Source organism: Trematomus bernacchii, unplaced genomic scaffold (genome assembly GCF_902827165.1).
Source record: "Trematomus bernacchii unplaced genomic scaffold, fTreBer1.1, whole genome shotgun sequence".
NCBI lineage: Eukaryota > Metazoa > Chordata > Actinopteri > Perciformes > Nototheniidae > Trematomus > Trematomus bernacchii.
This window is the reverse complement of record NW_022987513.1, coordinates 6,667,830-6,723,949: the sequence shown is the minus strand read 5'-3', so window position 1 is coordinate 6,723,949 and position 56,120 is coordinate 6,667,830. Positions and strand designations below refer to the sequence as shown.

Sequence of the window (56,120 nt, the reverse complement as noted above, 5' to 3'; positions counted from 1 at the left end):
TAAATCTACAGAAAATCTACAGATAAATAAGTACAACAAGAATATGACAAGTTACTAACATAAAATACATGCAGAATAACAGAATTTAGGGTTAAAGAGCAGTGTAGTTTGAACATGTATTGTACAAAAGTATACAACAAATGCAGGAAATGTGCAAGGGTTCAGGAATGGCTCATATGATGTGCAAATGTCTGTTGGGGGAGTTACAATATCAGATTCATTTGGGTACTTGTTAATGAAATATATAAGCAAAAAGAGGATTTCCCACTGAAACGACAACAGCGTTTACTACAACAATGTATCCTGCACTTCAGAAACACATGTGACAGAGCTGCATGCATCCTGTTTGAAGTGGAGCCCTCCGCAGGTACGCGCAGCCAATGGGAGCGCAGGAGGGAGTGCTCAACAGCGAGAGGCGGTGCGCGCAGGCACACACGCAGCACACCTTCAGATGGAGATGAAGTAGCAGCAGCAACAGACCCACAGAGTAACAGCAGCGTGTGTACCGCGGACCTGGAGCTTTTCTTCCAGGGGGGACACACAGGTGACGCACCGACCGACACTCAGCCGCCTCAGCGTGCAGAGGAGGAAATTACTGCTGTTTGTTTCACCCCCGCCCCCCCGCGATTGCCACAATAGATGTTCCTCAACTACATGCATTACGATCTGATCATCTAAGCCCAGTCCGCCAAGATGGAAAATGCACACACTAAATCGGCGAATGAAGTTTTGGACAACTTCAGCGTCAACGAAAACACTGGGCTGACTCTGGAGCAAGTCAAAGCCAATGTGGAGAAATATGGACCGAACGGTGAGTAGTTAAATAATTTGTAAAATGTTTAATTTCACTTGATATTGGTGCGTAGTACAGCCTGTTGCCTGGAAATCCAAATGCAGCCATTATATTTCAAGTTGTTGCAAATCGTGTGCGTAAATAAATACAAACCTATTTCCTCTGGCGCACACTCAGTGGAAATGTAAGTGGCACATTCATTGATGCACATGTTGAAATCATTCATTGCACATCGCACCAGTTAAAGTTGGCACGCAGAGACGCACCTGATCAAGGGAAATGGCAATGCATACACACTCATTGAATTTAAGCCAATGTCATTCATCCCACACCCAGGTCGTCAAGTCTCGTTGGAAACTATGTCAGTGCGTCAAACGGTAGTTCAATAAATAAAACAGTTCACTAAATAAAGCTTTATTGTACCCCCCCACCCTGACCACGGTAATGTGACATCCCTAGCTCTCATTCATAGACCAGGAAGTGCAGAGCAGGCTCAGGAGAGGAAGAGGATGAGACGATAATGAAGAGAATGAAACAGAAAATCTTGAACAACCTGTTTTCACTTTCAACAGTTGTTCTGCACATGGCTGTATACTTTCCAGCTCCAATGACAAGAAAACAGAAGGAAGTAGATCTCTAAAGCCATCTAACATTTTGATACAGATCACACATAAATAACCTATCACTGCAAGTAGAGTTATTAACTAGATGCCTTACAGGGAAAATATAGCTTATATAGCCCCCCCCCTGAAGTCTCCTCATGTTTGACACTGGTGTTGGATAAGTATTTTCGTGTGAAGCTGGGACCTGACATCACCACACCTTTCCCCCCCGGCCTGTCATTTGCATGTGTGGCCAAGCTGTGGAGCAGAGCGGCACATTGTGCCAGTCAAACAGAAGCCCTTTTGTTGCAGCCAGGGGCCTGTGATGACTTCATGGAAAAAGGCAACGTCTTGCCACAGATAACATCTCTTTCGCTTTTAGCTGTGAACATCCTGCCTTGTGCGAGCGCATTACAGACACATGCAGGCGGGAGGGAGAGAAGGGATACCCTTTATTCCTTTTGGGGCATGCAGGGGGTTATCCACTCTAGCTGCTCCTCCACAAGCCAACAAAATTGAAGAAGCTGAGTGAAATTGGCTTGGTGACTATTTTAGCACAAGTCGTTGCAGAGTGATGTTGCTAACTCCTTCCCCTCTGCTCACAAACCGCAGACCTTGTAGTTGACTGCAAGGACTCTTGTGTGAGCCTTGATGTTGTGTTCCAGGCCGCTGCCGCTCAAAGCTGTTGTGCGGGTGGTACGCTTACCTCACTCTCATTGGCATGCATGCACAATGTTTCACTCTGAGACACAGTTAATAGGATGTCATTATCAGCAGGATCATTTTAAATCAACATGTCCCAAACAAGATCTCCACCGTGTGTCACACTGTCAGTGTATGTCGTTTGGACAAGGTGAGGGGAATAGTGGGAATTCACTGTCACTCTGCTCCAAGTGTCTGTAGGAGGTGGCACTGACAGGCAGGGAGGACCAGGTGACATGGTTGGCTCATCCACAGCAATCCTTCGATAGGAGAGGTTTCATACTCGATGAGCCTCAACATATCTAGGCTGGAGGAGAAACATCTGAGAAGTGTGTGCTTAGATGTCCTCTCAACGCTGCAATTCACACAAGACGAGTGTGTCTGTGTGTGACCTTGTTGCTTTATACTTAACTTGGAAGTTTAAACCTTGGTGAGAACTGATGTTTTGCATGGTTCCTGGCTTTTTTTCATATATTAATATTCATGGCAAAAGATTGCAATCTTTGAAGGATGCAACAATTAGTTGACCTAAGTGATTGTCAGAAAAATTATCAGCAAGTTATTTTATATCTATTCATTGCTACAGTATTTTGTCATCCATTAATGGGAGACAATGCTATTTGCATCTTGTCAAATATGCAGATCTCTTCCTTTGATATCATATTAAAGTGAATATACTTTGGTTAAAGATGGACAAAACAAGACATTTGAACACATTACTCTCCACTTTGAGACACTTGCACAGACATGTTTTACTTTAAAAAGATATATTTTATAGTACTCTTGGTTCATCAAGAAAATAATCTGAAGATTTATCAATAAATCTCGGTGAGATTATTGATTTGTCTTTGTTCTTAATGCTATTGATTTGTGCATTTTATGGTAAAATACTTTTCTTTCAATGCCACGCTTTAAGTAAAGACAGGTGAACGCTGTCTAGGCTTCCTGGCTTAATGTCGACACTTTCATGACAATAAAACCTCTAAACAGCGTCAGTGTTTCTTATCCCTTTTCTGAGATGTTGGAAAATTAGCTTAGCTGCCACAACTGGACAGTCGTTTCTACAAAGCAGTCCTTGCCGCAGCAAGGAGGCGGCTGACCTTTTATTCACACCTTTCATTTACGGCAGCTCCTTTTTTATTTGCAACCACACACATACACACGCACACGCACACGCACAGCTTGTTCATTGTTGAGAACGACAAGCACCTCAATTTACAAGAGCGTTTATCATTTTGATTGTGAAACAGTTCTGAGGAAGTCATAGGCCTCTGTCTTTCACACACACACACACACACACACACTCGCTCTGTGTGTGGGTGCACCAAGAATGTTCGTGCTGTTACAGCTTGCGGTGTTTCGAGCATTGTGTCCTGTGCACTCGTAACCCCAATTTCAAAGACAAATGGAGTTCATTTTTAGAAGGGGCTTATTGGCCTCATGAGCAATCAATGTTTTTGAGAAGGGTTTGACCCAGAGAGCGGAGAGGACACACAGGTTCATTTAATGACCCCTCCTCTTCTTCTTTTTTAACATTCAAGCAAATTGTCCTCTATATAGCCTCACAAATGACACTGCCAAAGCTTTTACCGACTTTAAATTATAGCTACATTTAGCATTATTAATCAAAGCTCGTTAAATAAATCACTTTGGGTCTGAGTGCCTGCAAGATTAGTCCACGTTTTAAAAATATCCTCTGACACTCCCTTTAGGACAAGAACTTGATTGCACAACATATTCAGGTTAAGCAACCTCCAATGCAAGACATTCTACCATCATGATACAGGGTTGAACGTGAGATACTTGGTTGACTTTCAACACTGAATATTGTGTTATCAACGACTATAATCAACAAACCTGCCTCTTTATCTCTTGGTTGGTGCATTCTGCTAAAAGTCTAGTGAGCTTCTGCCCATCTCATAGATATTAAAGTGTGGTTCTATAAGGTACTTATCAATCTGCACTGCCCCAGTTAAAAGAAACACAGTTATTCCGTTAGATTAACGTCACGCTAGCAAAGTAATGCAGTCTGCTGCTGTGGACGGGTACATTAGCAATACAGATTTAAGCAACTTCAAAAGGCCTGCCTTAAACAATCAATCAGTAAAGTGCACGTTTTATTAAGAATCTTTTCACGGCTTCACTTTGCCGTCGAACAACCTTCTCCAATGGGGAACTGAAATCATTATATTAATTCATACTCTTCCAGAATCCATTGACAGGTAATTTTATCTTGCGGAGAAGTGGAGTTTCTGGTCTACATCTGCCTCAATTGGTTAATGTTAGTGTGTTTTTGTGTGATTTTGGAGAACCCTAACTGACCCTTTGAAACCCCAAAGTCACACAATCACACAGACAAACTTATTAATCAAGGCAAAGATGTACCAGCAACCCCAGTGTTTTTTTTCGTGGTAAAATTACCTATTTTGTCTAGTGGCTTTGAAGAGAGCCGAGATTCCCCACCCAAATGACTTGACGGCAAGGTAAAGGGTTGAACATATTCTAAATATAGCATACACTTAATCTGACAATGATGTGTTTAGGTGGCTAACATGCTTTTGCTGCTTTCCCCATCAACAGCGGTACAGTGTTTAGCTTTGGCAGCCGTTTTACTTTAGGCAACACACTGACTATGGATAAGTACCTCAAACAACCCAACTTCAAACAATCAAAACTATCCCTTTTTAAGTAGTTTTAAATTATTTAATTGTGAAATGTATCGGCTTGCACCGGAAACAATGTTTTGTCTTGTGTCCCAAGTGCCTCCAACGGTGCGGTTTGTGCTTACAGTAGGTGATGCCATCCTCGCTACATGATGCAATATTACAACACTCTCCCCACTCTGGCTGTAGCCCGAAAACAATTACAACTTCCTCTTGTGGGATCTCACTTAGTGTTGTTTCTCTTCCTGTTCTGCAACCCGACCTAAAAGCTTGCTTGCTCGCTCGCTCCTGCGTTTGAAATACGAGAGGCGTTCGGCAGTTTCCTGCTCCTCCTTCTTCACACGACACACACATCGCAGCACACTCCTTCAAAGTCGGCTTCCACTTTGTCGTGTGAAAATCCTCCAGTTGAGTTAAATTGCGGTGTTGGAGTTGTGTGGGCTGAAAAAGGAGAGTTAAGTTGTAGAAAAAGTCATTTGAAGTCCTTGGGGTGTTGAGTCACTTCCTTGTTCTAGTGGGCTGCCCAACCGCCTTCAAAGGAGCTGTGTTCCTGTTGGAGCTTGTCACTTGTCTTGCCTGCTTCCCACCCACCTCTGCATCTGTCAGTCACCATCATTCCCCTTATGGTATGATGATATTGAGTCACCGGGGCTGTAACGCACTTACATCTGCACGGTCCACTGAGGAGATGTGCACATAAAGGTGTTTCCAGGAGTGGGCTGATATGTGCATATGTTGTACAGTATGTGTCTGACCTCGGGACATGCCGTAATGTGAACATGAAGTCGTATAGTATATAGTATAATGAGCTGTATGTAAAGTATGCTGGATAAATAACTAATAAAGTCATGGATCATGGGTAAACCTGTTCCGCTCTACTGGGACAGGTTTAATAAAACAATGAGCCACAGTGTCAAACTAGAACATGTCATGATATGAGACACAAACATGAATTTCTTATCTTGGTATTTATTTCATTATTTCAAAGACAAAAACTTTAACTTCTAATGATACCAAACTTTTTCCTTCATTGTAGTTTTATATACAAATATTTGACTTTTCTAATTTCAATATGTTTGTTTTTTCAAATGGAGTTTCATCATGCATGGTGAGGAAGATGAGGAATATATCAGACTTAGGCTATACAAACAATACTTGTTCATAGGATTTTTTTCATGTGATAATATAAAATATCACCACACTTATCCTTTAATAACATTTTGGCACATCAAGGAAGATTTTAATCCTGTATGTGTAGACTCAAAGTTTAGGCTTTTACAGTGGCATGCACACTGGTAGTGGGTGTATGTGTTATTTATTTAAAGCCCTTTAAAAATATTTCCACATTTCATTCCACAGTTTGAAATGTTCACTCCTTAGAATGACCTCCATAGCTGCAGGGCCCTGATGGGTGAAGTTGTACAGTACCAGGCATTTGATTCGATAGAAGTTTTGCTCTGGTTTCTAAACCCAGAAAAAAACTATTAATAGCAAAGTGTTAACATAGATGTTTCAGACTGCTGTTCGGGGGATTGCTGACTTTTTTTTTTTAACAGAATTTCGATTCTCTGATTGGCTACTGGGATGCTGGTTACCATCCTACTCGCTACTCTCTACCCTGTTTTTCAAAATTGGTTCTTCAATTGGCACAGCTGTGACTTTAAAGAGGAAGCTGCGAGCCCTGAAGAGATACGAGCTAATCACCTCATGCATGTCCTGCTCCGTTGACAGGCCCTTTTCCTTTTCCTCTGCCAGCACAACTCATCATATACTGCGACTGCTAGAATGTGGAGCAACGCACTTATTCTGTGTGCATCTGACTGTTTATTTAAACCTGCATCTAATGTGAAACAAGCAGTAAATGTTTGCAGCGGATGTACGCAGTAGAATATATCTTATCTTTGGTAATCCTCCGCAGCTACACTCTGTCACGACTCAGATAATCTCCAATGTTTGTGGAGAATGAAGTGTCTTAATCAGATTGACCAAAATGCGTGGTTGATGAAGTAGTTAAGAACAGGCGTTTCAGTAACACACACTATTTATAAAAATCTGCAACCAAAATATACACAACACTCACATGCAGGTTTGTCTTTGTTACTCTTACAGTGACGCAGCAGTTTCATTCCAGCACGAGCCATCCTGTGTAACATCAGGAGGGAAAATCCTCTCTTTTTCCCTGACCACAGCCTCATGACGTCAGAGACAGTGTAGCCAATAATAAGAAGCAGCAGCAGCCATTGAGCTGGATCTGTCTTAATTGGGTAGAAAAGATACAATCTCCTCTTTGAAAGTCATTCTCTTTTTCTGACACCAGTGTGTCAGAGATGAGCCGCTCAAAAGAAACTCTCTGACAGTTGATTGTGTTTTCTCATGTGTCTCTACTATGGAGAGGAATACAGTTTGATCAGTTAAACAAACACAGCAGAATAACTGAAAAGTGTTATGAGCAGAGCATTTCATCATTCCTCCCTTCTTGTGTATATTCCCACTGTGCATGGTTATGTCATTATTTGCCTCTCTTACTGAAACTAAACTTTTCCTCTCTTTGTCAAGAGAGTCAGCAACATTATACTAAAGTCAAAGTCGTTTCTGCCTGAGGGTCTGGAGTGTCAGCAGGTTTTAGACAGTTTCCTAACGTTAAGAATATAACTGCAGTTTAAGGCTTGTCTGTTTTGCACCAAACTGAGAAAATCTACTTCAGTTTAAAACATTTTTGTTATCTACACCGCCGGAGGGTTCATAGAGAGAAAATTAAATAAAACGAGGCCACGTTTTATTAATTCGTGCGCACAATATACTTTCTCGTTCGCACTCTCTTATGGTTAGACACATCGAACTGCCCGATTATTACGCCATATTATTAGTTTTATGAAGAAGATGTCCGGTCGCCAGGGGCGTGTGTGTGTGTGTGTGTGTGTGTGTGTGTGTGTGTGGTGTGTGTGTGTGTGTGTGTGTGTGTGTGTGTGTGTGTGGTGTGTGTGTGTGTGTGTGTGTGTGTGTGTGTGTGTGTGTGTGTGTGTGTGTGTGTGTGTGTGTGTGTGTGTGTGTGTGTGTGTGTGTGTGTGTGTGTGTGTGTGTGTGTGTGTGTGTGTGTGTGTGTGTGTGTGTGTGTGTGTGTGTGTGTGTGTGTGTGTGTGTGTGTGTGTGTGTGTGTGTGTGTGTGTGTGTGTGTGTGTGTGTGTGTGTGTGTGTGTGTGTGTGTGTGTGTGTGTGTGTGTGTGTGTGTGTGTGTGTGTGTGTGTGTGTGTGTGTGTGTGTGTGTGTGTGTGTGTGTGTGTGTGTGTGTGTGTGTGTGTGTGTGTGTGTGGGCATTTGTTTTCAGAAGATATTATGATAGTGGCGTTCGTTCCGGTGCACTCCGACAGCACTTAGCACTAGCCTACATCGAGATTAAGATTAAACGAACTTCTTTCACTTGGAAATACACATATGGAGTTAGCCAGATGTGTGTAAATTACTGTTCATGGTCATTTGAAAACATATGCCGGTGTCGGACACACGCATACACCGAACACACACACCCACACAGAGCTGAGCTGAGCAGAGCGCAAACACACGCATCATGTAGCATTTCACGTTTCCATAGAAACAACAACTTCCTGTCAACAGTGTAAACTCGCCTTCAAAATAAAAGCATCTAAATAAAACAGGAAGTTAACCTAAATTACATTTAAGACATATACAACTGCAACGAAAGTATGTGTTAGGAGACAAATTAACCCAATTACAATGGCAACAGTACAAGTAGTACGTGTATTAAAAACACATGTATAACAATTATACGTAAAGTGCAAGTCTTCACCAGAGCAAACACAATCGCCAACATAGTAATCTTGCCAGAAGTCTTTTTTTGTGTGAGTGCAGCAGCTTTAATCCAGTGTGAAGTTTCCGGGCCTATAATGACTTGAGAGGAGCTGCATGTCATTATGCTGCAGAGAAGTGATTAGTGACTTTGTTCCACTTCCTCCTCTGCCCCGCTCTGATCCTCAGGGTGGCTGCTCTGAGGTCAGCGGGGCTCCCAAAGATAGCTGCTGCTGACACTCACCCACTTAACACGTTGCGTATGACTTCCTCAGAGGAGGGAAGCCCTCCATTGACATTTATGTAAATGGAGGAAACATTGACTCTGTTGACTAGAATTGATAATAAGGTTAGAGAGGAGAACATTTATAATTCACATTTAATATGGGTAATGCATTCAACCTTTTCCGGTGGGGAATACATTAGGAGAGTGAGTGGATATAGGAAGCTATAGTGGACTATGTTATTAAGAGTTACCATCATGGTATTTATAGGCCTGTTTTACATTCTCATGGTCAGTGGATAGAACGGGATCCTGGAGGGGGGGCAATGGGATATGTTCAGGCTGCAGGCAATGTCAGCACATGGATTTAGATTATATATATTTTTTTATTCCAATTTGTGCCACGTTTATAGAGTATGTAGTCCGAAAACAGATCAGGTCTAAATGTGTTGCAGTGCCAACTGTGTCTGAAATCGGTATTCAGTGAAAATGATCCCGTCAAAGAGTGTCAAAAAAAATATATATACTAACCCAGTGTTGCCTGCTATTCTCCAATGAGAGTTACTGGCAGCACCAGCTCTGACAGTTGCGAAGTCTTTTTTGATTTATAAATAATTGTTGGGATAAAAACACAATTGCAACAAATATAACTAAAATGTTTTTTTATGAAAATAACCAACCCTATCTTTAACCGGCTGGCTAAGTTTAATTGAAGGTTAGTCTCCACAACTCATGCTAACTGTATTAGCAGCCTGCAGTGGCTACTATTGTGTTTACATAATCAGACTTAGTGTGTGTATGTTTGGGGGTTGTACATCAAGGCCCTGTTGGTTGCATAACAGTTATTCTTGGTACATTTTGACAGACACTGGCACATTACCTCGTGAAAACGCTTGTTTTTCGAGGAGCCTTCATGAGCCAAGTCGCCATGGTAACTGCTGAAAACTTTATCATGTTTGTATTTTGCACAAGAGGGCCTGGCTTGTTAATACTGCCTAACCACACTCAGATGTGATGTTGACTGGGGGTCTCGATAATCCGGGCTGTAATTCAGTAATGGATTCTGAAGAGGAGCTGGCGCTGAGAGCTCCTTCTATCAGCACGTCCATGGCCAGTGCGGAGAGACAGACAGGCCATGTTTCCTGCTTCTCTTCCTGCCTCTGGACACAGCTCTCTGCTGTTGTTGGCAACTATCTCCAGGAAGTGTCTCCCCTCTGCTCTGCGCTGCTCGCTTTCTGCTGCGAGTAAACAAGCTCTTTTATTCATTGTCTGGGCCGAGAGGGAGGTGCTGTGGGGACACGGAGCGAGGGAGAGAGGTGAAGTCAGTGTTCAGGAATGTGCCTGGGCAAGCCTTTGGGTTGACACGGGCCAGATGACTGAGAGGGAATCCTTGGCAGAGGGAAGCCGGGGAACCCCATCCAACACTTCCAGCCCTGTCTCTCTTCCCTTCCCCTCTCTTCTCTCTTTCCCCTTTTGTCTGTCTTGTCCTCTCACTCTGTCAATTCTTGTCTCCAGCACTCAACTCGCAGCCAGCCTGTCTGCTATAAAAAAAACATTATACAACCAGGGAGGCACAGTAATGGGGAAACAGGCTCATGTCAGACTGCTGGAGCATGGAAAACAGCAGAACCCACTCCTCCACCTCGCCGCTGCTGGCCAAAAGTCCCCCGTGAGTTCAACCGTGTCCAACCTGAACTCTGAAAACCCTCCAGACAGCAAGTTTGAAAAGCAATTTACAATGACTCATCAGCTATTATTATGCACGCTCCCAAGTAGGTTGTTACCTAATAGACGAATAATATTCAGCAGATCATGTTTTGGTCCGACTGGAGGCGTTATCATATTCTTGGCGTTAATGCCTATCCAAGAACTTCTCAGTTCTTTAATAGCTTGTTTGTACAATCCATTTAGCTCCCTCTGGTTTCATTACCAGCCAAATTAGGCAAATTATTTCACCTGTATTCTCAAAAAACTAATATCTCCTTGGGTTGGATTGTTTTTGACTACAGGGAAAGCACATTTGGAAGTCATGGAACGATTACAGAAGTCATGATGTAAAATTGTTTCTCTTTCTGCCAGTGGCACGTTTAATATATGTAGCTGCAGAGTTTTAGTTTTTGGAAGGAGGCTGTGCACAGGGTCACGTGTTTTACTCGTGTAGCACCGTCTGGTCAAAACATGCGGAGAAACATGAGGTTTCCACTGTTTAAACAAGAGATTCACCTTTACCGAAAGAGAAGATGATAAAATGAAGGCTTTGAGGGCAAATGCACTAAATCCAGCTGGAAATAATGGATTTTATTATCATATATCACATTTCTTAGATGTGATGGATGTTGTTTGTTACATTGGAGTCATTCGTCCGTAGCTTTGCGTTGGACTGGGTGAGAATCTTCCAGTGACTCAGCACGCCTGCGTCTCATCGTGGTGGCACTGATCAACAGTACTTGTCAATTGGAATGTTTTTAGAACATGACTGATGTGTTTTCTACTCACACCAGTGACTCATCTGTGTGGTGGGTGTCAGGTTCTGGTAATCAAATCAGAAGAAATCTTCAGCTTGCCTCAAAATGCCAGAAAAACACCAGCTTTTTCTTTACAAATGACAGATGAAAAATGACAAGATGATGTGAAAGAAAAGAGCAATGCGTTTTGATTCACGGGTTTGTTTTTGTGGGAGCTTACCCACACACTGATGCACATGCTGATGACGAAAATAAAAAAAGGGGGGGGTTTAGCACTGAGACTGAGAAAAAACTGTTGAGAGAGTGAAGCTGCAGTGTGAATGCCAATGAGATCACCGCAGCTCTGATAAAGGAAAAGTGTTGCCTGGACAATCGGAGGAAAGTTAGCTAAAATTCATTTCAGATAGGGCTCCAACTATTGATTGTGTCCAATGTTTAAACCTTTCAATTACTTTTTTGATTAATTGAGGCAAAAAGAAAAGAAAAATACTAGTCACAAGTTCCCAGACCCTGAAGCTACTATTTCGAATTGTGTGTTTCGAGCCATCCAAAATGAAATAAATAACATTAACACTGAACAAATGATCACTCATGCTATGTTTGTTTGCTTGATAAATTGCTTCAAAAACTGAGTATAACAATGTTTGCCATTTCGCTAATATTCTATAATAATTACAAAAATATTTGCCTAAAAGAAAATAATAATTGTTGGTACAGACCAAATCTACCATATTAAAAATATATGTATAGAACCCTGCAAGGTTTTGGAGCTGAAATAATTTGGAAATGAAAATGTTTTCAGTCATTTCTTTATTATCAAGTAATTACCAAAAATGCATCGCTTCCACTCCATTAATTGTTCATATTTTCAGTTTCATAGTATCTTCGATAACATTAAACAACTGTTAGTGTGTTTTTGACCGAGCAATAATGATTATGCCAACATTGCATTTACGTGTACATAAAGGGCATTTTCACCAAACAATTAATTGAGAAATAATGGTTAGATTAGTCAATAATTAAATGCATAGAAAAATTGATTTCGTATTGCAAAAAAATATGCACACACTTTTTTTACAAAAATAAAAGCATTTAAAGAGGCAGCATTTCAGATAACCTTTACCAGATCATGAGATGAGCAGTCATACTGGTACAAAAGGCCTTGGTAATGTCTCATGTAATTAAATAAATTGTATTTATATAGCCAATTATTACAAACCATACATTTTCCTCGAGGTGCTTTATGAAGCTGATTCTTATCACAGTGCTCTCCCATTGTTCTGGGTTTCATTATGCAGCGCGAGGCCTGAAGCTACACTAAAGCTACTGAAGGTGGAATATAAAACATCTTGAGTTCAGAATAGCTTTGATTGCTAGTTATTCAACTGATTAATAATACAATAGCAGGTATTAATCCCACAGTATTGCCGTTCTGCCTTCTCATCATCACCCAGCAGAACGATCCTGCAGGGACATTTGTACGCTTGCATGCATATCAGTCTGACGGAGTTCATCAAATGTATTAACTGCTCTTGTCTCTCTCCTCCACCCCCCTCCCCCTCCCCCAACTCCACCCCATCACTCTCTCCTGCCCTGCCAATTGGATCCTTTTACAACCGGCCTGGTGTGACATCCACAGAGCTCCCCGCTGAAGAAGGTAAATATTGATTTTTCCAGTGCGCTGCGATCCTCCTCCCTTTACGAGCTGATTAGCCGTCTTGAGCCGGGATCTTTTCTGCTCTGTAGACAGAGGGCTGAACTTTGGGAGTGTACACTACTGCAGCTTTCACCAAAGGACACACTCCACTACTCCTTTGTAAACACTCATTTGTGTTGCTTTGCTGTTCAGTACAAAGCAAACCAATGTCAATACATCTCACAGATCCGGCCCACCCTTAAGAATAAGGATACACTTTGAGAGTGGAAGACTCAAACTTTAAATAGGGTGTGGTGGTTGCTGTGCATTACACTAACCTAAACTGATATCAAATACCAAACAATATATTCATTTTTTAAGTTCTCCCTTCCAATTAACACCTAGATATATTGTTGTGCAATAATTAAAGTCGCAGTGATTGCAGGATGTTATTGTTAGATTTGTTTTGATCTAATTTTACCCTTTTTTTTATTTGTTAGTGGTTTTTATTTGCAATGAATCGCATTCTTTATGACACATTAGTTATTTGTGTTTTCTTGGATGTTTCCCTAACATTCTCATCACTGTTGTGCTGTCACTTCCGTTTTGCTTTTGCACCAAAAAGTTAAATGTAAAGGCTTGTGCATATTTCAGGAAAGTCCCTGTGGGATCTGATGGCGGAGCAGTTTGAAGACCTCATGGTGCGGATCCTGCTGCTCGCTGCCTGCGTGTCCTTCGTAAGTAACACCCAAAGTATTATAACTCCATATTCATCTTGGATTGTATTTGATACCGATGTTTAGAGTAACAATTTGGCCAATGCCGATGTTTTTTTAGTAACATTTTTTGCTGTTATTCATACCTTTTTGTGGCAGGAAAACAAATAAATCTTCATTATAAGAATATTACTAACCACCTTTTTAGCCTTTAATCAAACGCTAACCTTGAATGAGCACGACTTCCTAAAAAGAACTGGACATTAAATGGCTACATTGCCTCATTCAATGTTCTAATCCTTCAAAAATGACGGCCAGTTTTTTTGGGTGATCTTGAGATAAATGACCAGTAGTGGTCTATTTTCATGTGGAAACCTGTGTATTTCAGGCTTTTCCTTTCCACCCAGTGTAGATATGGTTTCAGTGAGGGGAAACGGGCAGAGCACTTCTGCTGAACTGGGAAAAAAACGATCAGTCTAAGCTCCCTCTGCTGCAGCGCCTCAAACTGTGACCCTGGTTTCAGTCGGAGGGTGGTGAAGGTCGAGGACGGGTGGAGTGAGGGAATCCTGACTGCATAATAACTTCTTTTTTTCCAGTACGTCCCCAGAGTCTGAGGATGGAATTGCTGTTGCTATTTCTGAAAGTAGGAAAGTTGCTCTAAAAATGAACATGACACAACATATCTTCTCTAAGTGTGTTAGGCCGTAACTGCGTGTTACAGTAGGCCGTAACTGCAGGACTCTGGGCCCACTTTTCCCCATGTAAATCATGCTTTAAAATGTTGTTTATGGTGGGACACAGCCCCTGTTCCACTGCTGCACCGACCCTAACGCTTTACATTGCTGTTGTTGCCTGGAGTGGTTTCAGCTCAGGATCTAAAATGATGTTCCTTATGACCTGATTTGACTCAAGGTCACAAATATATTAAAAGCTAGAAGCTCGATCCAACACTTTTCCAGTGGTTGTCTTCTGATATTTCTATAGTAACCTTTTAACCTTTCTGTTTTCAGTCTACTGTCTCCAGGTTAATCAGGTAGTGGCTAAAGCAGAGTGAACTGGAATGAAAGACATGCCTTAGCCGGGGACTCATTTGGTTATTTTGAATATATTCAAATTGAGTAGATTAGACTCTCCTTCCTTCTTTGCATGACACATGTTTAAAGCTTATCAGACAAAACAGGTCAGGCTGCTCTGTAACTTTTTATACTTACATCTGTAATGAGTAATAGTGACTTGGTAATAAGGAAGTTGGTTAGGTTTCTTCGCCACATTTAGCTATGCTTCTCACAATTGCCCCATCTGAAATACATCTATTGTTAGAAATGGTAAGATCAGAGTTAAGAATTACGTTTAAATAACCACGTTTTAGCAAACACACAGCATAAAATGCTCTCTTTGTGGAAACATGTATTGACCTTTGTTGCTACATAAAAGAGGTTTCATTAACCTTTTAATAATGGGATTGTTCTCTCTTTAGAATAGCTACCTGCAAAAAGCATAGTGAACTGATAAAAAGCAATGCATAAAAAGTATGTATTCATCTTAAATGAGAAACAAAAACAGCTTACAGTATTTAAGGTTTCAAATTGATATAGGTACATTAGCTAAACTGAATACATTAGTTTCTAATGCTATTATCAACATTTATAAGAAACTAAGGAAATTAGAAAATTAGGCTTTTATTAACGTTCCAAAGCAGTCCAAGTGTTAACAAGCTTCCGACAATTGCTGATAAATGTATTTTAATCTAAAAGGTAAATTGTTGATGATGCTAATGTTAAATAGTCTTTTTAACACATAGTGTTAATAACCCTCAATGAAAGACTTTAATATACCACCTTGGTGTAATATACTATATTATGACAATATTTAATGAGGTATTTCTTTAGCAGTACCTCAGTTTATATAACGATTTCATTGTTTTCCTTTCAAAAGTGATGTTTGTTAATATTGCTGAAGCTGGTCTATCTGGTTAAGTTTTAATAGGGCATAGCCACACAGAAAGCCACAGCAGCCGTCTGACATAATTGCTGCACTTCCTCCCTTTGAGCTGAAGAAAGAAAGTAGGCTGATCTTTATTTGGTTTGCCACGTCACTCTGTGGAGTTAATGTTCATGAGACTATAGGAAAAATCAAGTGACAATAGAATTGGATGTCAAGCCCTCTTTGTTTATACTACATTTTTCAATAGGCAACCTTTTAGAAGTGTTTTTTCCTGACCAACTTGATAGGAATTCATTTAGATTTTCCATTTTGAGCATCCAAACACTCACATATAATGGGCCATCTGTCGCCATGTGTGTCAGCGTTCAGTTATGCATGCGGGGTGTGAATGTTTAAAGCTGTAAGTAGAGATTTATTTTGGCAATCAAGCTTTGATTTCAATACCTAATGTTAAATCTGAGCTAAAGTTAGTATCAGATTGCCAAAAGCAAGAAGTTAAGTTTCCACCAGATTCCCTTAATGAGTTCTATAACCCGAAAGAAAGCCTACTCATCTTGTAATTTAACCTCCTATTCAGCTTGAAAGTAGCAGTAAGGTATTCAAACCCTTCTTAATGTGTTTTGAATGGGTCTTTTAAACCGTCCTTTCTGAGAAGACTGCCCTCCAATCTTCACTCAGTCAGAGGGGAGATTTACCGTCCCCAATGATGGGGAATGATGAGCTATCGACCGGGCTCTGGTCTGCCTCGACATGCACTCCGCTGCTCAATACACCGGTGGGGGGGAGAGGTGGGGGGGGAGATACTCTTTTATCATTTGATAAACCCCATCAGATCATGGAAAAGTAGACTCCCACTAGAAAATGCATTTCCTGCTGAAAATGCGTGCGAATGCTGTAAACTGTGTACATTTGTTGCTGAATTTAGCTGAAAATGCAGAAAAAGCTGAATATTGTATTAGTTGAATGGTAGCTACAAAAACCAAGTAAGTGTGTTGCTGAACTTAGCGGAGAAATGCAGAAAAGTGAAATGATTTGAATCAAAATTGTTTTGAAGAAGATTAAAGATTTGAAGAACTATAGTGCGAATGCTGTAAACAGTATTCACACTAATTATCTCTCCTTTCTGTCTCCGTGCTGCTCTCGCTGTGCGGTGTGTGTTTAGGTCCATCGACAAAGTAGCGCTGTAAAGTCATTTTGGTGTTGCAGTGGGGAGCTTTTTATGTAATGATCTCCTAAAGATGTACTTGTTGCTTGTTATAACAACACAGAGAAACTATCTCTGACACATTTTCAGAATTCATTCCTATTTACTGCTGCTATGTCTGGCTGTGAACTGGCTAATGTTCAGTGACATAAAAGTAAATGCATAGTATTTTCACCAAATCTGTGGAGTTATTGGGGCCATTCCATTAACATTATTCCACATTTTTATTGAAGTATTTTTTTATTCATGATAGTTTGACTTGACCCACCTCTAAGGCAGGACTTTGAAGCAGCTATAGTCCATATTTTTACATTAACACCTAACCCTAACTTGTAACTGAAAGGAGTTGCTCTTAGCAACAAACTCATAGGAAATAGACGGCTATCCCCATCCTGTTAACAACAAACATTCTAAGTGTATCTGCCTTGTGTTTTGGATCGCTTCAAAATCTAATGGATTCTTCATGGCTCATGCTACACCCTTTCAAAACTAATTTTGTGCCAGGAATGTTTCAGTAATCCTGCCAATAAACGGACAAACAAAGCAAAAACATAACTTCCTTGTTGGAGGTAATAAGAACTTTTTGAACACAATGGGTGATGTCAATAAAGGTGTTCATGAGTTAATCGGATAGGGCTGTTGTGGTGCATCAGGAGGGAACTAAATGAAACACACACTGGTACAAAGCTTCTATGTCCAAATAGTATTTTAGCTTGTTTCTATCTCCACATTTTCTTGCAGCATGTTTTCTCCTAAATGTATTTCAGAGCAATCCATGTTTGAAAATGTATATCCCGGAGTCAGCATGTGACTTGAGTTGCAGTATAAAACGTGTGCTAATGTTCTGTTTACTGTATGTTCATCTAGGTGTTGGCACTGTTTGAGGAGGGAGAGGAGTCAACCACCGCCTTTGTTGAGCCTATTGTAATTCTTCTCATCCTCATCGCCAACGCTATTATCGGGGTCTGGCAGGTGAGATACTGTCTCCATGTTGTGTCACTGTATACACACATTCACACTACTAAGGCTGTTTCCACATGGTAACAAAGGCTAACAATGCCAATGAAGTCAGTAAAGAAACATAATGTTATCTTGTCCACCAGCTGTTGCCCAATGCACCGTTGGTATATTTGTATTAGTGTGCCATATCCAAACATGTTCTAACATCTGTACGTCAAATGGCACTTTGCAAAGGGCTGAGGCTGTACACACCTGAGTTTGTAAGTCCGTGCGTCAAGTCAAAACGTAAACAAACCAGGGAGCTCATGCAAAGTGCCCCCGCGGTTCATTTGTGTTAAAGAGGAAGATGGAATTTTTGATGCAAGCTCCAAAAATAGATCCGGAGCATCCATCGGCACTTCTGGAAAGAAGTCTGACACTCAGTTTTAGGCTGCTGTTAGGACACAGTGGAACAAGTGGATAACTCTTCAAAGTGTTTCCAATATGGGAGCAAATGTCCAAAAACAACCATGAAGCTACTAACTCAAACTATTTCAAAACAATATTTGTGGAGGATTATAATTCATTTTAAGACTCTCCAAATTCAAAGAAAGAAAATTGTACTTCAAGGTGCTGGAGAGAATGCTGTGAGCAGATGGTAAACCACAGTCATATATTGTGGTCATGTAAAGCTTCTATTAGAGAACTATCAAATATTATATTTCTCTAAATAAAAACCCACTAATCCCATTTCTTGGAGAAAATACCAGAAAACATCAATCAAAGGATTGTTCCTAGTAATACAAGTAGGAGTAATTAAACAAATGACAAGAAGTTGGTTATTGATGTTAACTTAATCAACTCCAAATTGAAGGATGTTGTAAATAAATGAAAATTAGTTGATAGCCTGCAAACATCACTGACACTGCATTTTCCTGGCTGAAATCCTACCTCACCAACAGACACCAGTTCATCCATATCAATAACTGCACTTCATCCACCGCCTCTCTGTCCCGAGGCTTCCCCCAGGGTTCAGTGCTTGGTCCCCTCCTTTTCATCCTCTACATGCTCCCCCTTGACAAAATCATCCGTCGACACAGCCTTCAGCTACCTCACTGACCTGCTCCACCACCACACCCCCTCCCGCAGCCTTCACTCATCAGAAGCCAACCTCTTGTCTATCCCCACACAAATCAAGCACCGGACCTGTGACGGAGCATTCTCCATCGCTACCCCCACCCTCTGGAACTCACTCCCACAACAAATCAGAGACTGTACTGACCTTCAAAACAACGTTTTATTGTTCAACTTTTCTCTCTACTCTAATACTTTGATATTTAATTTATTTTTATTTTGGGGTTTTTGCCTGCATGCTTTTCCATACTATAACCTGAGAGCTTAAACTAAATATATTCAAAACCTCATACTACCTATTTTCTTTTTTAAATGACTTCCTTTTTGCCACATGTCTTTGTTACAGGAGCGCAATGCAGAGAATGCCATAGAGGCTCTGAAGGAGTACGAGCCAGAGATGGGTAAGGTGTACCGTATGAACCGTAAGGCTGTCCAGAGGATCAAATCCAGAGACATCGTCCCGGGAGACATCGTGGAGGTGGCAGGTGAGCAGCCGCTGCACCCAGTGGAACTCTAACTGTCACACTGAGACTAATTTACGCTTTGTCTACCTCCAACGCTGCTGTCACCTCGCTGCCTGTACTGTATAACACTGCTGCCACAAACACACAGCCTTTGCCACCCATTCATGAGTCTGGAAACACTATTGGAGTAGATTACTACCAGTCTTTTCTCTGGGTGTGCAGGTGCCAGGGCTGAAGTTGAATGTGTGTGTCTGTGTGAGGTACATTGTAAGTGGCTGTGGTCACCCCTTATATTTAAGTCCCGGTTTAATTTTCTGCAGCTTTCCCCTCCTTTTCCCTTTTTTGCTTTCCATGCTCTCAGTCTTACCACCTGGATGCTGCTGGATGTTTGTCAGCTCCTCGCTCACACTCCCCCATCATTACATGCACATACACACAGTCCCCCCGCTGTAAACTCGCCCATGTGTGGGCAGCCTCGTCTAAAAATAGTGTTGTTGTCACTTCGGTTCCAGAACATCTGTGTGTGTGCCAGAGTTGATGAGTGAGCGCACACATGCAGCACCGAGGAGATCACTTCACCGTCGACATGAGAGCGAAATCCTCGGCCTCGCATGGCCGGTGATTCGTCTCAGACGGCTGTTTGGGGAAGGAGGGAGAGCTCAGGATGCGTGTGTGAGAGAGCACAGCGTTCATTCATAATCACAGCACGTAGAGGCAGGGAGCGATTATACATGCTGCATTGGTTACAGTAAAGCCCGGGTGCTATCCGATTTCACTGAAGGTTTCCCTGCTATTTGCACAGGGTTCCCTGTGTGATGGAAAAACTTGGAAATAATGAAATTTAAAGTTTTGCAAAAAATGTTTTGTCGTGTTTAACTAAATCTATCTTTATAGTTAACTTATGTGTCGTAAACCTGTGGTAACGTTACATAACGTCAAATCTATTTTCTGTAGCTGCCAACGGAAAATCGTTCTAAAAGGCATTAAGAAGTGACAAAATGTTCCTAGTTTCTTATCGTCTCCCCGCATTGCGTTTCTCTCTATATTTATGCTAGCAAGGTGAATTAGGTATGATTGAATTCGATATTTTTGGATAATGCCATAGAGTGCATGTTAAATATCGGTTGTTAGAGGTATGAAATATTATGAAGTCTACAGATTCGCGTTGCCGGATGCTTTATTACTTCAGGTTTTACGTGCGTACATATCCGTGTTATTGTCATGAACGTAATTTCTTAAAGAACCCTTAAGGGAGTTTCTTGTTCTTCTTCTAGAACTTGCTGCTCATAGGGCAGTGGCACTGTGATCTTTTAAACACTTTTTTGGCCATAACTCAAGAATCATACAGTATGCCAGTTATAAAAATGTCACACGAATGTCACTTAGGGGGGTACAATAATGAAGAGATGACATATTGAAGCCTCATGGATTTGAACTCCAACTTGACAGTATAAAGCCACTTAATGCTACTGTATGGCATACGGTATTCTAGCCCTGGAAAAGGCTTTGCATTTTTTTTTAAATACATTTTGTCCATAAAAAGGTGTTGGAACCCTGTTTACAGCGTGTCTACTTTGATTACTTGCATCGGAAAGTAGGGAATTACACCTTGTGTGTACGTGCGTTTATGTGACAGGTAGGACTTCCTTGGAATCTGGGCTTGTTACAGCCGGTGTCCTCCTTCACACATGCGTGCGCACAGTGCCAAACACAGACAAGCCCACACAGGTAGCAAGCCCCAAACTGACTGCTCAACACCCACCTTCCACCACTACCGCCGTCCCCGTCAACACCAACAGTGTCACTATGACAACGCTCCATGCGCCGACTCATCTCGGCGACGCTGAAGTTCACAGTTTTTAACGACACCTGTGATGACAGCGTGGAGGACAGTTCAGACTTAAAATGAACCATCTGCTGTTTGAATAAGGGATTTTATGTTCTGACTGTCAGTCAGCAGCTGCTAGTGGTTTTCCCATTGTGGGGAAATAGGGGGCATGCAACAACATTAACTACTTTTTAATTTTCAGTATTTTTATTCTAAGGGGACACAGAAATGATTAGGGTTTTTGTCATATGTAACAACTATCCAAGGACAATTTATATATAATAGATTGCATGGATGGCTTTTTGTCTGTTAATAAATAAACATTAAAGCACAATTAATACAAATTAAATACATTTCATTATAAGATTCATTATGATGGAGAAAAGGCATTTTATAACAGTTGGATATGTCTCTGTTGTTGGCATAGTAAACTCTCTTTTTAAATGCATGTCATTATTGTCCTTACATGGTTTAGAAGGTGAGGGTGTTTCTAGCAGCCAGAGAGATGGCTGGACACATAAGTGTGAAACTGTCAGACTGAGGCAATAGTAGAAGCTATTCAAGCTTGTTTTAAGTACAGAGTGCATTTACTGTCAGCGTTTACTTTAAGGAGAGGTATGAAGATGGTGTTTTGCACACTGCTGCATTTCTGTATAACGCACACAGTTGTATATTAAGCGCTTCGTTCATTCTTTCTGACATAATCTTGTTGCTAAGCAGTTTTAAACAGGGGTAAACGGCAAAGGCAGGAACACACTCTTCTCACTCAGAAAATGTGTGTCAGATATTTGTGCACACCCCCTCTGACTATAACTGTAGGGTGATGGTGAAAGAGAAAACAAATGAATATTTTCCCTTTACTCCACTGTTTTCGTCTTCTATGTACTTCAGATTAGCCTGTGGTAACTTTAGAGTACTGGATGCAAGCGGATGAAACTAAAGGGCCTCATTATGCTTTTTTGGGTTTTCCCTTTCCCTGCCTGAAACACCTCAATTGTAGTCCTTAACTACAAACTTGGTGACATCACTATGTAATACTTGAACTTCTATTGGATAGCGCTCCAACATATTGCACATGATAGACTAAGGGGTGGGATATCTCTAAGCGGTTGACCACACAAACCAGCCAGCCAGTTAACCAATCAGAGCAGACTGGGCTCTGGTTTCAAACAGAGGGTGAAAAGAGGTGCTTCAGCACAGGCAGTATGAGAAAAATAAAGACCTTTTTGAACATTAAAGCATGTAAACATGTCACAGACAGCACAGGCACAAAACACAAGTATGAACCTGAACAATTATAATAATAGGGCCCCTTAACACAAACATACATATATTTACTCTAATTTCTGCTAATAGCCAGCCTTCTTCTTAGTATATTGCTATGATGCCAGCCATGGTTTTGACACAGTTTTGATTTGGGCCTCCACTGGAATTTCCCTTGGCTTTTTTTAATGGAGTGACTGCAGTGGTCAGGTTGTCGGGAACTCCTCGAGGGTTTACACAGGACCTAAAGAAATGGAAAGCCAACAAGTCATGGTTAGCTTGGATGTGGATGAAGATCTCTCTGCCAGTATATTATGTAAGAGATTTTGTTTGGAGTCCAGTTTTACCAAATGGAAGGAAAAGACCGGCTGGCCTAACCAGCTGACCTCATTTGGTTTAACGTCTATTCATCTGTACTTTAGATGTTTCTTTTTCTTTTTTGATACTTGAAAGCATTACGAATCTTACTAATTTCTGAACCTTATGATATTTATGTAAACTCACAGTGGCTGTTGTAGGATACATTTCTCTTCTAGCAGATGGAGACTGTCTGTGGGAGGCCGTGGCAGAAAGTGTATCGGGGAGCAGGAGTCTCTGGGTAGGCGTTTTGAAAAGCCTCTCTCTTCTGCCCTCGGCCAGTCCTACTACAGTGAACCTGTAGCCCCCAGCCATCTCCCACACAACACAACACACACTTCGCTCCCCCTCCACCTCTCCCACTCTTGTTCTCTCACAGCCTATAGGTGTCAGACGGAGAACTGTAGAGAACATTATGCAGAATTGGAAGTACAGGCTATTCAAGTCCACACACTGCGGCCTCTGCCTTTCTCACAGTCTCTGTCCCGTCACGGTGAAGACCGAGAAATTCAGCTTGTAGTCTTGAAACATTGAGCAAAAGTCTTGTGTATCAGCCTGAAATCACTTTGAACGTTTCTCACTGTACTGTACAGAAGGAGAAAACGTGAGAGGAAAAACAGAAATTCAATAAGATGTTGAACTTATTCAAGAATCACCTATTGTCCTTCTGCAACTCGGGGGTTGCACAACAAAGGTATCTGTAGTGAAGTCTATTCATGCAGCACAAGAAAAAAAACATGAAAAAACAGAACAAAAACAGTAGTGCATTCTTGTAGTGCATTTTTCAGGAGGATTTTGAACAGCATCAGAAACAATAAGGGATACAAATATGACTTTCACTATCATGTTTGAGCTACATGATATGCATCATTGATGCTAGGTGTAGTCCTCCAACCCCTGTGCTCCTACGGTCTGCCTGTCAAGTGCAAAAGTGCACCCGGTTGCCACGATGGAGCCAGATCTCTGTTGGCACATGAGTCTCTGATGTTGCTGGGTTAGCCTTCTTCATCCATCTTCATTTCCTGCGACCGGAAATCAGCCAGACGCAGGTTGGGTAGTGGAAAAGTCTGGAAACCAAGTGGAAAATGTTCCTGTTATCTTGGCTTCCATCTAGGCTCTCCTCCCTTTTGATCATCTCAAGGTCCACTGCACTTTATTCTATACAAACACTTCCATCTAATGATAGTGAGTGTATCTCTGTCATATGTCATACATGCTCCAGTACCAAAGATGAAAAGATGAAGATTGAAACAAAGATATAGCTAAGTTTACTGGAAGTACCGAGAGCAGCATATACATTTGTCACCGTCACCAGCGCAATTCATGCTGAAAAGCTACGCATGATAAACACCTGAGAAGTTCTGATGGCTGAACACTTTGTATTAATTAAACGCTTATTTCACAAAAAAGTATCAGGTATTTTTCCTTGTCTATCACGATGGAAACACACAAGTTAGGAATATAACATTTTTATGAGTTCACTGTCAACCGGTACATCAAAATCAATTTTTTATTAGCAAGCTCTGTCCTCGAATTATGAATATATTCCCATTAAATGTTCACCATCAGCTCTGACTAAAGGAAAGCAATAACAATTTGGTTTTGGGGCATTAGATACTTGTAATGGTCTGGCTCTGAAATACGAGTTTAATATGCAGGCTTATTAAGAAGACTGTAGTGGAGAAAATGAAAATGCATCCTGTAGATTTAATGCATCTGTAGTCCATGTTTGACACATGCAAGGTGTATCAGAGGATCAGAGAGAGTGAGGAGAGAACCATGAGGTGGGAAAATAATCAATAATTTTTAAAACAGCAACATGACTCCATTAAGGTTGAATGGAAACGTTGTTTACCTGTAGCTGTAGCTTGAGCTTAGCCTGAATCAGCCGATGTTTCTTTGCTCAAGGATTTATTGTTTGAACATGGACATTCGATTGGGTGCAACTCACCTGCAGTTACACTTACAAAGCACACTCATCTGAGGGCTTCAACGCAAAATAATCCTTTAGAGGTCAAACTTGAAAGAAGTACATGTTGTCTTCCTCAATCCCCCATTTTCTTTGACTGCTTTTGGCTCTTTTTAGAATGGTATTCTGGTCACTTTTTGCAATGTTAACTCTAAGGCTCTATGGAACATAATGTTGGTTCTTCCACCACTAAGGACCAGACTCAAATATCTCTGCACCTTTTGGATGGATTAAGGTGAAATTCTGTACGGACATGATGGTCCACAGAGGATGAAGTCTTATTACTTTGGTGATCGCCTGACCTTTCCTCTAGTGCAGCAATAAGGTTGACATTTGTTAAAGGTATTCAAGGTCTGCAGAGGATACTAATGACTAATGACATCTTGGTTGACATCTTACGTACTGGATTATGATTGTTCATTGGTACCCAACTAATGTATGGGCCCCCAACTTTTCAATTTATACATTTCTCAACAATTAAACCATTTCTTTTTTTTAAAACACCCCAATACCAGAATCTAAAAAAATACCCCTACCAAAACATATACACATACGCTTTGAAAGGGGTCCTATTTAGCTTTTTGGGGTTTCCCTTTCCTGTAGTGTGTTATATAGATTTGTGTGCATGTCAATGGTCAGCAAAGGCTAAAATCCCAAAGATCACAACAGACAGACTGCGTGATACACCGAGAGAAGAAGAACAGACTGCGTGATATAAACAAACAACAAAAAGCGTGTGCGTTCCATTTTCACTCTACAGCGAGAAGCTCATGGGGCTTTCCCGAACCTGTGTCGAGAGCTGGAGTTAAATTAAATCTCAGATTTGCCTTCTTAATAGTTTGTTTGGGTCCCTCACTTCCGTTTCGCTTCTCATGCACTGATTCGCTAAGCTGAACTGCCAATCCGAGTGATTTATTTGGCCGACGGCTTTTAGCCGACAGCCTCCCGATTCAACATGTCGAATCGGCGGCGGAAGGTGTCAGCACGGCCGAAAAGACATGACGGTGCAGTACACACCAATCCGAGTAGGGCAACACGACGCTCATCGACGGCCCGACATCTATCGATGCCGAAAATCGGCTTGGTGTGTAAGGACCTTTAGAGACACAGAATATGACACCTGAAAACAGGGCCCCTTAAAAGTCCAACTGGATTGCTTTCATTGGCAAATTTCTCTAAATATATAGTAAGTCCAGACATGTCGCATTAAAGGCAGTTTTCCCAAATAGTTCTTCACACCTAGGTCTTATAATGACTTTGATTTAATTAGATGCAGCAGGTTATTCCGAATACAACAAAGCTCTGTGTACATATAGACCAACTTATTAGCCGCTTTCACACCAAGTACTTTGCCCCACTTAGTGCCCAGCACTTGCCCAGCACTTAGTGCCCAGCACTTATTGCCCCCATGGAACTAAGTAGAGATCGCGTTCACACCGGAATAAATTCCCTGAGGGAAGATTACGCAAATGAAGCCGCTGACGTCACTTCTTCTTCTTCTGCTTTGGGTTTACTGGCAGGCCGCAAACAACTTCACGGCGTATTCTGCCACCCGGAGTCCCCGGCCGGAAGTCCCCGGAGTTGGGGACTGGCTTCTACTGAAGCCTTCCGAGTAAATCGCCAGAACGCCGACACCTCCTCATCACTCCTCCGCTCCCATGTTTTTTTGTTGTGTTGCCATAAGTTATTCTCTCTCCGTTGGTGTGCGGGGCTAATGCTAATAATGATAATGCCTAATGCCAGCAAATACAATGGCGGCTTCAAAAAACTTTTCCGAGTTTTACGGGCCGTGGTTTGCAATTCGCCCAGCCAATAGAAATTGGTACTTTTTTCTCCCCAGGATAGTACCACCTCTCTAGCAGGCACTAAACATGGGGGTAAAAGTTCTCTGAACTAAGTTCTCTTTTTGGTGTGAACGCAAAATTCCAGGCACTATCGGAACTAAACGGGAAAAGTACGGGTAAAAGTACTCCGGTGTGAAAGCGCCTAATGACAAACAAACTAACCTGTTGCTTTGTCTTAACTCTTTCTCTTCCCTTTTCTCACTTCCTCCCTGCTTTGACAACATCAATGCTCTGCTTACTTTATATGCAGTTGCTATAGTTTTCACTTTTCCAAATAGGTTTTATTTAGATTCCTTTATTTTGCCCATTCACTTTGAATAATGTTTCTTCCTGGGGTTAAGATGAAGGCACTGGACATTATCAAACTGTGTGTGTACAAAAGTCTTTCATTAAATTTGAATGAAAAAAAGCACAAAGCTCAGACTGCATTGTGTCTGGAAAAGCCAATATTCTTGTTGAACTTAAATGCACTTTTCTTTTAAGATGTTGTCAGGGACCAAGCAGTAAGGCAGGGGTGGGGAACCTTTTTCCTCTCAAGGGCCATTTCAATTTTTTCAACATCCTCCGAGGGCCGTACAAATTATTGACCTCTGCTTAAAAATACTAAAATCACAGCCCATTCATTTCGCTCCTTGCAGTATTTATGAGTCCTCAGCGCTCGGCCACGCCCTTTGCTGAACCAGGAAGTAACCTCCCCCAATGGACATGGTAACTCAAGAGACAAAGAAAGTAATTAATACAAACAAATACTTGTGTTAGCTATGCTAAAATGTTTGAAGTAATGTCAGATTAGAATCAAATAAAGAGTTTACCATTTAAAGCAAATGTGTGGTGTTAATTGGCATGTTTTATTGCAGCTGCACTGAAGCAAACTACTGAAGGTGAGGGTGCAGTGTAGTCAGACCCGGCGCCGTGGGAGGGCCAGGGGGGGCCAGGCCCTCCCATTTGACATTCCTGCCCTCCCCCAATAAACACGTTTTTTATTATTTATAAAAAATAAAAATAAAATGATTTGTATTTTTTAAATTATAAATAAACTGTGAACTTTAATGCTACAGTACGATGTATGTGATGTCAGTCAGAGTAATACATGAAAAACAGGTATGAAATACTATGACAGTAAAACAAGAATAGAGTTTAAAAGGGGAGTGATTTGTAAAATATCCATAAAGAAAAAGAAAATCTGTTTACAGTTCTGTTTCATATGGGTGTTGAGAGATGTATCCATAGATCTCTTCATGTTGCTCACAAAGTGCACCAGATTGATGCATTTAACTTCAACATTTAAAACAAAATCTTCCCGGGGGAGCAAGCCCCCGGACCCCCCTAGAAGAGGTTAGGTCCCCCCCCCACTTAAATCATGTTCACATGGATAGGATACTAAATACATTTGCACACATCTTGTGTGTCTATGCGTGAGTCATGGTAAGATATCTGGATTAAGAGGTTGCTTTTTCTTTGCACAGCATGGAAGAAAGGCGAAATGAATGGGCTGTGATTTTAGTATTTTTAAGCAGAGTTCAATCATTTGTACGGCCCTCGGAGGATGTTGTGAAAATTGAAATGGCCCTTGAGAGGAAAAAGGTTCCCCACCCCTGGTCTACAGTAATAGGATACAATAATGAAATTATAATTATTGTGGATAAAATCCTTTTTGGTAATCCTACCCTGTTTATGTTTATTTCTAGTTGGTGACAAGGTGCCTGCTGACATCAGAGTGACCTCTATAAAGTCCACCACCCTGCGAGTGGACCAGTCCATCCTCACAGGTATTTCCTAACCTTCATCAGACTCCAAACAAGGCTTTCACATAATTCAGATAGAGTATACTCCCTTACACCTTTATTGCATGGACTTGGACGACTGAAGGTTAACATTGTGTAATTTCAGTGTCTGTGATTTTCTTTCTGTGATATTACTTCCTACCCCTTTAGGCTGTAAGTGTAGCTGTGTTCAATTTCCCTCGGAAAATCCCATTGTTGGTCTAATAGTCACATATATCTAACCCGGTACAATTATCTCATACCCTGTTTCTTTCAGGGGAGTCTGTGTCCATCATCAAACACACTGACCCTGTTCCTGACCCCAGAGCCGTCAACCAGGACAAAAAGAACATGCTGTTTTCCGTAAGCAACTGCCTGCAGCTCACCGAGTCATGTTTATCTTATTGAATCTAGTGACTGTAATTCTTATTTGACTTCTCTGGTGATCTAAAGGCAACTACATTTAAATTATTTCTATTTTAATTGAAACTCTCTTCTCTTATGTTCTGAGTAATAACTTGAAATTATTTTATTCACAAATGTAAGAACATTATGAAGAAGAAATAAGAAACCAGAAAATAGATAAAAAAATTCCTTAACAGTAAATCCACATTTACAGAATTGTACAATTAACATATGTGGAGGTGCATTACAAATGTATCAAACAATTGTTATAAATCTTTGCAAACGAAAGTCCTTTTTAAATGTTTTTTTAATAACAAGAATGTAGATGTTGATTGTAATGATGAAAGTAGGTTTCCCAAAGAGTTGTTCCTTTGCATTTTAATTAACATTAAGTTAAGTCCGACTGTAATGAAAAATATGTGTCTTGTGAAATATGGATAAATGTCTGAGGACGGCTTAAAAACATTTCTTGAAGGTGCGAGACACGTCATGGCTGAAGTGTATTTTTACATAAATATGTTTTTATATCGACTGCATCTTTCTGCCTCACTTTCTTGCACCTAATGATCTTTTATTCCTGCAGGGCACAAACATAGCTGCAGGCCGCGCTATAGGTGTGGTCATCGCCACCGGCGTTTCCACAGAGATCGGTAAGATCCGTAACCAGATGGCAGCTACGGAGCACGAGAAGACGCCTCTGCAGCAGAAGCTGGACGAGTTCGGGCAGCAGCTCTCAAAGGTCATCTCCCTGATCTGTGTGGCTGTGTGGGTCATCAACATCGGCCACTTCGGGGACCCCGTCCACGGGGGCTCTTGGGTCAGAGGGGCCATCTATTATTTCAAGATTGCCGTGGCCCTGGCTGTGGCCGCCATCCCCGAGGGTCTGCCTGCTGTCATCACCACCTGCCTGGCCCTCGGAACGCGCCGCATGGCCAAGAAGAACGCCATCGTCCGCAGCCTGCCGTCAGTAGAGACCCTGGGCTGTACCTCTGTTATCTGCTCGGACAAGACGGGGACCCTCACCACCAACCAGATGTCTGTCTGCAAAGTGAGTGGCAAGGCTTTGATTTGACTGCTGGTTATACAGTTAAAGGAATAGTTCTACTTTTTTTTAAATATATTTTGTATATCAATAACTGACCCCGTGTTACTTAACATTCTCGAAGAAACTTGTTAGGGAGCTTCCATGGTGAACAAAGACGGAGACAATAAGTCGTGTACTACCCCTAGAACACACATTTTCATTCAAATATTTTAAGAATCCGTCCAAATGACCACAAAAAGAAACCAAAATCTTTAGGAATATCATAGGAAAATTTAATTTTGTGATTCGGTATCAAAAGCTTTTTAGAGATTTTTACAAGAGCAGCAAATTGTGTAACAGTGAATTTAAGTTTCAGAAAATGGTTTCACTACAATGAAATAACTGACTAACATCAGCACACATTAATACTGTTCAGCTCAGTCTCGGATTTGTAGTCATATCCACATTTTTGCTATTCCAAGACTGTTAAAGGACCCCAGCATTCAGAAATATTCAAATACACCCTTTTTAAAATGGGCAGAAAAAAAGCATGTACACTGCAGGCAGAAAGCATTAGCATAAAGTTGGCATGCCTGTAAAGGGGAGACTCATGGCTATTCATCACTCCAATATTTTGAGGTAATAGGGTCAAGGAACTTCTGTGTATAGGCCATGCCAGTTAGCTTAATATAAAGTGTAATTTAGCCCCCGTCTGTCAAGCCAACAAGACATGGTTGGTAAACAGATTGTTGACTTTGTCATCCAGCAATCAGATTTTTTTTAGAGATTAAATAGTAAGGTTTTAACAACAATGCTAAAAGTGTGCTAGTGTTTTGGAAGTATTGAGAATATAACCTAATTCATGAGACTTGTATTATGTTGCACAAGTTGTGTGAGAATTTATTAACAGATGTTTAGTTCTGCTACAGTTAAATTCAGCCCCTGAGTATTTGATATGCAAATGGCCATTTCCTGGGTGAAGTGTTCCTTAACGGCTGAATTGTTGCAGAAACTCAATTCTAAGTATTTGATTTTCACTTCCTGCCGTTTGAATGACATTTACAAAAATGTTCCTGGGAATTCTTTGTTGAAAAAATGTTACAGAGGTTAATTCAACAAGGGTTTGCTGTTTATTATTGATTTTTCTTTTCCGTCTTTGAGATTTCTCTTTTTTTCCCTAGTGTGTTTTTCCTTTATTTTTTTCTCATGATGGATGGAAAATCCTTGTGCTGTTGTAATGTTTACCTCCGTGTGGCAGCTTTGAGATAACTGCCACACACACACACACACACACACAGAAGGTTTTCCAACATGTCACATGGGCTGAATAAATACATTATAGCCATCCATATCCTGAACTGTAGGGAGGTTTCAGTGTATAAATAGTGTAAATATAATTACATGAGACAAGCATGGAAAGATCTTATCCACAAGTATTCATGAGTACTTCTGCAGCACATAGCCTCACCCTTTTCTTTGTCTTTTAGTATGTGCATCCGTGTGTTTGCAAGCCATCTTTGCTCCGAGCACAGAGTAAATGCCAGCACTGCTGTTTGTCTTGGCTCTTGTTCAGGGCTCTAGCTCTACACACACACACACACACACACACACACACACACACACACACACACACACACACACACACTACCACACACACACCTCTCTACCTTAAATCCTCCATTGCACTTCTTACGTTAGCTAAGTATTGTGGTGCTGCAGGGAAGTCACGGCCTACAAACGGTATTCTACAGAGAAAAAAAATGTAGTTTGGTACAGATTCTCTTAAAAAAATCATACCTAGATCATGTTTTTGAAAACTATCATTCCCTCTAATATCACACATTATCTCGCAATTGCAATATCAGCCCCAATTTAAACAATTTTGAGCTTACTAAAAAGGGTGTCATGTAATGAGTTTAATTTGTGATATTGGGCTGTATAAATGAAATTTGATTGATACTAGATGACCAAAATGGGAATTATTACTATTAGAATCTGGACATTTGGGACCCGATAATCATTGCGCTTCGATCCAAAATGCTGTTGATCGGAACAGCCACAGCTGTATGTGCCATACATTTGACGAACAGCTGCTGTCTAAAGGAATATAATAATGTCCTAGGAAATAATGTGAAGAAATGTTCAAAAATAATTTATTTGCTTCAAAGACGAATAATTAAGAAATAATTGAAAGTAATATTCTTTTTTTACATCCCTCACCATTACCAAAACACTCTGAAGCCAGCTGTCACAGTGAAAGAATGCCATTAGTTATTTTATGTCTGGGAATACAGTATATGTCCAGAAAACAATTGTCATTCCTAAGCATAATAGTGATCATAACACAGAAAGGTAAAAAAAGGTCATTACTAAGGTATTATGCATATGACAAACCTGAGACGTAAAGTAGTAACACCTGTTCAATGTCAGATCCTTATTCCTCAGGACCAAAGTTTCATCTTTTCTTCATCTATATTGATAGATCATCTTTTTTGTGTTGATAACATTATTTATATCAGTAATGCAACTAAAGCTGCAGCCACACGAGGACGATAACGGTCGTATCCGCTACAGTTCTCTATCATATAGACGGTTCGGCCACACGAGGCCGACAGGGAAACGCAGATAACGATAACGATAACGGGTCCCAAGGTGGGTAAATCTGCGGACGAAACGCTCTGGGGGGGCAAACGGCTCCGTGTCTACGCCCTATAACGATCATTTCCTGATAACGATGACGCAATAGCCCCAGTGTTTCGAGCCAGGTCCCGGTATCTCGCAGGACAGTGCACCCAGCAGGAGCTTCCAGCTAGATTTGATCGATATGGACATAAACGCGAGTGAAGTCTAATCGGACAGGAGAGGAGACACGCAGCTCTGCATGATAACCTGCAGCTCCGCCCGCTGTGATGGAGCGATGAGCGGAACAAAACACACACTTCAAGTTAGATCATCACCCTTAGCTATTTTAATTACCTCTCAAACTACCTAAACTAGTTATGAATATGTTTGTTTTTACTGTCGGGTCACTCTTTACTGGATCAGCCAGCTGCACGAGACCACGGATACTGACGGGCTGTCAGGAGAGGGGGAGGAAAAGAGAGGCTCCGTCCTCCGTGTATTATTCTTATATTATTATATAGAGTCGTTATTCATTTGTTTTAAAGCTCAATAAATAACAAAGAAGACCTTTGACCGGCACTTTTCAAATTTTGTCCGGAAGATTTAAACTTTAACAGACATGTTGACCGGCGAAACCCCACCTCTGCTGCTAAATCCAGTGCGGAGAATAAACAGAAGGGCAACCATGGCAACCATGCATGCGCAAGAAGTCTTCTTCGCTGCTTTTGGTGTATTTTGTGGTAGAAGTACAGCGCCACTTACAGGCCCGGCATATGTACTACAGCGTCTCCAGCGGTTCGAGCTGTCTCGTGTGGACGGACACGTTTCTGGTGCCTATTGCGTGTGGACGGAAGACTTTTTTGATAACGATTTCAATTTGTTTCCGTTATCGTCCTCGTGTGGCTGCAACGTAAGGGGCTTGAATATTTGTACTAGAGTTAAAAGTACAATATTTACCTCTGAGATGTAGGGTGGTAAGGTAAAGAAATTGCAGAAACGATAAATATTCAAGGAAAGTGAACTTAAAATGCACTTGAGTATAGTACTGGAGTAAATGTACTTCAATGAAAACCTGCTTAGGTATTCCTAGAGGCTTATTGTGATTGGCTGAGACTCGACTTTCAGAGTGTCCAATGTGACAATGCCTGGATAATAGTTAATGCTATGTTCTACACTAGGTCATATTTAGTGACTGTAGTTAGAACAGTAGTTGATTTCCTGCAGACTGCATAGAGTGCATTAATTATGTTCTGACAAGACTTACTCCGGTCAGGAGAGCAAAGCAAATAAATCGATATATCTCGACTTCTAGTTGATCTTCCATTTTATTTTTTGCCATTTTCAAAATGGAGCATCAGAGGACTGTACGGCAGACACTCTCACAGTACGGCCCTCCCTCCCCTCGCTTCTCTCACTCCTCGAGATGATTCAACGGTGTGATTAATGCGTAGCGGCAGGGAGTTCCCTCTGGCAGGAGGGACACGCAGCAGTGATCCCACCGCAGCCCCCCTAAACCCTCCTGAACAGAAAGAGAGCGAGGCAGGCTGACGCTGGTAAATATTGACCTTCTGCTTCCACCTGCACTCCCTCGCCTGCTGCTCTCCACTCTCTGGTGCGAGATAAGACGGCACATTCGCACTCACACAAAGACAAATCAAACTTCCGTCGTTTTTTTTGGCCATGGTGTTTCCTGGAGATAGCAATATTAGTGGTTGCCCCGCATCGTGTTGGCTGTGTTTTATGGTTTTTGTACGTCACGATTTTAAATGCCCACATGAATGTTTACCCAGGCTTATCCATCTGTGCTCATTCTCGGACTGGTCCCCAGCCAGGGGCCCTTATGGCACCACGTGTCTCCCCTGCCTCGGGGGTATCCCCCATATCCGCAGGGTTCCAGGGATTCCCCCTCTGTATCCTGACTTCCCTTTTCCCTTCACACACATGAAGAGACAGCACACGTATAAACAAGTTACTCAGTGTTCGACCCCACACAGGCTCAGACGAAGTGAGTAGAAGAATACAAACTTGTGCCTAGTTTCCTTGGAGACCACAACAGATCAGATAGTGAGAAAAAATGTGACCACAGATGAAAGAACAACCTTATTTTATCCAGCTTTGTGTGTGCTGTAGTGAGAGTCTTTGTTGATCTTATATAGATCCCAGCCTGAAATTAAGAATTCAGCAGAAGGGGGGAGCTATTTCAAAGTCTCTTAAAGTGACAGTGTATACAATTTAAATTGAATAATGGGCTAGATCTGTGCTAATCGGGCCTGTATTTTATTGGTAAATGTAAAGGTTGTTTAAGGATATATTTTTTGTACAGTTAAACGTAATTCTTCACAAATGCATCTGAGGAACAGCTGATGTTTACAGTGCAGCCAAACAAACGCACTGTTTTACGATAGAAGTTAGGCAATAATTGGACTTTTTCCATTTTGCCATGTAGTTTTCCTCGGATCACAGTAAATCTGGTAACCTCGCTGAGAAGTTGGAGGTCTGCAGATCTTCGTCTAACAGCTCGTTGCGGCTGCTCCTGACTGTTTAACTACAGTACACTCTGCGATATTTAACAGTGATCCACTGTCAAAGAATGACTACGATTGTGCTGTAATCATATTTTTGATGAACGATTGTGGTCAGCACAAACCTTGATGACCAAAACATTACATTTTCAGTCACTGCTCATAATATTAAGCTTCAGCAGTTGACAAGGAGCGGAAAAATGGGCTGTGGTTCTCTTTTTAGATTGCTACGTTGCCAAAGTTGTTACCCTTGTGCCTTACTTGAGAACAGCTGCTCTCAAGAGGACAAAAACTCCTATAAAATACTAAATATTATAATTATTTTCCACTTTCCTAATCATTTAAATTCCTGTATAAGAACGTATAGCCATTGTTTTTATTTAGAGAAAAAAATATGTGGTATACATTAAAGGTGGGGTAGGTAATTTTGGAGAAACCAGCTCGAGTGCGCTAGAATTTGAAAATACACAGCCGGAAAAAATCTGCCACTTCCTTACAGAGCCCCTCCTCCAACACACACGAACGGGCACATGACCAATGAGGGCACGAGATAAGTTTGTGCACAGATGGAAGGCTGACAGGCAGGTAGGCCATCCAGTTATTTTAGCCGGGCCGGCTAAAATGATTGGTCGTGCTTTTTACAGTACTACGGCTTCCACAGATGAAATGTTTTTATGGATTTTTTGTCAAAGCACTTAAGATATTCATTGCTATCGGGATGTTAAGAGTATTCCATGGAATATAACAAAAAGTGTATCTCGAGCCGGTTTCTCAAACTTACCTACCCCACCTTTAAGTCAATGATTAGCCACTTTTTTGTTCATCGGGAAAATAGCAATGCCCATGACAAACATGGAAGGTGGGTCAATCTGCTAGCAAATAGTACAATCTATTATTTTGTACTCCACATTGAAAGCCTGATATAATAGAATGCATGGTTTTATGCTGTAATGGCCGTGGTATCCACATTTGTGGTTTAAATGGGGACATCTTGTGTCTGTATTTTGGCTAGACTTAGAGCTGAGGTTAAACATAAAAAGAAAATAACAACTTTAAACTACCTCCAAAATGTGTGCAATATGCATTAACACAGCCAAAATCAACAAACAATAATAAAAAAAACAGGAATACCCGAAGTGAGGCATAAGTGGGCCCTATTAAAGAGGAGTGTGTGTGTGTGGGAGGGAATTTGGGGATTTTAGCATTAGCAGACCATTTACATGCACACAAACCTATATAACACTCTACAGGAAAGCGTAATGGGGCCCCTTAAAGAACATAAACCACAAGCATAACCTCAAATAAAATATTCGATCTATTCAAACTTGGCTGACACAGGGTCCCAAGATTACTGACCCTTATCAGTTCCAGTTTCTAACTAAATATAGCTCAGCACTCGATTAGGAGAGTGAACAGAAAGCAGAGAGGCTGATCCAAATGAGATAAACATTAATACTCAGTTTCATTGTTGATTGATTGTTGCTCTGTTGATTGAGACATTTCTAATGCAAACGTCCGTGTTCCAAAGCTATAATCTCCCTGAGGCTAAAATCATAATTCAGTATGACAGTTATTTATAACTGAGTTCAGGAATAATTACTCTGTTAAAAGCCGAAAACATGGCTTTTAGGTTCATGTGCCAGAGGGAAGACGGCTAGCTCCAGATTTGTATTACACACACACACACACACACACACACACACACACACACACACACACACACACACACACACACACACACACACACACACACACACACACACCACACACACACACACACACACACACACAGAGAGTAGAGAACCAAGTTTAACAAAATAGCTACTTCATTAATTCTTTAATCAGATTTAATGGAATCTCAAACAGAGTCAAGCGAGGTCGTAAGGATGTTTTCAATCAGTTTGTGTGCGCGTACTCTTTATATTACTTCAGTGTAGAGTTATTAAAAAAACTAAATAATGGAGGTCAAGGGAAGTCATTTAACCTTTAAGTAGTTTATGTACATCATTCAACTGTTTAGATGCAGAGAGGGCCTTGGAAAGTGAATGGGGAAGACTCTCATTCTTTTAATCACCAGCCATACATTCACTACTTGTTTTTTTTAAACATATATTAGCATAAGAAGTGTATCGCCCTTCTTGGGGGTATTTGAGGAAAAAGATATGCCAACAAAGCGAAACCTTTGAGAAGCAGGAGCTCTGGGACTCATGCTTTGTTTTCCTGCAGTTTACCGGAGCGTGTACGGTAGTGTGAATGATTGATGAAGTTTGAGAACTCCCTAGTTTCCTGCATGTTTAGAAACGCTAAAGAATTGGTGAAAATAGTAACAGTACAGAGACTGCTGCTGGGGGGATGGCTTGAGTCTGCTTACACCAGATTTCTTCGGCCGCAGTTTGAACTCAACCTCCCCGGTGACTCTCTCTCCAGCCTGCAGAGCACCTTCTGTTTACAGACAGTTTTTCATAATTAGGGATGGGACAACATGGCATGTTCTTACAGATCGCAATTAAAACACCCACAAAAGTTCACCTTGTGGAATTTCCATTATCGGGATACCTGTGCATTTTTCTCAACAGCAACAGAAAAGGCTATCTAGCTTGTTATATGGATTAGCAAGTAAAAAAATAGAGCCGTCAATACGAAAAATGTATGTCTCGGGATAAGAAATACACAATTTTGCATTTAAAAAAGAAAATCACTTATCGTTTATTAATGCATGGTGAACTTAAGGTAATGTGTTATTACCTTATTTAAGATTCTTCTTTCCAAAAAAGGGAAGTGAGTGATATCTGTGATGCAATACAAATATAATTGTCTTAAATCTAGGATAAAGTGACACCAGTTGAGTTGTAAGCATATTTTTATAGGTTAAGCAATAATAATTAGTCTTCTGTGAGCAGCGTCCTGCTCTCCAGTATTTACACAGGATGCAGCCTAAGCTGTGTATTTGAAGTGTTCTGACACCACGGGCTGTGTGATGGTACAGCAGAGGCAGTAAACCACTCTTGGCAGCCCGAGATGTTCTTACATCACCCCTACCATTCCACGTTGGCATACTCTGACAACAAAGGTGTTATATTACCTGTGTGGGCAACTCAAGGACATGCCCACACTTCAGAGCTGCCCACTAGAATAACATCATAAAATCACACACTCTATGTTTAACATTGATCTTCAGTTCAACCCCTTAACTTTTAACTCTCTGAACCCAAAGCATTTCAAGGGCGTTTTTGGCTCTTGTTATATTTTATTTACTTTGGTCATCTTTTCATTGCAATATTTGAAATGCATATATGAGTCCTGCACCTGATGAGAGATGAGGAATGTTTGTGCAGTTTTGAGAAGTTATAATGCCAGTAATCAACACTTATTATGTTTTGTTGATCATTTATTTAAAACATTTCAAATGTTTACAACTTCTATACTGACAACCCCCCTTTTCCTACTGATCTGGGATTTTTCTTTTTGTCATTTGACTGTAGTTTTGGTATTTTCTTAACCATGGTGTTCAGCGTTTGAATAAACACCCTACTATTTGTTCTGCAAATGAAAGGTTAAGGTCATAAAGAATAAATGCATCTTTGTTCTTAAATTCAATGCTAGTTACTATTTATCTTATTCTGCTACAGCCTTACTGCTCCTGATTGGCTTATTTTGACTAACGTTAGCCAATATTGCTAAACATTGGGATAGATGATGCTGCAGTAACTGACATTACTGAGTTGATCTTACTTCTTAAAAACAAATCTCCAGGTTCACTTGGAAATATATAAAGAGAGACTCTGCGTCTATAATCAGGAAATAAAAAAGGCATGACAGTCTTTCTTTTCTGACATCATTACCAAAAATAAAAACAACTCACGTGCCCTGTTTGCTACCGTCAACAGAATAACAAACCCCCCAGTGTCGATAGCCTCAGAATTTCTATCCACCAGGGCCTGCAATGATTTTGCCTCCTTCTTCACTGACAAAATCATGCAAATTAGACAGGCAGTCAGTGCCTCTGTATCAGGTACAGCCAATGTACTGTCCCTATGTTCACCTAAAGCCAATTCAGACACCATGTCACAACTCCGTCTGATAAATGCTAAAGACCTGGAAGACATTATCCAACATCTGAAATCCTCCTCCTGTAGCCTCAACATCATCCCGACAGGATTTTTCAAAACTGTTTTTCATTGCTTGGCCTCAGATATACTACACATAGTAAACAAGTCTCTTCAATCAGGTGTATTTCCACAGGCCCTGAAAACTGCAATAATTAAACCGCTCCTAAAAAAGCATAACCTAGACGAAACCATAATGAATAATTAAAGGCCAATATCAAACCTTCCCTTTTTAAGTAAATTGATTGAGAAAAGCAGTTTTTCAACAGTTGAGTAATTTCATGTTTTTAACTGGCGGTTTTGATGTGTTTCAGTCGGGCTTTCGACCTAACCACAGCACTGAGACTTAACTTGTTAAGGTCTTAAATGACATCCATTTAAACACAGACAGTGGCAGAATATCAGTGTTAGTATTATTAGATCTCAGCGCTGCCTTTGATACTGTTGACCACAACATATTGCTAGACCGTCTTGAAAACTGGGTGGGAGTTTCAGCAACAGCTCTAAACTGGTTTAGCTCCTACTTGAAGGACAGAACAAACTTTGTCTCAATAGGCAATTACAAATCAACCCTGATAAATATGTCATGCGGGGTTCCTCAAGGCTCCATCTTAGGACCTTTGCTTTTTAATATTTATATGCTACCTCTGGCTGAAATTATTCAAAAGAGCGATCTAAGCTATCACATCTATGCAGACGACACCCAGATTTATTTTAAAATTATACCGGGAGACTACTCTCCGATTAGAACACAGAGCAAGTGCATTGAGCACATCACTGACTGGATGACTCAGAACTTTCTCCAACTGAACAAGCAAAAAACTGAGATCATTGTTTTTGGAGCAAAGAAGGACCGATTAAAAGTAATCACAGAGCTTCAGTCGGCAGACTATAAAGTAACTCACAAAGCAAGAAATCTGGGTGTAGTGATGGACTCAGACCTGAATTTTAACAGTCACATTACAACAGTCATTAGGTCTGCATACTACCACCTGAAGAATATATCAAGGATTAAAAAACTAATGTCGCAACAGGATTTAGAAAAGCTTTTCCATGCTTTTATTTTCAGTAGACTCGACTACTGCAATAGTGTATTCACAGGGCTCACTAAAAAAATCTATCAGAAAGCTGCTGCTGATTCAGAACGCTACTGCTCGAGTACTCACTGACACTAGAAAAGTGGATCACATCACTCCGGTTCTGAGATCATTACACTGGCTTCCAGTCTGCCAAAGAATTGATTTTAAAATACTACTGCTAGTTTTTAAATCACTAAATGGCTTAGGACCGAAGTATATAGACGACCTACTCCATCACTATGAAGCATCCAGGAGTCTCAGGTCTTCTGGGTCGGGTCTGCTCTCTGTTCCGAGAATAACCACTAAACATGGAAAAGCAGCTTTTAGTTATTATGTCCCAACAATTTGGAACAAACTGCCTAAATCGTGCACGTCCGCCGAAACACTTCCTATTTTTAAATCCCAACTAAAAACGCACCTATTTGCCGCTGCTTTTAATTGAGCTGCCCATACTCACACTACAGTATGCCTTTTTAGTCATGTATTCTGTACCAGCTGTGTTTATTTATTTATTTTATTTTCATTATCTTATGCCTGTTTTTAAATGCCTTTTTAATAATGTATTTATGCTGTATTTGTTCTTAAATGTCTTTTGCTTTTAATGTGTAAAGCACTTTGAATCGCCACGTGCTGAAAAGTGCTATATAAATAAAATTGCCTTGCCTTGCCTTGCCTTACTTCAGTTGCTGTTACACTTTTATTTAACCATTTACTTATATTCCAAAGTTATCCCTTAAGTCATATAGTCTCACTTGCAGTCAATTTGAGGTGAAGTTTATATAATAAGGGAAAAGTTTCCTTTATAGTAAATAGTTATTGGAGTCCTTTACCATACCAGGGCTTTGACTATTTGACTACCTGCTCTGAAGCTTTGTATAATCATCTAACTATAACGCCTTTTTGTTTTTTGTTTCTCCTCTCCAGATGTTCGTTGCAGACAAGGTGGAAGATACAAGCTGCAGCCTCCATGAGTTCAATATAACTGGATCTACATATGCCCCTGAGGGACAAATGTGAGTGTCACAGCTTCAACAAGTATTACTTCATGTAATAGTCTGTCAACCTCATTATGTGACAAATATGTGTTTACTTTTCAAATGTTACCAAAGCCAATTTACACTACTAAACTCAGAAGGTCATCTCCCCTCATCCTTTTTATGAAAGCCTGATGCTTTTTCAAAACAAGATACAAATCTTACTCCACAGATCACATTTCAGTTTGTCAAAATATGTAACATCAGTGCTAATGATTACCAACAAATGTGTTTAGCTTTGCTTTATTTGTTGCTATGGCAATTTCAGCAGTGACCAGGGATACAGTAAGTAATCCTAGATGTATTATGGTTTCATATAACCAAAGGGAACAATAATAACAATGACAGTCACTTTAAATGTTTTAGAGAGTGTCAGATTTTCAATGATGTGTTATATCAGAATGCATATGATAATAATACTTTTGAAATAATAGAAGAAGTGGAGTGTTACAGGTAGGTAGCTGGTTATTATGTAGGAGAAGGGTTCCACAGGTCATTGTATATGCATGTTGTTTATTTCGCTGTTTGCTCGAGTACAGCATTGTGACTCTGCATGAACCTGTCGATTTCATAACAGCACAGTGTGGGTTACTGTGTGGGAGCCTCGCTAGCAACAGTTGCAGTCTTTACTGGGAAGAGATCCATGGTCGTCATGCAATCAGCACTGCTTGTCCACACACACACACACACACACACACACACACACACACACACACACACACACACACACACACACACACACACACACACACACACAGAGAGTTTACTACTGTACAACCACGAAGGCAACTTTGGAATGCTAAACAACTTGCCGTCTTCCTAAATATTGATTAGGGTATTGTGTCTGATGTGTAGCGAAGTGTGAAGTGTTTCTCCCCTGTGTTTTGCTGTTGTGAGTGACGTTTCTGTGTGTTTGTTTTCGTTTTTCCTCCCAGACTGAAAGGAGACAAGCCCGTCCAGTGCGGAGACTTTGATGGACTTTTGGAGTTGGCCACAGTGTGCTCAATGTGCAATGACTCTTCACTGGACTACAATGAGGTAATTGACATAAAACACACATGGATAATTGTAGCACATTTTTAAGCCATTGTGCATCCCTTTGGAAAAAAAGTTCCCTGATGTACTTGGAGGAGAAAGTGTATGTGGCAAAAAACTCCCAAATAAATATTATATAATAGTATTATTTTTCAAATGTGCTGAGTAAAATCTTTAAACCAACAGTAGTCCTGATCATAACTGTCAAAGTTGATCAATTTACGGAATTTTAACCCTTTAATGTAGATGGCCGAATGTCTTCATGATGCCACTGTTGGTTTTTATAAGAGAAACACTGTTCCATTATACAACAGCATTGCTCCAAGTGGAAACCAGTGTAATACAGTGAATTCGCACCAAAGATCCAATATTCTGGATGAAAATAGTAAAAACTATGATTTTAAAGCAAGGAAATGTTGTTTTAAATTACAAGTAAAACTCTAACACAGAAAAGACCTGTCTATGCTGCCCCAGAACGCCTCGTTGGAGATTTCTCATTTTCTTCCTGGGTACAGTGACGTACCCATACCCAAATGGACCCAATGGTCCAAATGGACCAATCCGTGGAGCCATTACGTTACGTCCGCGGAGCCGTTACGTTAAGTCCGTGAGACGGCGGGATGCGGCGAGGCTGTGTCGGTGTGTGAGCACACACACAAACTCCCAGCCAGGCTGCGGGTGTGTGTGTGTGTGTTCGGGCTGGTTTCGGGCTGGGTTTTGCTGTGTCTCGCTGTCTCGCAGACGGCCACTGGGCTCATAGGGAGGGGGGGGGGCAGGAGCTCCAACAAGCCGTTTAGGACAGAGAGTGAATACACATACTATACAGGGATGCTGTATGAGAAACCAATGTGAGTTTGGAAAATTGCACAATATACATCTATTTTAGTATACCTCAACAATGGAATTATGATCAGTAGAAATGGCCATGACATGGGACCTTTAAGGGTGTAATTGATTGTATTTTGGCGATTCGCTTTATTATATACTTATTATAGGAGGTAAAGTTGGATTTTAAAGATAAATAAATGAATCTCCTTGCCAAAATTAATAAAATAAGCATTAACCAGCCCAATGATTTAAAAAAAAAAGTCAAAAAGTCCTTTGTTATGCTTAGGGGGTTTTCCCTTTCTTTTGTTGTTGTAGGTTTTTGTGCATGTAGATAGTCTACAAAGCTGTTTCTCTTTATTTTTAGCATTTTTTTCTCTGCTTTTGAAGTGCTTTTTTCACCTCCTAGTTATCACCATGGTATCATGGTAATTATGCTGAGGAGTGATAAGGCTCTTCTCAACTTCCATGCATTCTCCCACACTCGTTGTTTCTGTTCTGTAGGGGTCATTTTGTCACCAATGTTGTACTATTTTGAATAAAGGAAGTTAGTGGGAGATCAAAACTTGTTGTGAGTGGTTTATTGCCGCATCTCAGAAACAAACTATGAGTGATCCTGGTTCATCTCACCTACATTTTAAAACACTTTGCATGTAGGACTTAACATGTGTGGAGGCAGAAGTAAACAACCTATCAATCCTAAATGCTTACTGTATAACTTGGCTTCTATAAAACAGTTGGCATGTTTTTCTCCTGCAGGCCAAAGGGGTGTATGAGAAGGTGGGTGAGGCCACAGAGACGGCTCTCATCACCCTGGTGGAGAAGATGAACGTCTTCAAGACTGACCTGTCCGGAGTCAGCAAGGTGGAACGTGCCGGTATCTGCAACTCGGTGAGCTACATGTGTTTGTCTGTGTCAAAAAGGACTATCCACCGACTTACACCATCACAGTCTGTATTTAGGTTTTGGGGATTACTGCTGCATGAGAAAAAGTTGTATTAAGGCTGCACAAAATCTGATCAATTGCCTCATTTGATTGAGTCAGATACAGAAGTCCTGAGAGGCGAGTGAGAAGAAAAATAATTCTGGTTATATATGTTCTAAGTCTAATAGTTTTTTTCCCCCTATGTTTGTGGCTTAAATTGACAGGTGACAAATAGATTGTCACCAGAAAAGTTCTTTAAAGTTCCTTTTTTGCGTAACAGGTAAGGGGAGAAAAGTTGTTTTTGTCCTGATCATATTTCTAAGTTCCTTTTTTGTTCAGCTGTATTATGCGTCAGTCCTAGTTAGAACGTGTGGTAAAGGCGCACTTCACAACAAACACATAATTTCCCCCTGATTTTCACAGATGGAATTCAAAGAAACTTGCTAAATTATTTTGGCAAAACCCTTTTCGTTTAAGGCCATATTAGCCACTACTAGCATGACACAACCAAATATTTCCCCCTTCCACTGTGTTTAAGTTGCATTGTGGGTAATGTAGGTGCCAGGTTTTAAAAATAAATATTTAAAAAAACAATTTCTCTGTCTGTACAGCATCAATTTTGAAGCATCCATTGTGATTTTGTCCATTTTATATCAGTGTAATGCTAATCTGTGCCATACTTCTATTCTCCAATCAATTGCTCATTATAACGTACAGTATGCTGCCTTGACGCGGGATGACATAATGACCTAGTATGCCCCTGGTTATTCATATTTGTGGTAGATTATTTTACATTTTAGTTTTTTTTTATGCCGAGTGACTTGCAATGAGTCAACAGGTTTAGAGTTTGCAGCCTAACTCCAGGGCTATTTAACAAAGCACATGGTTGTTGATGGACATATGTTTGACTTCAGGGTGTGTTTGGTTATGAGTTAAATATTTAAAATGTAATTTACAACAAGCTGTAGAGACAGCATGCAGCTTCTCACACATAAAGTGCATGAGCCCTGCTAAAGAGACACAGACGTAAGAGGTGAGTCTGACCTGTGCAAGAGAGCATGTTTTGGTGTCTGAGAGACCCATGCATCACTGAGGGATCTGTCAACAAATGTGTGAAGGTCACCTCTGGTTTCAAGAATGTTCACTCCTACATTAAGGTCGTTGAATCCAGTTGTAGTCACTTTCAGGAGGAACAAAGCTTGTCAGTGACAAACCATACAAGTCAGAAGGGCAGAGAAGCAGAAGTATGATTGAATATATAGGTCTAACAATGACATGCATCTTTTAGCACATGCAATTCAGAGGAGATGACCTTCCAAATCTCTGCTGCGCGTACACAGCTAGAATAGACGGTTGAAAGTCATTTCAGAATCCAGATGGTCTCCCTGTTTGATGAAGAGGAAAGGTTTGTCACATTTCAGGACATCCGTCAGAAGTCCCCTGACAGTGTTTGTACATCTCAGTCTGACTGGACAGCTCCACAGGGTTAATGGGATCAGCTCAGACTCTGAACAAGAGGGACACCTACTGGTAGAAACAAAAACAGGACATTAAGTGCAGATAATGTGCAGGGAAGGGGGATGTTTTTAGGCATGTGATCCTCAAGTGAACCTACAGTATGTTCAAGGCTCGTTGGTTGCTAGAAAGCCTTGAAAACACTTGAGTTTTAGTGTGGTGTTTGTTTACAAGGTTTGAAGAGTAGGTTTTGAAGAAAGCGCTTGAAAATGCTTGGAATTGCAATACTTTTATAAAGAATCAATTTCTGCCAAATAGCTCCTATTTGTTGATATTGTCACAAATAAAAAGATTGCAGTGTTGTTGAACTGGACTAAATTATATTTATCGTGCTAGTTTTTTTTCCTCCATATTTATAAATGAGGAAGGAAGAATAGTAGGAGCACCATATGATAATGCAGTCCATTACAGCACCACTACCAACTATGACCTCATCGCTTAACAATTGATTTAATGAACACTTCCATGACATTTAAAAAAAAAAATAATAGGAATTTGGGGAATCAGGAAAGTAAGCTTTAAAGCAGAACAGTTGTATTGGATTGTATAGATACCAATGAAGTTGCCACTGATGTATGAACTGCATATACATGTAATTAACCACAATGCAAGGTGCTGGAAACGCTAGAATTTGACTTTGAAAAATATGTATCAACCCTGTATTTTGGTATTTCTTCCCATTAGCATTTAGCTCTAATTGTACATAAACCTCCAGTAGTTATTCCTAACCATCCTCAGCCAGGTCTACATTATCATCATGTGCTGTTGTACACAGACATCTGAGGCGGCAGGCAGACATCCAGACAAGGTGGTTGAGTGCTTTGTCTGAAGAGTCATCCATCAGCTGTCAGCAGCCTGCTCACTGGCCTGACAGCTGCCCACAGATTCAGCTGCTTAGCTCCGGCTCTGGCTCTTTCTTCTTCTTTTCTTCTGTAACATCTCCCTATTCTTCATCCCTCAGGTGATCAAGCAGTTGATGAAGAAGGAGTTCACTCTGGAGTTCTCTCGTGACCGCAAGTCCATGTCCGTCTACTGCACCCCCGTCAAGCCAGGGTCCCAGAGCAAGATGTTCATCAAGGCATGAACAAATAATATAACCAATAAACAGAGAGACTTTCATCCTTTGTATTTATTGCTTTCAGGGCTTGATGTTGTTCTCTCTCCTCCCCTCAGGGGGCTCCAGAGAGTGTGATAGAGCGCTGTCAGTACCTGAGGGTGGGGACAGGGAAGGTCCCGCTGACCGACGCCTTGAGGGACCAGCTGCTGTCTAAGATCAGGGACTGGGGGACGGGCAGGGACACACTGCGCTGCCTGGCCCTGGCCACTCGTGACGTCCCGCCACGCAAAGAGGACATGGACCTGGAGAATTCAAACAAGTTTGCAGGTTATGAGGTACAGCGGAGGGGCGTGGTGACATCTGATGCTTATCTTAGGAATCCAAGTTGGTCAAATAGGCTCATTTGGTGACACACCACAGGCAAAAACATGCACTGGTCAGTTTCAGAGTTGAGAGTTGCTTCTTCCTTAAGACTTGTGAAATCAAAACATCCAAAATACACATTTAGGTGTTCATTTAACTACACTATGCATTTGTAGATTTGTCCTAAATTCACCTAAGTGAGCATTTGATAAGGCCTCATCTGCATGTTTCAACAATACCTTTTAGAACACCGGTTATTAAAAAAGGTATTGTACTTAGTAATGAACTGTGGAAGTGTTATCATATCTTTGAGTGTTTTACACCATTTGCCTGTTGTGTCTTTTCCTACTGTATAGTCATACCAAAAATTCCAACTTACATTCACCAAATGTCCCTGTTTAATTAATATATATATTCTAAATGTCTATTCAGAGGGGTTTGTTCATCTATTATCCATAGCATATTAAACATAACTTTTTATTCTTTAAAAACATGTAGAAAATGGAATGTAATAATAAACATTTCAGAAACATTGTCATGCATAATATAAATGTCTAAATATAATTGATCAACCGTGGAAGTATCATGGTGAGATGTTTTAGTTGACCCTATTCACAGATATTGTCCTCTTTGCTGCTGTCTGTTTTTCGGTTGAGAGCAGTGATACAATCTTCTTTCCACTGAAAGCATAACCCTTCTACTCTTGGTTCTTATTCCCTGAAACAATTTTTTGTTGCATTGAAACTAATCAGTTTGATGTTTTCAGCAGCAATACAACAAATACAAATAATGTGAAATCCATTTCTGAGGATTCGAGGTGAGATTCGCTTTTCTGATAAAGTCCTGTTCCACCTAATCTTCCTCTCTTTTCTTTTTTTTCTTCTATTCAGTTGGGCCTCACATTTGTTGGCTGTGTGGGCATGCTGGACCCGCCCAGGAAGGAGGTGATCGGTTCAGTGAAGCTGTGCAACGAGGCAGGCATCCGCGTTATTATGATCACGGGAGACAACAAGGGCACAGCTGTGGCTATCTGCAGACGAGTTGGCATCTTCGGCGAGGATGACGACGTGACCGGAATGGCCTACACGGGGCGCGAGTTCGATGACCTCACGCTGGAGGAACAGAGAGAAGCCGTCAAACGGGGGCGATGCTTCGCCCGCGTGGAGCCAGCTCACAAGTCTAAGATCGTGGGATTCCTGCAGTCATTCAATGAGATTACTGCCATGGTGAGGGAAGGGGGGATGCCCTTGGGAATTTATAGTGTGCATCTATACTTTTTACCCTACACCCAACCCTTAAACTATACCATTTCTTTACTTCCTGCTAATGAAATCATTATACATTTCATAAGTTTCTTATTAATGGAAGAACTAAGAGATCAGAAAGAAAAAATAAGCTCCTGCGTTAATGAGGGAGGAACAATTTTAACAAGATCATTTTTCAGATTTTTTTGGATACTGTAATAATGGGGGTACACATATTGATATGATTGAAATACAGTTTTAGCCAAGTAAAAGACATGATAGTAATGCTACATAACGTAACACACTGTATTTCTAGAGTGTAAGAAGAAAATATAAATGCTTTTAGTCCTATTTGGAACATGGGGCAGTTGCACACTACAGCCTCTTGTGGCCACAAGTAAGAACAAAAACCAAAACAAGGGAACATGACTATCAAGAACAACCTTTTTTTTCTTTCCTGTTCTTAAGTCGTCACCACAGAGGAAAATATTAAGAACAGACTTAGAAAATGTATCACCAGGTATTTTTTTTCCATCTTGCCTCTCAGGGCTTCCGTACTTTACGCCTGTTGCAAGGCAGAAAAACAAAGCATTTCCCACCTTCCTCTGGTTGTTGCGTTGTCTGAACGACTTGTGGAGAATGCATGAGAAGAGGCCAGTGAGGCGTGACATGTCTCAGGTCTCTCTGAGGCTGCTCTCTCAAACACTGCTATCAGAAGCTGTCATCTCTGGCCCGCTCCGCTGCGTCCTATCTGACACATGTCTCAGAAGAGGGGTGATCGGAGGGGAAGATGGGAGGGAGGGAGACAACAATATCACCATTTGCCTGTCAGACTAACTCTACCATTCACAGCGGTCTAAAGCAGCTTTAGGCCCTGTCGTGACAGATTAATATATCTCACTTGCTCAGCTCTTGATTAATCTTGTCTGGATCTATCTGACACGATAATGAGACGTTGTGTGATAACATAGTTGTTAGCTTTCATCGCCGTTAGTCTCTGTTAAAAGTGTTATCGCCCCTGAAAATGTGGGAATGAAAAACAAGTTGAGGTTAGAAGAAGAATTGGGAGGGATGAAACCCTCTTTAATGGTCACATGCAGAGCACACAGCACACAGCACACACAGTGAAATTTGGCCTCTGCATTTAACCCATCCTAGTACCAGGAGTCTAGTACTAGGAGCAGTGGGCAGCTATTGTACAGCGCCCGGGGAGCAATGGGAGTGAGGGGGGAAGGGGGGTGTCCGGTGCCTTGCTCAAGGGCACCACGGCAGGGCAGGAGGTGAACTGGGACCTCTCCAAGTAGAAGTCCACACTCCATATTTAGGTCTGGTCGGGGACTTGAACCAGCGACCCTACGGCTCCCAGTCCAAGCCCCTACTGACTGAGCCACTGCCGGAATAGTTAGGTTAGAATAGTAAAAAAAAAAATATATGTTCCCTCAAAAAAGACCCTTAAAAGAAATGTATTCAAAGGTTTTCTCCAGATAAGGTCCATTTGTTATACAAGACTACTTTCTAAGAAGTTGCATTTTTGGGCCATTTTGGGTTGAAATACTATTCAGAGAAGAAAAGAAAGTAGAACTTCAGAGATTAAAGTCGTGCCTTTTCGAGAATTTCTTTTTAGATACTCTCTGAAATTATGTAATCATACATTTGCAAGATAAACATTTGAAATTCTCTGAGTCTAAAGTCACAAATCTTGTTATTTTGTAATATTGAGGTTTTTGTTTTTACACCATTTCACTTTTGCATTGGTGAATCAGTCTTATATAATCTCCGGAAAATCTGATTCCATTTCCAAATAAAGTTGCCGTCTGAGAGGAAGTAATTCATTTTAAAATCATTGGTCTTTTCTGCTAATGTTTTGGGATTATTGACAGAATCAGGAATCGAATACAAGTCAGGTTTTCTGAGGATTGATCTTTTGTGGTCCCAGACAGGAGATGGTGTGAACGACGCCCCCGCCCTGAAGAAAGCAGAGATCGGCATCGCCATGGGCTCCGGCACAGCGGTGGCCAAGTCAGCGTCTGAGATGGTGCTCTCTGATGATAACTTTTCCACCATCGTGGCTGCCGTAGAGGAGGGCAGAGCCATCTACAACAACATGAAGCAGTTCATCAGATACCTCATCTCCTCCAACGTGGGGGAAGTGGTCTGGTGAGGAAGAGGAGCACGCTGAGATATTATCTTCACGTTGAGTCTGACGTCATCAGCTGATGTTGGTTTCTCCTCACTCTCTCTCCAGCATCTTCCTGACAGCCATCCTGGGGCTCCCTGAGGCTCTGATCCCAGTGCAGCTGCTCTGGGTGAACCTGGTGACCGACGGCCTGCCAGCCACCGCCCTGGGCTTCAACCCCCCAGACCTGGACATCATGGACAAACCCCCCCGCAACCCAAAGGAGCCCCTCATCTCTGGCTGGCTCTTCTTCAGATATTTGGCCATTGGAGGTATGTTTAGCTCTGCTGTGATTTGATGTGTGATTATGCATTTTCTCACTATAGATAATGAATTGACATAAAATGCATGTATGAAAGTAAAACTAGAATTGCAACTGGCGAGCATAGACCTCTGCAAATGCCAATACTGCATTTACATGATCAACAGGTGTTCCCATTTCCTGTGTTGGGATTAAGATTTCGGTGTGTGATTAGCTTAAAGTTATTACTTGGAAGCAATGAAACAACACGGATGATACTAAGAACATGTGTTGTATTGAATTGATCAGAAAGCATAACATAAAATGTTAATATCTGTTTCTGAGTTGGGGAATTTTCCAATCTGTAGAAAGGATTTCTGAAGATTCCCCACACAACATAAATGCCACACAAATGCTATAGCAGTGTTCATGAGACTGATAATGGAATGCGTTCACCTTGGACCATGCTTCACACCTCCATCCTTTTAAATACAACTCAGGCTAGTTGTTTTTCGTGGAATCCCACTTACAGACAGACCTACTAAACATAACTTCTTGTCAGAGGTAAATGTTGTGTGCGGCACACCTTTGCATTTCCAAAAAAATTCTATTTAGCACAGCCTTAGCGTCGATGGACATCTGTCAACCTTCTACAATGACACATGGACTCCGTAAAAGCAGCAGCTACTAGCATAATAATGCTAACTGCAACTACACAAAGTTAGCTCTTGCAGCTAACAGACAGCCAAGGTTAAAAGCACACAACCCAGAAAAACCCATTTTCTTCCTGGGAATAAACTACATCTATCTAGTAATTTTAGATTTACATGTAATTTTGTTTCTGACTGTGTCTCCTGTAGGATATGTGGGTCTTGGAACAGTAGGCGCTGCCACATGGTGGTACCTGTATGATGAGGGCGGCCCACAAGTGTCCTTCTATCAGCTGGTGAGTAGCAAAACACTCTGTCTAAATGTATTAGCACCGGCGCAGTCCAGTCCTCAGAATATAGATTTGTATCTATTATGACATACAGCCCTTCAAACTTAATTTACATAACCCCCACTGTTGGAGACGGTAATGATTGGGCCTGCTCCCAGTGTTAACCAAAATAGAAATGGAAGTAAGACCCATGTGGTTTGGTACACGCAGAGTGGGAACAAGGCCAAGGTTCTGCAGCTGTTAACCCATCAGATCTCAGCTCCATCAAACCAGGTCGCAGGGTTCCTGCTGCGGACACACACACACATGCACACAGACACACTCACTCCTCTGTCTGTCTCTCTACAGAGACACTTCATGCAGTGCACTGAGGATAACCCCATGTTCAAGGGAATCGACTGTGATGTGTTTGAATCCCGCTACCCCACAACCATGGCCCTGTCTGTGCTGGTTACCATCGAGATGTTCAACTCACTCAACAGGTCGGTCATCTTTCGTTATGATGTGGAGGGTAAACAATCCTTAAATGTCAACGCTGTCAGATTTCAATTAAAAAGAAGACTCACTGTTGTCGTCCAGCTGACAGAATTATATCTTGCGTACATTAGATGAGAGTTGGCATACCCCTCAGTTTGGTAAAAGAGATAGGAATACTAGCAGGGTATTAAATAAATATATTTCTTTAGAGGCACAGGCAGCAGTAAAATGTATTATGCTACATTAAAAAAGCCTGCAATTTTTTCCATCTGTTCTTTTCAAGGCCACCAAACTCCTTTGACAGAAACACAACATTTACCTTGCAAAAAAAACCTGAAGTTCCCTGTCTATTGCTGCTACAGTTCATTTGTTCATGTTATTGTGTGACTTTGGGGAATCTTAACTAACCCTTTGAAACACCAAAGTCATAAAAACACATAAACAAACTAACTGATGATAAATAACTTGTTTTCTAAATTGAGGCTGGTACTTTTGTAGATAGCACAGATAGTTGCTTCGCTTGAGGAAAGTCAAGGTTAAAATAGTTTAACATGGCTAAAACACATTTTGCAGCTGCAGTATTTCATTGCTTCGGTTCTGTTCTCATGACTTCAAATGTAAGGACTTTTATAAAACTCCTTAACAAATCTGCATTTAGTGATTGTGGTAATGGAATTAAGCTTAGCCACACATATTTAAAAAATTGAATAATGCTTTTTTGGGGAGGCAGAAAATAAAAGGCACAGTGGTATGAAGGGGAAAATTAAGCTTTTTTGCCAGGATTGCTCATGGAGCAAGTCTGTCAGTAACTCCTTATAGAAATACATAGTAATGTCTTATTCAGGAAAGAATCTGAGAAAGGGAAGGTTGAAATTAAGGGCTGCATGACATTGAAAATGTTATCCCAAAATATGACATTTAGTAAAATAGACAGAGGGAAAACATGTTTACATGGATACTATCGCCCATTCTGAGACCTTAAAGGTAGGGTAGGTAAGTTTGAGAAACCGGCTCGAGATACACTTTTTGTTATATTCCATGGAATGCTCTTAGCATCCCGATAGCAATGAATATCTTAAGTGCTTTGACAAAAAATCCATAAAAAAGTCATCTGTGGAAGCCGTAATACTGTAAAAAGCAAGAGCAATTATTTTAGCCGGCCCGGCTAAAGTAACTGTATGGCCTACCTGCCTGTCAGCCTTCCATCTGTGCACAAACTTATCTCGTGCCCTCATTGGTCGTGTGTGTTGGAGGAGGGGCTCTATAAGGAAGTGGCAGATTTTCTCCGGTTGTGTATTTTCAAATTCTAGCGATCTCGAGCCGGTTTCTCAAACTTACCTACCCCACCTTTAATGATTGCTTGTTACTTTAATTCTAATCTGGTTAAAGACTTGTATCAACTTTTAACATCATAGAATAGCATCAATGTCAGGACCTGATAAATTGTCAACATAATCTATTTACATTTATCTCCGCCAGTTTGTCTGAGAACCAGTCCCTGATCAGGATGCCTCCCTGGGTCAATTTCTGGCTGCTGGGAGCCATCGTCCTCTCCCTCTCCCTCCACTTCCTAATCCTCTACGTCGAGCCTCTGCCGGTAAGAATTCAACCACATGACTCTGTCAGTGAGTCTACCTTGGATCTATGGGGTGTTGAATGATGACATTTTTAAATAGGCCGATTTTACATGATAGTGTTGTTTGAATGGCAAAATATACATTGAGAGAAAATTACAGTGGCCCTGAAAATGTTACCGCCCTGCAACTTGAGAAACACATATAAAGTACAGAAGACACAACTAAATACAGACTATTTAGATCTAGGAAACAGTAGGAAAGAAAATGACACCAGCCTTTTTTTGCTTGCCATTTTAATGTATTTTGCCGCTACTTAGGGCCTCCGTAGGAACGCAACCTAATACAGAAAAAAAAAAAACGCTACTGTATACAGGAAAACTGCAAGTCATGCAAAACTGCAAACGTTCCCATGGGTCACTAAATAAGGCAGGGCATGTTCTTCGCATTTAAGTCTCCCCAGGGAACGTGTTGTTTTGCAGCAGAAAAGTCTTCATTACAGTGTCGGCTGTGCTCAGCATCCACTGTATCTTACTGTTAAGACTCTCTGACTTTCTAATCCCTCTGTCCTGCAGTTGATCTTCCAGGTGACCCCTCTGCACTGGTCCCAGTGGATCGTGGTCCTGAAGATTTCCATCCCAGTCATCCTCCTGGATGAGGCACTGAAATATGTCGCCAGGAACTATCTAGAAGGTTTGTTGAGCCTGTTGGTCCCATATGTCCACCCATACAAATGCATGGGAGCCTGTCTCAGGACACCTCCACTCTCAGGACAGGAAGTGCATGCACGCTAAGAATTACAAAATAAAATCGCCACTATCAGTACAGCGCCACTTTCCGAACAGGAAATGCACGCAAATACAAAATAAAATCGTACTGACACTTATTATATACATATGTATATATGTATATATATAAAAATAGGGACACCTTGTATTGTTTACTCTCAGTACAGCACCACTTTCCGAACAGGAAATGCACGCTAATACAAAATAAAATCGCACTGACACTTATATATATAGATATATATATTCATATATATAAATAACGACATCTTGTAGTTTAGTTACACCCGCTAGACAACAGTGGAGGGTTCGAGAAACAACCGTGTTTGCCGGGTGCACCGTGGCGGAGGTGGGGAGGTTCCAGCCAGGAACCTCCACCCCGCTGCGGGACCCGTGAAAAATAGGGGGAAAAGTGAAAAAAAGTGTCCGAAAATAGGCACGCGTGAAGCGGGCAGAGTCCCCTGTCAACTCCCGTTACATTCCTCCATGGCGTCATTTGAGCGAAAAATGGCTAAGTCAACTTTTACGAGAAGCAGGCTGGGGGGGTCAAAAGGGCTTGACCAAGGCCGAACCAAAGTGCATGGTGAGCGGACTCATCACCTCCGTGATGAGTCTCCATTGTGATGTGAAAACTTCCATCAGACGAGTCCTCCGGGGGGCGGGGAAAAAAACGTGTTCGTCAGAATCGTCACTTCCTGTACTGAGAGTGGAGGTGTCCTGACAGTGGAGCCTACACCGGAACTGTCCTGAGAGTGGAGGCCTGCAGGCAGACCCCTCTCTACAAATGTGGTGTGAGTGTGAAAAATGTAGAGGTGAAGTTTCTTAAATCAATGAATGTTGAAAATCGGATTTGACTGACTCTTCTGCTCTCTTTTTCTCTCCTGCATTTCTACTTCAGCCTAAACTCTTTTTGTCTCACCTTCTTTGAAAAGGTACTCAACCTCTTCATGCTTTCTTCCCTCCAGTGAAAAAAGCTATAGACAGATCGCACTAGTTATTATGAACTCTAAATGTTTTATCTTTTTTTTTTATCCCGGCAGGTGATGAGGAAAGGAAATACCGGAGGAGATGGAAGCGGGACTAAGTCCTCTCCCTCTACACACTCACACACTAAAACACACGCCTCCCCTCTTCCCTTTACGAGCTAGAAACCTTTTCTCTCCCCTGTCCTCGTTCCCCCAATCCTGCATGTCCAACAAACACCACTAGAAATGAGGTGTGTGTGTGTGTGTGTGTGTGTGTGTGTGGTGTGTGTGTGGTGTGTGTGTGTTGTGTGTGTGTGTGTGTGTGTGTGTTGTGTGTGTGTGTGTGTGTGTGTGTGTGTGTGTGTGTGTGTGTGTGTGTGTGTGTGTGTGTGTGTGTGGTGTGTGTGTGTGTGTGTGTGGTGTGTGTGTGTGTGTGTGTGTGTGGGTGTGTGTGTGTGTGTGTGTGTGTGTGTGTGTGTGTGTGTGTGTGTGGTGTGTGTGTGTGTGTGTGTGTGTGTGTGTGTGTGTGTGTGTGTGTGTGTGTGTGTGTGTGTGTGTGTGTGTGTGTGTGTGGGTGTGTGTGTGTGGTGTGTGTGTGGTGTGTGTGTGTGAGTTGTGTGTGTGTGTGTGTGTGTGTGTGTGTGTGTGTGTGTGGTGGTGATGTGTGTGTGTGTGTGTGTGTGTGTGTGTGTGTGTGTGATGTGTGTGGTGTTGTGGTGTGTGTGTGTGTGGTGTGGTGTGGTGTGTGTGTGTGTGTGTGTGTGTGTGTGTGTGTGTGTGTGTGTGTGTGTGTGTGTCCTAACTAGTCGGCTCTGCTTTTTAAAGATGTCTGCTCATTGTTTTCTTGACTATACATACAGTGGTGCAGTAACTGGACTTTGGGGAGGGGAGGA

General features: G+C 41.2%; 1 protein-coding gene across 1 annotated transcript; it reads left to right on the top strand.

Annotated features, from left to right (window-relative positions):
- Positions 1-443: 443 nt before the first annotated feature.
- On the top strand, positions 444-55,551 carry atp2a3 (ATPase sarcoplasmic/endoplasmic reticulum Ca2+ transporting 3). The gene is made up of 21 exons (XM_034112765.1): positions 444-811; positions 12,892-12,909; positions 13,543-13,625; positions 17,620-17,724; positions 19,172-19,310; positions 28,239-28,319; positions 28,591-28,676; positions 29,302-29,766; positions 40,996-41,084; positions 42,041-42,143; positions 43,725-43,856; positions 46,367-46,483; positions 46,579-46,797; positions 47,716-48,051; positions 50,006-50,226; positions 50,315-50,517; positions 51,347-51,432; positions 51,775-51,908; positions 53,383-53,500; positions 54,053-54,170; positions 55,303-55,551. The coding sequence occupies exons 1-21, from the start codon at positions 694-696 to the stop codon at positions 55,344-55,346; spliced, it is 3,015 nt and encodes a 1,004-aa protein (XP_033968656.1). The 5' UTR covers positions 444-693; the 3' UTR covers positions 55,347-55,551.
- The last annotated feature ends 569 nt before the right edge of the window (positions 55,552-56,120 follow it).

Bases quoted from the DNA above. Each gene is read 5' to 3' on its own strand.
- atp2a3 (XM_034112765.1), top strand. From the start codon at position 694: ATGGAAAATGCACACACTAAATCGGCGAATGAAGTTTTGGACAACTTC. The intron at 42,144-43,724 runs GTAATTGACATA...TTTCTCCTGCAG, and splicing joins CTTCACTGGACTACAATGAG to GCCAAAGGGGTGTATGAGAA. The intron at 46,798-47,715 runs GTACAGCGGAGG...TCTTCTATTCAG, and splicing joins ACAAGTTTGCAGGTTATGAG to TTGGGCCTCACATTTGTTGG.